At 38.6% G+C, this 72,089-nt stretch overlaps 1 long non-coding RNA gene and 1 pseudogene across 1 annotated transcript; both read left to right on the plus strand.

The window, feature by feature from the left end:
• Positions 1-24,692: 24,692 nt before the first annotated feature.
• Positions 24,693-29,409, plus strand: LOC120252582. The gene is made up of 3 exons (XR_005534058.1): positions 24,693-24,743; positions 29,018-29,247; positions 29,324-29,409. It is a non-coding gene; the product is annotated as an uncharacterized LOC120252582 (long non-coding RNA).
• A 2,954-nt stretch (positions 29,410-32,363) lies between these two features.
• On the plus strand, positions 32,364-33,417 carry LOC120252507 (annotated as a pseudogene).
• The last annotated feature ends 38,672 nt before the right edge of the window (positions 33,418-72,089 follow it).

The raw sequence follows: 72,089 nt of genomic DNA on the forward strand, positions 1-72,089 counted from the left end.
TCCAACCTGGCTTTGTCTAACACTCGTGGTGTGTCACTCACTCACAAGGTTACCAACAAGAGCTCTCAACCCTAGTGTCACTCTAGGGGAAATGTTCAAACAATCAAGCATTCAAGGTTGGAACTCACAATAAACATCAATTTATTGAAAACATAATAAAGAGATTCAAAGAAACAAATACATCCTAGGGTTCACAATACCCGAGTACCCACTAGGGGTTTAGCTCTCCATGGAGCTAAGTACAATCAAAGAAATAGAATCTAAAAGCAATGAATCCATAACGAAACCCCCTCGATGGTCATGCCGATGGTCTTGTGGAGAGTACTCTACTCGTCGCAAGGGATCCTTTGTCCGGCCTAGGATACACCTCGCCGGATCCGTGCTGATGAAAGCTCTCCCAATAACCTTCTTCCAAACGACGCACGATGTCGGGGCCGTAGAACCTCTCCAAAAACCTAGCTAATACCCCTCAAAACCCTAGCCGAAGCCCTCTCTCAAGTTAGGAAAAAGATGCAAAAAAGAATACCAAAATCGGGGCTTATTCGGCTTTAAATAGGGCTAGAATTGGGCGACTACACGGCCATGGATGCTCCACGCGCCCGTGCGGAATTTCCACACAGGCGTGGATAATTTCCACACGCCCGTTTGGATTCTCTGTTTCTCTGGTTTCTGGACCGGCTATGAACAGTGCTGCTACAGTATGTACTCCAATGTTGCTACATTGTTCTGCTACAGTATTTGACCTGAATAGCTTCCCAATTCCATACTTTCATCGGGGTAATGCAAACGGGCACACGTTCACGTCGTGGATCACTTGCTTCTTCAATGTTGTACATGTTGGAGAAACTCTTGTTCTATGTGCATAAGTCGGAGTGCTCGAGTGTGACTGCCTTTGTGCCCCTCCAAATGGATGTGCCAACTAGAATACGAGGAGGTTGACACACACTCTAGCATCTCACACCTGACCTATGTCTTCGCGTTTGAACCTTAGCAAGATTTCCTCCAAAATTGGTGCATTATGATCCACATTGGCCTATTTCATTCATACTCGGCCTCACAACCCTACCTAGATAAGAGTAACATAAAAACACACATATTAGTGTAAAAATATGAGAAAAGTAATGCTCAACATAAGGAATGAATGCTTCGCATTCGTATCGCACAAGCACTTATCAATCACTATTAATTCATTTTTCGTTCTAGTTATATAGCAATCTTTGTGTTTCTAATCACTATTCCCTGTGGATTTGACTACCCATTCACCAGGGTATTATTACTTTGATAAACCCGTGCACTAACGGTACACACACAAAACAGCGCTGTCAAGCATTTGTATTCAGTCCAGGGTTTGGCATCGAGTGATACTCCATGGTTTGTGGATTTTGCAAATTATTTGAGTTGAAAGTTCTTAAGCAAGAACTCACCTTTGGATAAAAGAAAAAGTTCTTTAGTTATTTAAAAAATTATTTTTGGGATGAACCATTTCTGTGTCGCATTTGTGTAGATCAAGTGGTCCGGAGATGTGTCCCACGGGAAGTAGGATGGGATATCCTGGCACATTGTCACTCAGGACTGGTTGGAGGGCATTATGCTTCAAGTAAAACTGTTGACAAGGCCTTGGCTATCGGATTTTATTGGCCAACCTTGTTTCAGGATGCAACCAGATTGTTCTTTGATGCGACAGCTGTCAAAGAGCAGGAAATCTTTCTCGACGGGATGAAATGCCTCAAAATCAAATGAAATTTTGTGAGGTATTTGATGTGTGCGAGATTGATTTTATGGGGCCATTTCATAAATCTAATGGTAATCAATACATTCTAGTGATCATTGGTTATCTATCCAAATGGGTAGAGGCTCAGGCCTTGCTTACTAATGATGCTAGAAATATGTTGAAATTTTTGAAAAGGCTGTTTACCCAATTTAGAACCCCACAAATTATTATCACTGATCGAGGAACTCAATTTTGCAATGCTCAGCTTGAAAAGGTATTGAAGTATTATGGATTACATCAGCACCTAGCTGCTCCCCACCACCTACAGACTAGTGGTCAAGTCAAAGTGACAAACAGATAGCTAAAAAGAATCTTGACAAAGTCAATGGAACAAGGAAAGCAAAGTTAGATAAAACGCTTGGATGACACACTTTGGGCTCATCGAACAGTGTACAAGATTCTGATAGGGACCACTCCCTATAACTTGGTTTATGGTAAGTTGTATCATTTGCCTGTGGATCTTGAGTATAAAGCCTATTGGGTAATCAAGATGATGAACTTTGACTTGAGAAAATCAAGGGAACAAAGAATGCTTCATCTCAATGAATTGGATGAGTGGAGGTTGAAGGCATATGAGAATGCAAGGATTTATAAGGAAAGAATACAGAAGTCACATGACAAGCATATCAAGAATCTAAAAGAATTCAAAGTAGGTAATCAGGTTCTATTGTTAAATTCTCACCTACAATTATTTCCGGAGAAACTCAAGTCTAGATGGTTTGGTTCATATACTGTAACTCAAGTATCAAGTCATAGGGTTATTGAAATTGCTCATCCAGAGAAGGGTACATTTAAGGTGAATTGACATTGGCTCAAACCATACTTTGATGTTGAGGTAAATTGCGAAGACAATAAAGTATTCTTTTTTCAAGAACCCCCCTAAGGAAAGGAGATGTACATCAAGCTTAGTGATGTTAAACAAGCTCTTCTTGGGAGGCAACCCAAGTCTTTACCATTTCTCTAGTTTTAGTTTAGAATTTACATGAATAAAAGCTTTAGTGTTGGTGTCTTGATTTTTACATGCTATTGCTATATTTTTCTCATGGATCATTGGTGTTTTAGTGTGTTTTAATGAGATTGGCGAAGTTTTTAGGTCATTTTGAGCATATTTCCATAACTCTCTAGTTAAATTTTTAGTGTTTATGTAGTCTCTATATGTGTATAAGTGCTGTACAAATTTTTCTAAGTCATCCAGAGAAGACACACGGCTGTGTGGAATTTCCACACGGGCGTGTGTTTCCGTTTAGAGCTCAACTTCGCCATCCCGAGAAGACACAGGGGTGTGTAAATACCCCTGTGATTGACCTTGTGACAGTCACACGCCCGTGGGTAATTTCCATATGGGCTTGTAGATCTCTGTAGATTGTCAAATTTGCATCTTGGGAAGACACAGGGGCGTGTGTATGCCCCTGTAGATGACCCTATGAATGGTATACGGGCATGGGTAATTTCCACGCGGCTATCTGAAACTTTGTAGACATTTCTTCTCTATCCCGAGAGCACACAGGGGCATGTGCGTGCCCCTGTGAGCATCCACACGGCCGTGTGGAATTTCCATAGGGGCGTGTGGAACATTTAGCCCAAATTTATGGGAGAACAGAGAAGCCACAGGGGCGTTTGGGTGCCCCTGTGGGTCGGACGCACGGGCATGGGGAATTTCCACACGCCTGTATGGATGCATTCAGAGGCAAAAAGATCCATCCTAAGAGAACATAGGGGCATGCCCTGTGGGTCTCACACAGGCGTGCGTAATTTCCACACGCTTGTGTAGATACACAGAACACCAAAGGGCATGATTTTTCTTTAAAACTTACTCGCGTCCCTTCATTCTAAAACCCCCAAACTGTCAAAGAACGCCTTGTTTCACCTTTCCGATCCCCTCTCTGTCTATTTAAAGTGAATTGTGTGAGTTTTCTCGCCGCATTCAAAGTTTTTGAGTTCTCATTTTGTCGGTAAGCCTCTTTTTCCCTTTCTTCTTCGGTAATCGTATTTTCTTTGGTTTATTTGGTCAATGTTACATTGATTTCATGTTCAAATGGTTAGTAAATAACTTTAGAACTATTTTAGAATGATTTCATAATGTATTTGGAAGATTTCTGCTACTTGGCCGTGCAGCTTTCACGCCCCGGAGATCCACACGAGCATGTGGAATCTCCATACGACCATGTGGATTCTTGCAGATTGAGTTTTGAAGCATGATTTGATCAATTTCTATTTAAATCTTTGAACGAATGGCTCCTAGGTCAAAGAAAGCGGCCGGCAAGCGCCCTCGAGAGCCCTTGCCTGAGCATATGGAGTTTGTGATCCCTGAGCACGAAGCTCGTTTCGAGCGTTTGTCGAAGCTCAAGTTCGGAGACTCACGGTTCTCGGACTTGAGCGCACTTAGGGAGATTCTGTTAGGGGATGAGATGGCCGATGAGGTGGATGAGTTTTTGTTGGTGGATAGTTGGCGACGTTTATTGTCGATTAGATAGCCAGTTATCCAGATGTTGACACAATAGGTGTTGGCATCATTCGAGTTCGATCGCTCATACTCTAGTTTTGACAACATCGATGCCATACAGTTTAGATCCTTCGGACAATATCACAGTTTGAGCATTACATAGTTTTCAGTCTGATTGGGTCTTTATAACAAGGTATATATAGACATTGAATAGTACGAGCAACTGTTGATAGATTATCATGGCAGTTTAATGCCACAGCTCACATACAGAGCATTATGTGGTCAGGGACAGTACGGGCCTGGGTCTCCAAGGCGACATGCTTTTCCTGACCAGCTTACCATTCATCCAACCTGTTCTGAGTAGATTAGTGAACGGACGTGGCGACAACACGGGAGTCTTGAGCCAAAAAGAGCTGCTTTATTTATATTCGATAGTACAGAGTGGGCCGCTTCATCTTGGACACATCCTTGCTGTGTATTTGCGTCGTCAGGGCCGATACATTACTCGACTCACTATGGGGATGGGTGTGATAGAGGCGATTAAAGGGGCCAGTAGATGATTCTACCATCTCCCCTCGGCCTAAAGATGATGAGACTGATAGGCATGATCCACATATATAGAGACAGAGTTTATGTTATGATCATGCCCCATCCATAGATTGCCAATGGTGAGGGTGACACGGTAGAAGGGTCTCAACATGTTCCAGAGCCATAGTCAGAGTTGATGGAGACATAGGCACCTCTCGTAGCACAGGTGATGGTGACTACTTGTAAGTGTACGGGGTTGTCAAATAATACCTTTCATGCAAGCACAAGAGGGTGGTATTCCCTAGGACCAAGGAGCTACCCTTAATCCTCTTTACTCGTTGTTAAAACTTCCAATTCGAGTTGAAAATCAAGATGACTAAAACACTAAAATAAAACAAAAACCACAGTGCAAAGCCAAACAAGAGGGTGAAAATCAAGAGATGAGAGAGGTCCTAAATGTGGATCCTCTTAGAGTTACTCAAGGTAAATGAATGCATGACCTGCTAAGCAAAAACAGTGTTCAGGCCACGAGAATACGAAAATAGGTTGTCCTGATGGTCACAAGCCAACCTTTCTCCTACGATTACAATGCGCAAAGGGAATTCCCAATTAAGACCGATACTCAACCTAGGTTCATCCGTAATATGGGCAGGGTATGAACTACAAGATGGTTACAATGTACTCATACATGAATCCACATTAAGCAAGGTGTGCCTAGTATTATGGCTAAAGTCATGTGAAAAGTGCTAGAGTAGACATATTTCTATATATATTTTACATGCATTGAGCATCATTTTTACCAAGGTTTATGTCTCATATTGTGTATTTGGTGTTCTTTTATGCATATAGGTTGTAAATGCTTTGAAGAGTAAAAAGGAAGCAAAGACAGAGCTATACGAGACATAATGTTTGGTGTTCTTGTTCAATTCAAGGACCAAGACATGAGAGGAGTTCATGAATGTAGAGATGTGTGCCAACTTCCAAGAAGATTCAAGTCCATTCACTAGTTGGAAGGGCACAAAGATAACCACATCTTCATGTTCCTTCTCTTTGTGAAGATTGCAAGACCTCTCAAAGATACAAATGATGAAGAAAAAGTATTATAGTCTACCACATGGACATGTGCCCGGCTATGTGGCCTCAAAACAAGAGTGTTTGGACCGCGATTATGGAGAGTATTGTAGCTAAGTGCTGTAGCGAACATCAGTATCATTTTTACGAGAGCTTAGTCATCGTAATAGAATTACTCGCTGACGCCCCGTGGAAATTCCAACAAACCGCATGGAAATTCATGCAGCCCACGCAGGCGCGTGGAAAATCCACATGGGCATGTGGGGGCACATGACAGACGCTGTCTAAGGCCTATAAATAGCCGTTTTGCCCTATTTTTTCTCATCTTTTGTGTGGCTCTTGAGAGATGAGACGGTCAGTTAGGCTTTGGAGAGGAGATCTTTTCCGATTTGGATGGTGTTCTTCACCAACTTTGATAGTTTTCTTTGCCGTCATAGCACTTGGGAAGCCACCGGTGACCTAGCTTCATAGAGGAATCCTTCAAGACGTTGAACTACCCACCAAGGCCAATCATCACAAATTCAAGGGGGTTTTCTGTATGGTTTTTGTTGTTTTTTATTTTATCAATCATTGTCTTGTAACTTGCCCAATGGAGGGCTAAACCCTAGTAGGTACTTGGGCATGTGAACCCTAGGATCTATTCTTTTGTATTAATTTGCTTTATGTTTCTAGTTAATCCGAGTTGATTTGAGTTTTAATCTTGTCTTCCCATTGCTTGCATATTTTCTTGATCCTTGTGGTTGATTGTATATGCATGATTTGTTACTTTGATGAGAGAGAGGTCTCCGTTAGAGTTAGAACTTCAAGATTAAAGAGGGTTGAGAGGGTGAGTCATGAGATAGTGGAGCGTCCCCTTTCCCTTTCGATTGAGTGTTTCCTATCTCCGTATTCCCTAGACTCTATGCAACCATATTTTGCGTGAGATTGCGAGATTTCTCCGCCACGACCTTGTAGGGGTTAGGGATCCTTCGCCAGGAATTACTGTTGGATCTATCTTTAGGAATCAGTTTCACTCTTAGGTGTCCCTAGAGTGTATTGCGGTCATATGGGGTGTAAGGTGTTGAGATTGAGCGATTTCTCCACCAGGACCTTGTAGGGGACTAGTATCGATGGCTTGAAGGCAAGGGCCGGTTGTTCTTGGATTACCTCGACCCATTAGACTCAGTTTAGAAGCATTTAGCGAATCTTGAACTTCATGTTAGATCCTAGGGGGAGCATTGCCCGGGTACCTCATCTTTATTGATTGAGATTCTTCCTCTATTTCACCCTTGCATTTTCGTCTCCGGTATCCATTTCTTCACACATTAGATCACCACATCTTTCCATTTATCATTAGGCTACAAAGTAGAGAGGAAGTTAGTACTAGTAGCCCTGTTCCCTGTGGATTCGACTACCCAACTCACTGGGTTTTTTATTACTTCGACACCCGTGCACTTGTGGTTTACACGCATATTCGGACGTGCCAAGTTTTTTGTGCCATTGCTGGGGAACAGGATACTAGGAAAGCTAGGACTTTGTTGCTCTAGCCACTTATCTTTTTCTTTATTTTGTCTATTCCACACTGGCGCACAGCCTGCCCACGCGCATTTTGCAGGGCCACGGGCCCAAGCGGCCCCCTTGGCTGAGAGCACCCTAGCCACACTCTCTCGTGGCTGGGACGGGAGGGCACGTGTCCTGCCTAGCCGTGTGCTCTGGCTAGCCACGCCCGCGCGCGCGCTGGGCATAGGCCACGCAACCGCGTGGCCTGGCACGCGGTCTCTTGACGGGATAGCAAAGGCCAGCACATGCCAACGCGAGCTCGTGGCTTGCCTATGCACCAGCGTGGTCTGGAAGAGTACCCAATAAGGCCAGAAAAGCGGTTGGCCTGTCCTCCACGCTCGTGTGGAACCCTGTACTCATCAAATTCATGCTTAACTGACTTCTTTTGAAGCTTTATATGCAGGTATGACACCAAGGACCGAAAAACTTCTTCCGAAATGCTTTAATTTCATACGGTTAACCTTGGATGAAAATTCTTTTGGCACACCGGCAACACCAGAAGATGACATCGATGCTTGAAGCGTCCCACTCATGAGACTTTAGTTTTCTTTACTTTTTGTTTTTCATTTTTTTAGTTTTTCTTTTATTTTTATGTTTTTAGACCTTAGTTATCTTTTGTGCTTCATTTTTATTTGTGCGAGTTCGTTCTTCATTTATTTTACTAATAAGAACTCGCACATCTTTTCTTCTTTATTGAGCTTCACTGAACCCCTTGTATACGTGCAGATGGCCTTGAGAGTGATATTGATGGTGTTTTGGTCATAAACACGATCATTTGCTTTGTCACATGGTCGTGTGAGCTTCAGTAACCTATACAACAAGCCCATGAGCTAGACTTCACCAAACGGTTAATGAGGAATTCGTGGGAGTATTGTTTTTAATTGCATTCGCACACACATTATGCTTCCATTGTTATTATTTTTTTATTGTGCTTTGCATACATACATTGAGGACAATGTACATCTTAAGTGTTGTGGAGGGTTTACCTTATACATGACTTTTACTTGTGTTTTCATGAGTATGCTCTTGTTGCCAATGAAGGTTCACCTTAGGGTTTAGAGTTTAATTCTTCGTTTTTGTAGGTTGTAAACATTGGATTTTATTATGCTCTAGTTTTCATCCAATTTCATTAAATATTTTTGTGTGATTGCTCTTTGTGCACTTTTCTCACTCATTAGACCTATAAAGACTCTAGTTCATTGTCTTTGGGGCTTTAGTGTGGTAGTTTTTATTTGAAAAAAAAATCATAGAAAAATAAAAAATCAGAAAAATTTGAATGAAAAAAAATTTAAAAATTTAAAAATAAAACAAGAATTGGAAATTGTTTGTTGTTTGTACATAGGGGGTGGAAAGAGCTACCACCCATGATGTATGTAGCTACTCTCATAAGTCGGATACTTGTTATGCCCTAATGAGAGAAAGAGCTATCTCATGGGATGTGTGAAAGCTACCATCCTTGGTAGAAAGAGCTACCACCTCAAAAGTGTGAAAGTCATTCGGGAGGCATCTTGGGAAAGGGCAACCTTGGAGGTCGTGTGAACCTACTACCTATTCTTTGTGTTTATAAATAAGTCCCGTGTTAATAAGAACTTAGTAGTAGACATAGTGTTGACATGAGTTGAGTTTTTCATGCACACACACACACGCATTCGGATTTTATCACTTTCATTTTTGATTCGATTGTTTGTTAGAGCATTGATTGTTTTGTCTAATGTTTGATTCTCTCGATGACTTTAGAATTTTATTCTTGTACTCTTTTGGTGAACCTAAGGCCAAGCACTTCTCTTTTTCTTCCATGAGTTTAATGTTTAATTTTGCTTGAGGACAAGCAAAGGATTAAGTGTGGGGAGTTTGATAAGTGCTTGAGTAGACATATTTCTATATATGTTTTTACATGCATTGAGCATCATTTTTTTACCATGGTTTATGTCTCATATTATGTATTTGGTGTTTTTTTTATACATATAGGTTGTGAATGCCTTGAAGAGTAAAAAAAGGAAGCAAAGATAGGCTATAAAAGACACAATGTTGGGAGTTCTTGTTTAATTCAAAGACCAAGACACGAGAAGAGTTCATGAACTTGGAGATGTGTGCCAACTTCCAAGAAGATTCAAGTCAATTCACTAGTTGGAAGGACATAAAGGCAGCCACATCTTCATGTTCCTTCTCTTTGTGAAGATTGCAAAACCTCTCAAAGATACGTCGATGAAGAAAAAGTCTTATAGTCTACCACATAGACGTGTGTCCGGCCATGTGGCCTTAAGACAAGAGTGTCTGGACCGCGATTATGGAGAGTACTGTAGCTAAGTACTATAGTAGAATTATTGTTCACGTGCCCGCGTGAAAATTCCATGCAATCGCATGGAAATTCCACGCGGGCACATGGAAAATCCACATCGGCGCGTGGGCGCACGTGACAAATGCAATCTATGGCCTATAAATAGCCATTTTGCCCTATTCTTTCTCATCTTTTGTGCGGCTCTTGAGGGGTGAGATGGTCAGTTAGGGTTTGGAAAGGAGGTCTTTTCTGATTTGGATGGTGCTCTTCACCAACTTTGATAGTTTCCTTTGCCGTCATAGCACTTGGGAAGCCACCGGCGACCTAGCTTCATAGAGGAATTCTTCAAGACGTTGAACTACCCACCAAGGCCAATCATCACGAATTCAAGGGGGTTTTCTGTATGGTTTTTGTTGTTTTTTTATTTTATTAATCATTGTCCTGTAACTTGCCCAATGGAGGGCTAAACTCCAGTAGGTACTTGGGCATGTGAACCCTAGGATTTATTCTTTTGTATTGATTTGCTTTATGTTTCTAGTTAATCCGAGTTGATTTGAGTTTTAATCTTGTCTTCCCATTGCTTGCATGTTTTCTTGATCCTTGTGGTTGATTGTATATGCATGATTTGTTACTTTGATGAGAGAGAGGTCTCCGTTAGAGTTAGAACTTCAAGGTTAAAGAGGGTTGAGAGGGTGAGTCATGGCATAGTGGAGCGTCCCCTTTCCCTTCCGATTGAGTGTTTCCTATCTTTGTATTCCCTAGACTCTATGCAACCAAATTTGGCGTGAGATTGAGAGATTTCTCCACCGGGACCTTGTAGGAGGTTAGGAATCCTTCGCCGGGAAATACTGTTGGATCTATCTTTAGGAATCAGTTTCACTCTTAGGTGCCCCTAGGGCGTATTGCGGTCATATGGGGTGTAAGGTGTTGAGATTGAGCGATTTCTCCACCAGGACCTTGTAGGGGACTAGTACCGCTGGCTTGAAGGCAAGGGCCAGTTGTTCTATGATTACCTCGACTCATTAGACTCGGTTTAGAAGCATTTAGCGAATCTTGAACTTCATGTTAGATCCTAGGGGGAGCATTACCCGGGTACGTCATCTTTATTGATTGAGATTCTTCCTCCATTTCACCCTTGCATATTTATCTCTGGCATTCATTTCTTCACACATTAGATCACCACACCTTTCTATTTTTCATTAGGCTAGAAAGCAGAGAAGAAGTTAGTACTAGTAGCCCTATTCCCGGTGGATTCGACTACCCGACTCACCGGGTATTTTATTACTTAGACACCCGTGCCACTTGCGGTTTGCACACATATTTGGACGTGTCATCATGCAACCAAATACAACCTAGCAGACGAAAAATTGAGTTGTCATGTAAATCAACAAATTAAATCTCACCAATCTTAAACCATGAACACACCAAATGCATTAGAGCAACTCAAAGCATCTAAATACACAAGTTCACCGTAAGGTTCACTAACATCCGGCGACCTTGGGGATTTGCCTTTAATACAAGCACAAGCACAAAATGAGTTCATGTAATCTACTCTAGAAAGCATAATAAACACCCTCAAATGATGGAAAGACGTGGAGAAATAATGACGTGTAGTGGCTTCCACAGATGCCGCAATTGCAGCAGCTTCCTTTGTCTTCTATAAGCTTCCTCAAGATAAAATTGATGGTGATCTTGCCCAAATGACTCTCCCTCTTGTTTCTTTCCCTCTAAATCTGTTGATCTGGCCATCCAAATGCCTGGTGAAGATGCCTCCAGCTAGGGTTCAAGATGTCTCTAAAGTGGCCTCTTTCAAAACTCTAATAGAAATAGGGTCAAGCTTTCCAATTCGAGTTAAAAATTGAGATGACTAAAACACTAAAATAAAACAAGAACCATAGTGCAAAGCCAAACAAGAGGGTGAAAATCAAGAGATAAGAGAGGTCGTGGATGTGGATCCCCTTAGGGTTACTCAAAGTAAATGAATGTACGAGCTGCTAAGCAAAAAAGGTGTTCAGGCCACGAGATTCCAAAAGTAGGTTGTCTTGATGGTCACGGTGATAACTCCTAATTCCATATGAGTGTTAACTCGGAATCTCTTCCGGCCAACCTTCTCCTACGATTGCAATGCGCAAAGGGAAATCCCAATTAAGACCGATACTCAACCTAGGTTCAGCCCCTAATAAGTGGAGGGTACGAACTATGTGATGGTTACAACGTACTCATGCATAAATCCCCATTAAGCAAGATGTGTCTCATATTAGGGCTAAAGTCTTGCAACCCTAATACAACCCAAGCAGCTTTTAAAACCGTAGTTCTCATGTAAATCAACACAGCAAATCTCACCAAGCTTAAACCATGAACACACCAAATGCATTAAAGCAAATCAAAGCATCTAAATACACAAGTTCACCCCAAGGTTCACCGACATCCCAAGCAACCTTGGGGCTTAGCCTTCCATACAAGCACAAACACAAAACAAGTTCATGTAATCTACTCTAGAAAGCATAATAAACTCCCTCAAATGATGGAAAGATGTGTAGGAGAAAGGATGACACGGAGTGGCTTCATGGACACCTGCAATGGGAGCGGCTTCCCTTGTCTTCCACAAGCTTCCTCAAGGTAAAATCGATGGAGATCTTGCCCAAAGAACTCTTTCCTCTTGCTTATTTTCCTCAAAATCTATTGATCTGGCAATCCAAATGCTTGGTGAAGACGCCTCCACCTAGGGCTCAAGATGTCTCTAAAGTGGCCTCCTCCAAAACCCTAGCAGAAATAGGGTTAAATAAGGTCCGCCCGAGCCTCACGGGTGCCTCACGACCGCATGGAGCCCGTGAACCTTACTGTCTTTTTTAGCATTACTCCAGAAATTGAGTTTCTCCGATGCTTGGAACCCTAAAATGTGATTTTTGGTGTCGATTTCTCCCCAATTGTGTTCCCAAGCTCTCCTTGGCTCCTTTGATACCTGTAATATAAATAAAACAAATTTAAACACAAAACAGGCATCGATTCATGAAAATATCGGCAAAAAGCATATATTCTACAAGTATAAAATACCTACATTTAGGCATTTATCAAACATCCCCACACCTAAGCATTTGCTTGCCCTAAGAAAATAAACACGAGGAACAAGAGGAAGATGATAAATGACTAAATATACGACCTCACGCTCAATGGTAGAGAACTCCACAAGCACAAGTGAAAAGAACTCAAGCAAGGTAGTTAGTTGTTCTATAGTTAACCAAGCAAAGATAGTCTTGTTTTATCTAAAGTGCTTCTAGAGGTTGGCACATGCTCACATGTCTTTGAGCACAACTTTTGTCTTCAATGTTGTTGGATCGAACAAAGGTGAAGACACAAGTTGTGCTTAAAGACATGTGGGTGTGTACCAATCTCTATTGTACTCAAGTAAATACACAAAGTGGAGGGGCACAAAGGCAATCACACTCATGTGTTATGACTTATGCAACATTAGCAAAAGCTTTGTTAATGTGGTTTCATTGAAGATGCATCTCAATCTATCATATGGATGTGTGCCCATTCATGTGGCCTCAATGAAAAGAGTGGATTCAGGAGCATTTTGGCAAAGTGTTGTAGCAGTTTATTGTAGTAAAATCACTATAGTAGTTACTGTTTATAGCATGCTAGAAATGAAGAGTTGGAAATTCACACGGGCATGTGGAAATTCCACACACCCATGTTGATGCTTGATTCCAGCCCTAGAAATACCACTTTGAGAGTTTTTTGAGGGATCTTCTTCCTATCTTTTGCCCGTCTTCCGGGAAGCTGGCGGATAGGGTTTGGAGAGGCTTTTGCTAGGTTTTTGGAGCGTCGTATGGTATTTGACATCGAGTTCCTTTAGAGAAGAACTATAGGGGGAGCTTTCATCGGCATCGATTTGGTGTGGTGTACCCTAGGTTTGACAAGGGAACCTTTTGAGAAGATGAGGCTACTCCGCAAAACTATTGATACAGACTACAAGGGGGTTTTCTCTATGGATTACTTGCACTTCTCTTTCATTTCATATTTGCTTTTGTATTGCTCCACAGAGTGCTAAACCCCTAGTGGGTGCTTGGTGATTAGTGCTTCTGTATTAGTAATAGAAAGTATTCTTTTCTTACAATGAGCATTACTTTTCTCTGATTTTATCACTCATACATGTGTATTTCTGCTACTTTTGTGCATGTAGGATTGCGGACACAAGTGTGGAAGAAAGAAGCCAAAGTAGATTATGAATATACTTTGCTGAAGAAATCTTGGAGTGAACAAACGTGAAGACACAAGTTGTGGTCAAAGACATATGAGTGTGTACCAACCTCCATTGTGCTCCAGTGAACATGCAAATTAGAGGGGCACAAAGACAATCACACTCATGTGTTCTAACTTGTGCAATGCTAGCAAGATTGTCGTCAAATGTTATTTTATTAAAGATGCAACATGATCAACCGCATGGATGTGTTTTCCCATTCATGTGTCCTCGATGAAAAGTGTGAATTCGGGAGTATTTTGGCGGAGTACTGTAGTAAATCAATGTAGCAAATATCTGTAGTAGTAGTTACTGTATATAGGCTGTTGAAAAATCAATTCTTGTAGATTCACTGTGGATGTCCGATTATAGCCTATTTAAAGCTGCGACTTCAGCCCGTTTTGGAATCCTTTTCCCCATCTTTTTCTCATATTTTCTCCATCTTTAGAGACTCTCGCGACTAGGGTTTGGAGAGGCTTTGGCAAGGTTATGTAGTGGTTCTATGGCCTTCAACACCGTGTTCCTTTGGAAGATAGTTAATGTGGTAATTTTCATCAGCATCGATTCAGTGATGTGTGCCCTAGGCTTGACGAGGGAACCTTTGAAGAAGACACAGACACTCCACAAGACCATCGATACAAATACCAAGGTGGGTTTACTTATGGATTGCATGTTCTTACTTTTAATTTCATTATTGATTATATCTTAAAACCATGGAGAGCTAGACAACTATTGGGTACTTGGACTTGTAAACCCTTGGGTGACGTTGTTTCTTTGACCTTTCTATTTTGTTTCTTTAATTGATGTTTTTTAATTGGGTTCTAATCTTGAATGCTTATTGGTATTCCCTTAGAGTGATACGAGGGTTGAGAGCCTACATTGGTAATCTTTGTGAGTGAGTGACACACTATGAGGGTTAGACAAAGCAAGATTAAAGAGGGTCGAGCGGGTGAGTTGAGAGGTAGAAGAACGTCACATTTTCCCACCGTTGTGATTTATCCTACCTCCACATTCCAAGAGCTCTTTGCTGTCATAATAGAGTGAAGTGCTAAAAGACAAACTCCACTGGTTCTTAGTTACGCAAGAAATAGAGTGAACCAATAAAGTAATCCTTAGTATCTGGGGCTTAATTGTGATTAGGGATCTTTTGCCTGGACCAAAGGGTTAGATCTTTGTTAGTGAATAGGGTTTATCACTTGGACTCACTAGAGCTTTAAGCAACTTTGCATAGTGTGAGGTGTTGAGACTCAGCGATTTCTCCTCCGGGACATAGTGTAGGGTTAGTCACGGTTGACCTTAGCTTTGGGACCATGTATTGTAGGATTTCCATGACTCATTAAGCATCAGTTAGGAGATATAATAGTTGGTTTTGCACTTGAAGCAATAGTCCTAGGGGGAGCAATGTCCGGGTGCCCCATTTTCTATAGATTATCTTTCCACTCATTTTTTATAACGTCTCTCTTTCTTATTCTTTTTATTTCTTTTCATATTGACATTGTTCACACTACTATCGATCCATCTTCACTTTAGTTAAATAGTAATCCTTGTGTTTCTGATCACTTTTCCCTATGGATATGACTACCCACTCACTAGGGTATTATTACTTCGACAAACCCGTACACTTGCGGTACATACGCAAAAGGTATTTTGTCAAGTTTTTTGTACCATTTCAGGGAAATGGGAATTTTAGAAACACTTTGCACTTTGCTATTTTAGCTATTCACTATTTATTTTATTTCACACTTTCATATTCTTCCATCATTGTGATTTGTTTTTCTTTCTTTGGTTGCAGCTCCAGCTTATGACCAGAGCAAACCCTTCAACATTGGTTGAAGGAGATTCTAAACTCGAACGAACACTTTATAGAAGGAGAAAAAAACCTGTACAAGAATAGTAAAATCAAGCTGAGGTAGAAGGTGAAGGATCAGATAATATGGCAGAGCAGAATGAGCAGTAGAGGACACTATCAGATTATGCCAGACCTGTAGTACTGGGCACATAGTCTAGTATTATGTGGCCACTGATTACAGCTCAGAACTTTGAGCAAAAGCCAGCATTCAACCAGATTATACAGCAGTAGACACAGTTTAATGGTTTGGCCGATGAGGATTCGAATAACCACATAGAGAATTTCTTTGTAGAGTAGCTCCATCTTCACTAAGGGTTCCCTCGTTAAGCCTAGGGCATACCTCGCCGAATCGATGCTGAGGAAAGCTTCGCCAATGACTATCTTCCGAAGGAACACGGTGTTGAAGGCCGTAGAGCCACTCCAAAAGCCTTGGCAAAGCCTCTCCAAACCCTAGCCACGAGCGCTTCCAAAGTTGGGGAAAAGATGAGAAAAAGATCTTAAAAATGGCTAAAATCGCGACTTAAATAGGGCTGGAATCGAGCATCCACACGGCCATGTGAAATTTCCACACGCCCGTGTGAATCTTCAGGAAATTGATTTTTTTTGCGGTCTGTGAACAATAACTGTTGCAGTAACTTGCTACAGTAAATTGCTATAGTACTCCACCAAAATACTCCTGAATCCACACTTTTCATCGAGGCCACATGAACGGGCACATATCCATGCGGTAGATCGTGTTGCGTCTTCAATAAATGTCACATTGATGAAGGTCTTGCTAGTGTTGCGCAAGTCGAAACATGTGAATGTGACTACCTTTGTGCCCCTCTGAACCATATATTTGCTTGAGCATGATGGAGGTTGGCACATAATTACGTGTCTTTGAGCACAACTTGTGTCTCCGTGTTTGTCATTGCAAGATTCTATCAACAAAGTGTATCCACGATCTACTTTTGGCTCCTTTCTTCCACTATTGTCTCCACAACCCTATATGCACAAAAGAACACAAATACACATGCATAAACGATAAAATCTGAGAAAAGTAATGCTAAGTGTAAGAAAAGAATACTTCGTATTACTAATACACAAGCACTTATCAACGGATATTGTAGGATGCAAGCAACGCTATACATGATCATAGAATAAATTAAAAAGGTTAACATGATCAATGTGAAAAAATAAAGAAAAGTATATCTACGAGTACTAGAAAGTGACTCAAATTGAGCTATGGATAGCCAGTAACTTAATTGGTACAAGAAAACTATATCTATGACTACATTATCATCTTTGAATGATAAATTTGCAAAGTTTATCCGAACCTCATAAAACAATTGTTTTTTGTTTGTTGAATAAAGACCATACCATTGGGAAATGAATTAAACAGGCATGAAGATAATTGATAATAGGTACAAGTATTGAATTTATTTAAACAAAAACAATCAGAACAAATGCAAAAATATATACAAGCAATTCATTGTGATTGGGAGCAATGTGATAACCCAGGTGCTGCCTCGAATGCTTTCATTTATATTCATTCACAACCTCTTTATTCTAAACTTCAATAAAAAAAAAAGAAAAGAATTGAAAAGAACAACAAGCATGACAACAATTGTTTCTCAAACCTTGTGCAATTGAGATTAACTTGAAGGAAAATCACAGCATGTGCATAAATTAGCTATAGGGTTTCTTCCAAAAATAAACAAATAAAATAAATAAATTATAATCCATTTTCACTATTTGTTAGATCATAATTATATATAAATAAAAATTGTGACCACAAACTCAAATTAGGCAAGAGCTATGAACCATCAATCAAGAAAACTGAATTGATCAAAAAACCGAGAGAGATGAGAAGAGACACACCATCAGGGAAGTGAGGAGAGAATCTCCGATGAGAGAGAATGGACGAAAAGGACCTCGCACCGTTGTTGATGTGCCTATACCCTAGCGAGAGAACGGCGAGAAGAGAGGGTATTGAGACCGAAGATAGAGCTTGAGATGGAGATCGTTCGATTGAACCATTTGGAATGTATATGGAGGAGTTTAGAAGTATTTTAGGGTTTTCTCGAGCTCTAATTTTAGTAACCACTTTGTTTGGCGAGCTATTTCCCTGATGATGGCCTAATCAGCTGTACTAGATAAGGGAGAACTACGATGATGGATGTTGGGGCTATAGCAGTGCTGGTGGAGATGATGAAGAAGGGGATGGATGAGGAAGGGTGCATGGTGGTGATGAATGGGATGAGTTGAGGGAGTGGGTGGAGATTTAGAGGATTGGCAAGGGAGATGGGGGCCGTCGAGGTGGTGGAGAGGCTGGTGAAGAGGGAGGGAAGGACGGAGATGGTGAAGGAGATGGGGAGTAGGATGGTGAGAATGATGAGAGAGGAAGGCAGTGAGGCGGGGAACAGTGAGGGTAATGAGGAAGATGGAGCTGGAGATGGATATGTGTAGAAGTGTGAGTTCTTAGAATTTAAAGTGTATAAGAACGGGTTGAAATGCAAAAGTGTGAATGGGAATTAGGGATTGTGAATAGGAGAGGGGTATAGAATGTTGAGGATTTTTATTATTTTGTATTTGTGTGTTAATGAATTGAAAGAATGTGTTTTTTGGTTTAGGGTTTAGTAGTTTAAGATTTTTGTTTGGTTTTAATGTGAAAAAGATGGCATTCTTTTTAAAAAAGATTGATGATGCCATATTTTTTGTGATGGCATATTTTTATTTGTGCTAAGGTTTGATGATGCCCTTCATCTGATGATGAGACTGATCACGGGGCAAATTTCTGTAATTTTTTTGGGAGTAGAAAATAGAAAATGGAAAACAATAAAAAAAAAAAGGCAAAAAACGGGTTTTTTCTTTTTTCTTTTTAATTTCAACAGTGCAAACTTTTGAAGTGTTTTTTTATGAAATAAATGGTTGGGATTATTGAGCATTGTGTTTGTGGACATTTGGGTTGGTGGATTATTGACAACGTGTGGCATTTGGAAGAATTAAAAATGGATATTAGTGAGTTAATTAGTTTGATTTTTTTTAGGTGATGTGCTACAAGGAAAAATAAAAATGCCTTTTCCTTCTGTGAGGATTAGTGGGTTAATTTGTTTAATATGTCTGTTTATTTATTATTTTATTTTTGATTTGTCTATCATTACTTATTGTTATTATTTAAATAATAGGATGAGAACATAGCTTTTATTGCACCAGTGTTCACAACAATAACAATCAATTATGTGACTTTTTTATATTTTATAATATAATCTATTGTTATATTTTTCAAACATAATAATTAGTAGCCGAAAGAAACTTGTTTCTCTAATATTTTTTTAAATAATATATTGTGGAAAAAAAATTTACTGCTAATAATTTTTATATAAATCAATGTTAAAAAATAGTGAAGATCATTTTCCACCTTTAAATATAATTTTTAAAATTTAATATATATAGTGCTAATACATGAATTGGGCACTATAAATACTATTGTTACAAAAATAATTAAATAAACTTGTGTCTACATTAACTAATTAAAAAATGTGTGCTGAAAACACACCTCTTATGTTGTTAATCTAGAGTAATGAATTTTAAAATCCATAAAATTTGGGGTAGTAAAATATCTAAAAAACAAAATAAAATAAATAAATAAAATTTTAAAAGTTTTCAAAGTTTGTTAAAAGTTTATTAAATAAAAAATTATTCATAAAATTCGGGATAATAGATTTATTCACTGATAATTTTTATTTAAATAAATAATATAAATAGTGTAGATCATTTTCAGCCCTTGAATATATTTTTTAAAATTTAATATATATAGCAGTTAATATAAGAATAGCCGCTATAATACTATTGTTAAAAAAAATAATAGATAAACTTGTGTCTATAGTAGCCAATTCAAAAATTGGCAGCTCAAAGCTCATCTATAACGGTTAATATAAAAAATCCGTCGTACTAAAGAGTTATCGGGACAAATTTATAAATTTTCCGAAAATTTAGTCACTATAGGCCAACTTTCTTGTAGTAAGTACTACTAGGAAAAAGATTTGAACCTTTACCTTTCTCCTTAGACTCTTGTGTTATATCATTCGGCTATCTAATGGTTGACTTTTTTCATAAATTTCCAAATAAAACTATTTCTACATTTTTACTTTTTATTAATCCAAATTTTGTTCCCCCACACTCCAACATTTTGTCATATTACATGATCTCCTCATGGCCATAATTTTCAAAGTGACATATATGCATGTCTTGTATTTTAACAAAAAGAAACTACAAATTTTGATATCAACCTAGCATCATCAACCCCATTCAGCAAAGTAACCAAGTATCCTTTCTTGCAATATAGGTTTTATAAAAATACCTGATTATGTGAACAAATCAGCTTCATTATATACAACATACGTATCACCAAACAGTTTATAGTCTAGTGATATTGGTCCCACTACAAATGGTGTGGCATGAGATGTTCAAAAATAATTCAAGTTCCGTTTGACACATCACACATGTCTTGGTAATAAGTCCCCAGTGTGAATACGAGCTTGCAGCCCAAACTCTGTATTATTGGGTAAGAACACACGACTTAGATGACCAATTTTCACATTAAGTGGAATCCCCTAACTAATTTTGCTAGTCACATTTGTCATAAAAATTAATAATAATAATAATAAACAAATGCATCATCTGTAGCGACAGTCATTTATCAACTGAAAATTTATAATTTTTTTAGGAAATATCATTATTTTTTTTCAACTATTAGTCTATTATTATCTTTATCCCCATTTAAGGAATGTGTTAGAAATCAAAATTTACGTAAACAAAATTGGAACTCGATTTCAACCAAATGTAACTATGGCTTCAACTAAAAAATTGAAAAGAAAAGCCGAGTGTGGCTCATTGATTGCGCCATTTATTAGCCGGTTTTGTGTCCGATAGTTAAACCAAGAGCAGATGGCCAATAGACAATTGTTTTCTATCCGCTCCTATAGTTTGGACCAATGTTTTTGAAACCAGACCAGATAGTGAACTGGTCTCATATTTGGATCACGGGTCAGTCAGTCCGACCAGATAACTTGTTCCGGTCGAACCGGATAACGTTATAAATATATATATAATATACATAATGTAATATACATATTCATAAACCTTTCAATTAAATATAATCATATGTATATATGTTATATATATATAATAATATAAATATTGAAAGTTGAAGCTGTCCACATGTGAAGCATCTTGTTGCGCACTCAGCCTCGAGAACCCTAATTCCTATGTGCACAGCAACATTGCAGGCGATACCACCGACGCCACGCTTCCCTCTACGCCGCCACGAAGAATGCCGGCGAGAATATAGCTCACACCTTCAACAATACAACCACATCTACGTTCTCTCCATCACCGGCTTCCATTTCTTCACCATCTACGATCCATGGGGCTAGCCAGACATGACCAACTTCTCCATCAACATCACCGAGAAGATCAAATGTGGCGGCGGCAAGAAGAGTTGCCAGGCTATATATTTATGTAGGGACATATGATAGGAGCCCTCCTAAGTCCTATCACTCTATGCCTGCCCTCAAGAAGAGCCCCCACAACACCACCGCAGTTATTGTGACTTATTTAGTGACTCTCCAGGCATGTTTTGTACTGAGAAGTGAGAAGCCAAATGGACTACCGAAGGCACACAACACAACACCAGCACCAGCAGCGAGCACTGTATCCCCTACACAAACATTACACTGGGCCCTGTGTCCTTTCCTGGGGCGTTCAATGAAGTTAAATTAGAATCGGGTCAACTAGGTTCAGGTCAACCCGCCCGGTTCTGTGGGTTTGACCGAGTTTGACTGGGTCAACACCCAGTCGATAATTTGTATAGAACTGGACCGGACTAATGGCCGGTTTCCGATTTTGCCGGTCCGACCGGCCAGTTCGCTACGGGTTTGAAAACATTGGTTTGGCCTAGTTGTGAGGTGGTCACCTCTTAAACTTGTGAAATCACTCTCTACATCACACTACAAGAAAATTGACCTTTTGCGACCAAGGATTCCTTCGTCCGGTATAGGATACGCCTCGATCGAAGCTCCCCTACCAACCTTCTTCCTAATGGAATCACGATGTTGGAACCGTAGAACTTCTCCAAAACCTTGGCCAATACCCCTCGAAACCCTAGCTGAAGCCCTCTCGCAAGTTGGGGAAAAGATGGAGAAGAGAATACTGAAATCGGGGCTGAAATCGGCTTTTAAATAGGGTTGAATCGGGCGACTACATCGGTGTGATGATGTCACACGCCGTTGCGGAATTTCCACACGTGTGGATAATTTCCACACGCCCGTGTGGATTCTTTGTTTCTCTGATTTCTCGGCCGGCTATGAAAAGTGCTGCTACAGTACTTACAACAATTGTTTGCTACATTACCTACTACAGTACTTTGCCGGAAATACTCCCAAATTCCATACTTTCATTGGGGTAACGCAAACGGGCACTACGCTTACGCCGTGAATCACTTGCTTCTTCAATGATGTACATGTTGGTGGATCTCTTGTTCTTATATGCATAAGTCGGAATGCTCGAGTGTGACTCGCCTTTTGTGCCCTCCAAATGAATGTGCTCACTCGAATACGAGGAGGCTGGCAGCGACACTCTAGCATCTCACACCGACCCTATGTCTTCACATTTGAACCTTAGCAAGATCTCCTCCAAAAATAGGTGCATTATGATCCACATTGGCCTATTTCCTTCATACCCGGCCTCACAACCCTACCTGCATAAAAGTAATATAAAAACACACATATTAATGTAAAAACCTGAGAAAAAGTAATGTTCAACATAAGGGAATGAACGCTCGCATTCATATCGCACAAGAACTTATCAATATTCTTGTTTATAAACTAAACTAAACTAGATATAGTTTTTAAACTGCTTTGATATGATTTCTCCCCACAACATATCATTTTTAATATATGACTTGATCTTATCTTTATCTCCAAAAACATTTACTCGTTGTTACTATTTAGATATTAGTAATTAATAAGAGATGATGATCCGAGTTTGCATTGAAGTTGAATGAATGGCATGCAGAGAGGGAATAAGTTGACAAGGTGATTAGAAATGATGGTGGCATGGTGGTCCCTAAGAAAATGATATTAAGTCAGTTATAAGTTGTGAACTAATTAATAATGGAGAGAAAAAGTAAGAAAGGGACATGCTCACTTGCTCAGAGACATTTGAGACATGCATATTACACTATCAATTGAGCAAAAGGTGACGGGTCCCTCTTACCTGATTTATTAAAAATCAAAATATTCATATATTTTTTAATATACTATATATATATATATATATATGTATATTTAATGGTGGTGTCCACTATGAGAACTCAGTATTCACTCGTATCCACTAAAGCCATAAGTTTCTTTTTCTTGTTCAAACCCCACTCGATATCTTCTTTAAGATCCTTACTCAACTTAGGGAATTATTGCTCTCTATTTTTCTATGTGTGGGTGTTTTTAAGTCAACTTTGGAGAAGAAGGAGACATACCATTGGAGTGGCCATTTTTAGATCATAGTTCTATTTTAGTAGAATAGAATTATCATTTCATAGTAAGTGAGAGTAATGAAACATGTGTGTATATGTAACATGTTACATATCTAAGAAAGAGAAGAAAAGAGGAAAAAGGTAACATTATATTGTCATTACATATATATATATATATGTATATAAATATATATATATATATTTGTCTTGGGGGACCTAATTAATTAATTATTTAGTGAACTTGTTATAACTTATTATATTGTTTGTATATGTTTCTTGGACACACAAGTAGTCACAATCTTCATTGGGTTTTGTCAAAACTTCTTTATCATATTGTGACATTATATATAATAAGAGAATATGTGTTATATTAAAACACCATATATCTTGAAACTAGCAATGGGCCCATGGCCTTAAATTATCAATCATACAACCCACCATTTACTAGTATATATATATATATATATATTACAAGCCCATCTACCTACCATACATTATTTGAGTATGGATTTCCATGTTTCTCCATTGTAACTTAGGTATTGTTATTTGACAACTCATCTATGCACATACAAAGGTACACACTTCTGATGAACATGGTACAATAAACCAGTGCAAGCCACCTAGCTTGCTTTCTTAGTCAACTAATTGAACAACAAGTCTAGCTAATCAAAGGTGGCAAGACACAATGGAGTGTTAGAAAACATCTATCTTTCTTTGTGTTGTAAACAAACGTTTTTCTTATTTTGAATTTTTTTATATTTAATATTGTTTTTAAAAAATGGGTATACCAAAACTAATAAAACACTAAACAAACCAACTAAAGATTGTTCAAATGATAGATTTACTTTACTTAAATCATTATTTTGGAGTTCAAATATTAATTTGTGTATAAAAAATTAACACATGTCTAGAGAGAGATTTTTATAGAGCTTTCCATACTTTTATTCAAACTTTTTAAAGTTCACAACTAATAAAAAATCGGTGGTTAAAGACATCAACATATGTTATCATCTATTTAAAACCATCAAATTCACGCTTTAAATGACTATAAACTCATGCATGTGTTTATTGTTTTTCTTTAGTTTGAGAAAAAGAAAAATCAAAGAAAAAAATTAATAAATCATAAAATTTGCAACTTGATGTGTACTATAACAATATATAGCTAAATATGTGTGTGTTTTAATATATATATATATATATATATATTTTTTCTAACTCATGATTATTATTGTTGTTTTCGGATTATTTTTGTGAAAAAGTGCGAAGGAAAATTGCATGCGTATCAAATTTTGAAGAATTATTGAGTGAGTTGATTCATTGATGCTAATGTTGGTTTCAAAAATTATCTCATACTCATTATCCGAGAAATATTTTTTTAATGCTTAGATGCTATGCCCAGATACTTTTAATTTTAATCATAAGACAATCACTTACAGTATTTTTAATGGAACATGCAGGTAAATATTGTTTTCACTTAAAGATTGCAACAAGTTCCATCTTTTAGAAAGGTAAGATAATGTTATAGCTTTAATTAGTTGGATGTTCCCATCATATAGTTCAAGATTTGTTGGTTATGGATTAATTTGATTAATTTAGATATTTATAACCAATGGTTCTTTACAAATTCTTTTTTAAGTATTGAATATAGCTAAATATAAATGTTTATTGCAATATAATATCACATAACAGGGTTCCTTAATTTTAAATTCTTGAAAAACTATTATATCGTAGTGATTTAATTTTTTTTTTTTTTGGAATAAAGTTATTATCTATTTACTAATTTGAAAGCGATTATAACATCATGACAAGGTTCCTTTGTTTTAAATTCTTGAAAAGCTATTATATCTTAGTGATTTAATTTCTTTTTTCTGCATGAAATTATTACCATGTGGGTGTTTCATGTATTACCAATAAGTATGTTTGCCAACATAGACTAAAAACCTTGATATTACATGCTCATTCTTAATCTCTGTAAAATAAAGTTTAAAAAGAAGTAATGTTTATAACTTACAGGAAACCGACGACAACAATACTGATAATAAGAAGCATTGTAGAAATTGAAATGACTCTTGATAAGTCTTGGATGAATCTTCCTACCAGATCATGCATACAGTATTTTAATGGTGTTGAAAAATTTCTTGATTATGCATTTGATCATGTGAAAGATGAAGACATGAAAATTAATTGTCCTTGTGTGGACTGTTGCAATAGATATCGACTAATTAGAGAAGAAGTCCACATCCATTTATTATATAGAGGAATTATGCGGAATTATAACTTTTTGGTATTTGCATGGAGAAGAAGATAGTGATGGCGAAGATGGTGATAAGTTGGTTTATGAGGAAGAAGTACATGAGGTGGATATGAAAAAAGTTGATGATATGGTTGATATGATTGCAGATGTCTATCCCCATATAGCAAATGAAAGAGAACACAATCCTAATAACCCTCAAGAGCCAAATGAAGATGCAAAAAAAAATTTCAAATTATTGGATGATGCTAAACAACCTTTATTTCCTGGTTGTGACAAGTATTCTATCTTATCCTTTGTGTTGAAATTAATGCATATCAAGTGTATGAATGCTTGGAGTAATAATTCATTTAACATGTTGTTGACATTGTTGAAGGATGCATTTCTTATGTGAAAAACAATGCCAAATTCAAACTATGAAGCAAAGAAAATGGTCAGTGATCTTGGTTTGCATTATGAAAAAATTGATGCATGTCAAAATGATTGTATTATCTACTACAAAGAGCATTCAGATGCAACTCAATGTTCGGTTTGTGGTTTTTCAAGATGGAAATCAAATGAAAACAGTGATATAAAAGAAAAGAAAAAAATTGCCAATAAAGTACTAAGATATTTTCTTATTACACAAAGATTACAAAGACTTTTTATGTCTCCAAAAACAGCTAAAGATATGAGGTGGCATAGTGAAAAATGCATAAATGATGGAGTCCTACGTCATCCAGCAGATGCAGAGTCTTGGAGAAATTTTGACAATATTTATAATCATTTTGCTTGTGATCCTAGAAATGTAAGGCTTGGTTTAGCTACTGATGGATTAAATCCTTTTGGGAATATGAATATTGCGTACAACATTTGGCCAGTTATTTTGTTTCCTTATAATCTTCCGCCATGGATGTGCATGAAAGAGTCATATTCATTTGTAACTTTATTGATTCAAGGACCTAGAGGCCCAGGAAATGACATTGATGTATACATGAGGCCATTGATTGAGGAATTGAAAATTCTTTGGGAATCCGGAGTGGATACTTATGATGCTTCAATGTAAAGAGAATTTTTCAAATGAGGTCGAGCACTAATGTGGACTATAAATGATTTTCCACGCATATGGCTATGTTTCTACGGTTGGAGTACTCAAGGAAAGCTCGCTTGTCCTTGCTATAATAATAAGGCATGCCATTATCATTTGCAGAATGGGGCCAAAACTTGTTACATGGGTCATCGTCGATTTTTACCACTAAATCATAAATGGTGTGAATAAGCAGCACAATTTGATGGTACAAAAGAAAGAAGAGCTTCACCAAAATAGCTAAGTGGTGATGATGTTCTTAACCAACTTCGTCTTTTGAAGCAAATGGAGTTTTGGGAAAGCGAGGGAAAAAAAGCAAAAACTTCTTGGGCGTGGAATGAACATAATTGGAAAAAACATAGTATTTTTTTTCAATTTACCTTATTAGCATAACCAAAAGTTGTGTCATAACTTAGATGTGATGCATATTTTAACAAAACGTGTTTGACAATATTATTAGAACACTGACAAATATTGAGGTAAAACAAAAGATTCATTGAAGGCTCGTCTAGATTTACAGGAGATGGGCATTCGACAACCACTCCATCCGAAAGAAGTTAATGGAAGGATATTGCTACCTCGTGCTTGTTATATGTTGTCAAATGATGAGAAGAGAGCTTTATGTCAATGGTTACAACAAATTAAATTTCCCAATGGCTACTCAGCAAATTTGTCAAGGTGTGTAAATGTTAAAGATAACAGAATATCTGGAATGAAAACACATGATTACCATGTGTTTTTGGAGAGGTTACTGCCATTAGCTGTACGAGATCTATTACCTCGACCAGTTTATGATGCTTTGACAGAACTAAGTATGTTTTTTAAAGCTTTGTGTTCTAAAATTTTAAGATCAGAAGATTTGGATCGACTTCAAGAACAAATTGCACGTACTCTTTGTAAGTTAGAAAAAATATTTCCACCATCTTTCTTTTATATTATGGTACATTTACCTATTCATTTAGCTTGGGAAGCTAAAGTTGGTGGCCCAGTCAACTATAGATGGATGTATTCTATTGAAAGGTAAATGTCAAATTAATTGCTTATTACTTAATCCCTTTGTTGCTTTTGAAGGATTTATAACAAGTCCTCTTGTGTAGATATATGCATAAACTTAAGGGGTATGTTCGTAATAAATCACGGCCAGAAGGATCCATTGCTGAAGGTTACCTAGCTGATGAGTGTTTGACATTTTGTTCTCGATAGTTGCATGGAATTGAAACAAAATTCAATCATCCAGAAAGAAATTATGATGGAGATTCAAGACGAGTATCATCTATGTCAATTTTCTGTGGACTTGGACAACCTTTTGGGAAACTGAAGATGCAAGAGTTGAGTAATGGCTTTTTAAATATGGCTATTATTTATGTCCTTCAAAACTGTGAAGATGCTGAATCATTTATTAGGTAAAAGTACTCATTTAAATAATTAATTATAGTGCAAACATTTAATCAAATTATTGTTAAAATCTCTCCTTGATTTTTATAGTGAACATAAGAGCATCCTATCTAAAACTGGAGTTAGGAATATTGATGAGATTCACAAACGTGAATTCCCTTCTTGGTTTGAAAAAAGAGTAAGTTAATTATTTCATTGTAATATATTGTTTACTAATTGATTATGCTAAAAATTAATACAAGTGTTTCGAATTTTGGTATATTATGCAGATAATTGATGCATATAATGGAAATGTTGAAGAAAAGGACATAAATATGCTTGCTTTGGCACGGGGCCCTGAACAAAGAGTAAATTGTTATCCAGGCTACTATATCAATGGATTTAGGTTCCACACAAGAGATCGTGATGTAAATAAAAAAACCCAAAATAGTGGAGTTATGGTTAAAGGGGAAAGAAATAATGGAGAGTTGTCATATTACGGAGTTATAGTGGACATAATTGAACTTCGTTATACTGGAGGGAATAAAATCACACTATTTAGATGTGATTGGTATGATACTCTTCGGGATGGTGTTGGTTATAAAAAAGATCATCATGGAATTGTTACTGTTAACATGAAACAGAAACTGCATACGAATGAACCATTTGTTCTTGCATCTCAAGTCACTCAAGTTTATTATATTAAATGCTTGAAAGATCCTACTTGGGCTACAGTAATCGAGGCAAAGCCAAGAAATCTTTATGAAATGCCAGAAAATGAAGATGAACCATACCAAGAAGACTATATAGTTCATGATACAAATGGATTACAACATCACCATGATTTTGAAGATATAGATTGGAGTAAACATGGAGTTGAAGATATGATATTAGACTAATTGAAGCCTCTATCAGTTCCAATTATTTTAATTTTTTTATTATTGTACCATTTGGTGAGTTTCATTGTTTTTTTATGTGAATAATTTTAGTATCCATCTATTTATGATGCTTCAGTGATTTCTTAATTTTCACATATACTATTTAATCTATTGATTGCATGTTAATATTCGTCTTTTTATTTTTTTATATAGTTGGAAATCATCACATTGAAGATTTCAAAAACGATATTCAACCATGGCAAAGAAAGGAAAAGCTCGAGTTAGAAATGAGGCAACATCAACGTTACAAGATGATCAAATATCAAATCAAATAGAAGAAGAAAATGTAGAAACTAATCCCAATCATTCAGAAGCACCATCATCAAATCCATCAACTAATGAAGTATGTTCTTCGGCTCCCCCAACCAAAAGACACAAAAAGGGTACTAAAATAAACTTTTAATATTTATGTATATATGCATTATGTATTATATGCTATAAATATTTTCAAATTCATAGATCATGCTATTGGGGAACAAAATGTCAGAGGAAAAGCTAAAGGTGTCAAATCAGGAGAGGGAATTGAGGTTGAGATATATGATGGAAGGTAAATATACGATGTTATGGTAACTCCTTTATATATTGTTAATGACAAACGAGAACCATGATTCTACAATTTGAGAAATATAATTTTAGAAAATAATTAATGGAGCATGGATATCTTATTCTGAATATCCAAAGTCAGAGTTGGACACACTTTTTGCTCGCTATTTGACTGTAGGTTTCTCACATAGACAAACTGAAGAAGAAGTGAAACAAGCATTTGAAAATTCCGTGAGATATCGATATGTTGATTGGATGTTGCGTATAAGGAAACCAATTTTTAAAAAAACACCAAACAAGAGAAGCTCGCTACAAGAACCCACCTTCTTTCATTCCTATTAATGTGTGGAAAGAAATGGTAGATAAGTGGATGGGAGCTAATTGGCAGGTTTGATATCTACAAACTTTTGTGTTTTGTTTTTGTTACTAAAAATAATGAAGAATCTTATATTACTAGTATGTGTACAAAACAAAAAGTGACAAAAAAATAAGGTTAATCGATCACAATCGCAAAATAATCCACACTCTTGGTAGAGTTTCGATGGCTAAACATAGGAGTGATATGGTGATTACGCATTTTATTTTTAAATATTTCTTTATTTTTTATGAATACATATCTTTATTTTACTTTCTAATGAATATCTATTAATTTGAATAATTATAGGTTAAAGAGACCGGTTCAGAACTAGGCCTAATTGATTGTTTCAAAAAATTTCATACAAAAAAAGATGGAGAGACTTGGCTTGCTGAGAAAGCGAAAGATTTATTTGTATGATTTTGTTTAATATTATTGTTTAACCTCCGAGCTATTAAATTGAATATTTATAATTATTTTTCATTATCGGGGATCAAATGGAGAATATTAGGTCAAGCTGCAACTATCCCGAGGGCTCATTGATCAATGAATGGGAAATCTATCGCAATGTTACAGGAAAACCTAGTCATGGTCGTGTGCTTGGATTAGGTATAGGTGTAAAAGGAAAAGATGTTTATGGTAGTAGTTCCTCTCAAACTTGCAGCAAAAAATGTGAAGAAAATCTAAAAAGGAAAGAAGAGGAATGGGAGGGTCGTTTCAAGAAAATGGAATCCATTATTAATGAATTGCAGCAACAAGTACCTGTCATGGTTCAAACAATATTGCAAAGCTTGGGCGTACGTAGTGCACCAATAGCTACTCAGGTATAACTAATATTAATTGATGTTATTTGATATATGGTTATATCATGTTAAAATTATAGTCAATGTAATTTATGTTTTTATGGCATGTGTATTTGATTTATTATTACATTGTAACAGGACTATGTATTTTTTTCTATTGATTATTTTGTTTTATGTTATCTTATTTTATTTTGAAGGGTGGCGCTAATGGACTTAGAGATTTGAGTATTAATTCTCATGATAATATAACAAAGGAATCGGGAAATATCAATGTAAATGACAACAATGACAATAGCTTCGTGGAAGATTGCGGAAGAGGCGATGATCCTCATGATGACGATGGCGATAATGATGAAGATGGTGATGAAGACGATGACGATGGTGGTGGCAATGATGATGAAGAAGATGATGATGATTGAAAATTTTTACTTTTTTGAACATGTTTAGTTTGCATTGAATCGATATCTTAAATTCTTAGTGACTCAATGTTTAATTTTTAGATTTTCATAACACTTTAATTTCTTAGATTTTGACCTATCATTGAATTTTTGTTTTCAATTGAGTAAATGTTCAATAGCAATGGAGTTGATGTTGTGTATGTTTATTTTATAAAATTCAGATTCTATTGTAATACAGGCGCATAAAAAACAGGGTAGATGCTACCGAATTTTTCAAAAACGTATTTGCAACGGACATAATTTGGTTGCAAATTATACTTGCAAGAAAATACTCTTTTGCGACAGCTCATAATTTGTTGAAAATAATACCCATTTGCAACGGTTACAATCGAGTAGCAAATAATACCCATTTTCAATGGTTACAATCGAGTCGCAAATAATACCCATTTGCGAGGGCAATCAAATCATCAAAAATGTTAAATATTTGCGACGACCATCATTTCGTAGCACATACAACTTTTTGCAATGCCCATCCCATCATTGAAAATAATAGTCATTTGCCACCACCACATTTGGTCTCAAATAATATGATTTTGCAACGGCCTAATACCGTTGCAAAAAAAAAGTTGTTGCCATGTTCGTCGAATTGTCAATGTTTTTGCCATGAAATATCTTATTTTTTTCGACGGCCTTCTCCCGTCGCAATATGTATCATTTGCGATGGTGAGTTGCAAACGGTATCTTTTGTGATGGAAGCAGATACGATGGCGTTCGATTACGACGGCAATTAATCTTTTGCGACGGCAATGGGTCATTGCAAAAAGTCAATTTTCTTGTAGTGGATCATATTTTGTCGATAATGTTTTCTATTTTTCTTTTATTTATATTTTACTTATCCCTTCAAACGGTATTGATATTTTAACTTTAAGTGAAAAAATCTTTGGGTAAAATATGTTTTTTAAAATCAATTGATAGATACTTATATAAAAGATGACAATAATTTTATTTTAAATGAATTATATATATAATAGAAAAGCTCATAATTTATTATTAACATCCATAATATGTATGATACATAATATGTGTATCATCAAACAAAATTTAAACAAAAAAAAGTAAAACATTAATTTTACCCAAAGTTGAATTATAAAAGGGTATCAATGGCAGCTGAACTGTCAAGAAAGGACAACAAATTTTCGTTCATAAATGACGGCGAGGCCGCTTATGAGATTGCTTGGCATCAGATGCTTAAATTTGACTTTCTCCTGGGACCAAATGCAATGACGAAAGCAGTGATAAGGAAACGCAACCCACCAGAACACTTGTTATCGTTATAAATATACCCTACAAACCTGAAGAACATCACAACCAAGCAAAGCTAGTGTGAATCAATCTCATCAATGGCGCAGGAGAATGAAGTAGAGCTGTTGGATTTATGGGTGGATTTATGGGTGAGTCCTTTTGGACAAAGTGAGAATAGCTTTGGCAGAGTAAGGGGTGGGTTATGAGTACAAGGAGTAGGATCTGATGAACAAGAGTGAGCTCCTGCTGAAATCAAACCCTGTTTACAAGCAGATCCAGGTGTTGCTTCACGGTAGTAAACCCATATGTCAGTCACTAATCATTGTTGAGCATATTGTTGAGGTTTGGTCCAACAAAGCACCTTTGCTGCCCACTATGCCCTTTGCACGTGCTAATGCCCGTTTCTGGGCTGATTTTACCGACAAGAAGGTATATTTCTATTTTTTTAATATCCTTGTGGTTAGGTTACTTTTACTTGGTCAATCTTTAAACTAAATTTAAAGTTTTATTTTTGGTTTTTACATGAGATAAATTTTGTTTAATTTTCTTAATTCATCAGTCAATAAAAATTTTATAATTAAATAATTTTGTTAACTAGTGATTAGTCATTTTTGTCACAGTTTTATGTAATGATTTTGCCTGTGATGAAAATTAAATAAAAAATTCTGAATGTAAAATGTTCTAATACAAAATTAACATTTGATTTCTGAGTATAATTAAGAGTTTTAGTATCCTTTAATGATGTTGAGATTTTCTAAAATATCTAAAATATCTATATTAAAATATTTTCATTTATTGATGTATGATAGGTTTACGAATGCGGAACTAAGCTGTGGAAACTAAAAGGAGAGGAACAAGCCGCCGCAAAAAAAGAGTTCATTAATATCTTTAAGTTTTTGGAGGGTGAGCTTGGTGACAAAACGTTCTTTGGAAATGAGACTTTTGGGTTCATTGATGTTGCTTTAGTGCCATTTGTTGCATGGTTCAATGCCTATGAGACGTGCCAAATTTAGCATTGAGGAGGAGTGTCCCAAGATTGTGGCATGGGGCAAGAGGTGCATGGAGGGGGAGAGTGTCTCCAAGACTCTTTCTGACCCCAATAAGGTTTATGAGTTTGTTCTCGTTTTGAAGAAGAGATTTGGGGTGGAATAAATACTCCATAATTACTGTTTTAAATTGGTCTATGTTGTCTGATGTAATGTTATAATAATTAATCTTGCAAGATGTGTGGCTTTGGGATGCCTATTTTAAAGAAATGGATAATCAGTTGGCTTGGCTCATCGTGATATATGTCGTTTTGCTTTTATTTTTTTTATTTCAAAATTTCCTTCTATCCATTTGTATTTATTTTTCACATTTATTACGATAATATTGTTGGAAATTGCATGTTTATGTTCATGTTTCAGTTAATTGTTGATATCTTTCAAATTTTAACTAAAATCAGCATCTATAAGAAATGTATTTGGCTTTAGTATTTGTCTACCTTGGAAAGATTATCAAAATCAGCATCTATAAGAAATGTATTTGGCTTTAGTATTTGTCTACCTTGGAAAGAATATCACCAAGTTCCTTTTTTTTGCCCTTTTAAAAAAATATACATCCAAAATTTTTCTATTTAATCATAAAAGGAATTTTTTTTAATAAAATTAAACCTAATAAAAAGAAGAGGAAACAAAAACAAGAGAGTTGATTATATTGTGTATATAAATGATACAAAAAACCATTTTTTTCTAGGTGAAGGAGGTGAGCACATAAGGCCTTATAATTGATGTTAATTACAACATAATTAAGGATTTGTGAAGGTTAATTACAACATAAGACAGGTGAATGTATAATTGATATTGATTACACAGAATACTCAATTAATTTACTAATCAACCTAATTAGAGAAATTTGTGCAGGTTTATTAAATATTCTAGGATTTGATCACATAAAATAATACCTAATATTGTGTGTAAAAAATAAAATAATGTACTAGTTAACTACTAATTATTTATAATGATAGAAAATTCCTAGCTATTGTTCTCAATTTTATACAGAAATCCAGTTTTTTCTTTTTCATGCTTTTTATTTTAAAAAAAAATTATACGGTGGAACATCACTTTATTGTAAAGGATACTTGAATTCAACATTTAACTGGAAAAGAATGCTCTTTTCTCTTTATTGTGGAGGATATTTCACACATTTTTATTCGTCACTGATTTACTTTTGTTATTTGGTAGAGTAAATATGATAAAGAATTGATGTTGTTATTTTATTTTATTTTTTTTTTTTTGTTTTGTTAAGATGAGCGGGCTAAGAAAGGAAGGGCCTTTCACAAGCCTCAACAGAGCAAGTGAGGGTAGAGGACACACACACATGGCCATTGGGACCACTCACACACAATCACTACTCACATTTCCAAAAATATACCCTCATCCATGATTTGAACTCTCACCAACTGTGAAGAATTTTAATTGGGACTCGGATACTAATATAGACCACTTGATCATTAGTAAAAAATTATTGTTGCCCCTTTAGTTAAAATGACTTATTCAAAGGTGGCTAGCTTTTTAAGCACATACCAAGCATTGGTAATGACAAGAAAGTTATTATTGATAATAAATGTAAGTCTATGCTAATAGTTTTGTATCCTACTAGCACCAAGGGTTTCTTGGTTTGTTGGTGACTTAGGATTAAATCCCTGTGGGGTAAGGTGAGAGTGCATGTGACACGATCCGAATTGCGTGTGTAAACTGCAAGTGCACATGTGATAAGTGCTTGAGTAGACATATTTTTATATATGTTTTACATGCATTGAGCATCATTTTTACTGTGGTTTATGTCTCATATTGTGTATTTGGTGTTCTTTTATGCATATAGGTTGTGAATGCCTTGAAGAGTAAAAAGGAAGCAAAGATAGGCTATAAAGACACAATGTTGGGAGTTCTTGTTCAATTCAAGGACCAAGACACGAGAGCAGTTCATAAACGTGGAGATGTGTGCCAACTTCTAAGAAGATTCAAGTCAATTCACTATTTGGAAGGGCACAAAGGCAGCCACATCTTCATATTCCTTCTCTTTGTGAAGATTGCAAGACCTCTCAAAGATACGTCGATGAAGAAAAGTTTTATAGCCTACCACATGGACGTGTGCCCGGACATGTGGCCTGAAGAGAAGAGTGTTTGGACCGCGTTTCGTGAAAAACACTGTAGAAATCTTACTATAGCAACTTCACTGTAGCAGTACTGTATCAAAATTACTGTTCACGCGGCCGCGCGGAAATTCCACGCGCCCCGCGTGGAAATTTCTGCAGCCCACGCGGCCGCATGGATAATCCACACGGGCGCGTGAGGGCACGTGACAGGCGCGATCTAAGGCCTATAAATAGCCATTTTGCCCTATTGTTTCTCATCTTTTGTGCGACTCTTGAGGGGTGAGACGGCTAGGGTTTGGAGAGGAGGTCTTTGCGGCTTTGGAGGCGCTTCGTCACCAACTTTGATCGATTCCTCCTCCGTCATAGCATCAAGGAAGCCACCGGTGAACTTAGCTTCGGAGTGGGTCCTTCAAGACGTTGAAGCTCTCCATCAAGGCCATCAGTTCATATATAAGGGGGTTTATTTCTATGGTTTTAATGTACTTTCATTCATTGATGGTGTGATTTGTATGTTGCTCCATGGAGGGCTAAAACCCTAGAGGGTATTTGGGCTTGTGAACCCTAGGATTCTCATCTTTTGTGGATTTGCTTTGTGTTTCTATTTAATCCGAGTTTGATTAAGTTTCATTCTTGATTGTTCAATGCTTGCTTGCCTTATTGATCTTATGGTTATTTGGTTTGCATGATTTGTTGCCTTGGTGGGAGAGAGATCTCCATTAGGGTTAGAACCTCAAGATTGAAGAGGGTTGAGAGGGTGAGTCATGAGATAGTGAAGTGTCCCCTTTCCCCTCCGATTGGTGTATTCTATCTCCATTTCCTAAGCTCTATGCAACCATATTTGGTGGGAGGCGTGAGATTGCTCGATTTTTCCGCCGGGACTTTGTAGGGGGTTAGGATCCTTCGCCGGGAATTAGGGTTGGATCAATCTTTAGGAATTGGATACACAGTTTGGAATCCCTAGAGTGCTTTGCGGTCATATGTAGTGTGAGGTGTTGAGATTGAGCGATTTCTCCACTAGGACCTCGTAGGGGACAAGTATCGGTGATCTAGAGATAGACCCGATTATGTTTGGTTTTCCACGACTTAACTTACTCATCATAGAAACACTTTGCTTATCCAGTACCTAATACCTGAATCCTAGTGGGAGCATTGCCCGAATACCCCACTTTTACTAATTGAGATCTCCATCCATTTTACCTTTGCATATTTGTCTCCGGTATTCATTTCTTCGTACATTAGATCACCACACCTTTCCATTTATCATTAGGTTAGAAAGCAGGGTAGAAGTTAGTACTAGTAGTCCTGTTCCCTGTGGATTGACTACCCACTCACCAGGGTAATTATTACATCGACACCCGTGCACTTGCGGTTTACACGCATATTCGGACACGTGTCAAGTTTTTGGCGCCGTTGCCGGGGAACAGGATACTAGGAACGCTAGGACTTTGTTGCTCTAGCCACTTATCTTTTTCTTTATTTTGTCTATTCCATACTTTCTTTTTTTCTTCCATCATTCTCATCGATTTTTTTATTTTTGTTTTTTTATCTATTTCACTCTATCTTCTTCCATTGTTCTATTTTTGTTTTTATTTTTGTCTTATTTACTTTTTTTCTTGCATGGAACTTGAATGATGATTAATCCAGTTGTAGAATTATATTTTTCAAAGGTTGATGTTCTCACTAGAAAAAAATTGATCAATTTATCAATGTTCATCAACAACACAATCCATATCGCATCAACTATCATCCAAATCAAATGAGCTACCCAAACCTCTTATGGGATATTGATGGACAACAATGGGAAGCACCTCAACAAGAACTTCAATGGGATGAGAAAGTTGAAGAAGATGTACTTCGGTTGGAAATAGTGTTACCAAGTTTTATGGAAGCAACCGATGCCCGTTTCCAAAATATTGAGGCCACATTAAGTTGTCACGATGTCTCCATCAAAAACATTGAGCATCAATTAGGAGAGATCTTGGACATGCTTGGTAAGGAAAAAGAAGAATTTGAACAAGCAAGGCAAATGTCTCCGGGACATGATGAGGCCATGACCACAATTGAAGAAGTTGGGCAAATTGAGTACATTGATGTAGAAAATAAAAAGAAAGAAGTTGAATATCATTTTGAGATTTTTGGATTGTGTGAATGAAGATCGTGCTTGTGAGCGAGGAAATTTTTCAAGGGATTTGCTAGTCTCATGTTCCTCTCAAGTTGAAAAATACACAAGAAGAAGCAAAACCCCAAGTTAATGGAACAAGCATCTTTCTTTGGGATTGATCAACTCTTACAATGCAAGAGAGAGGTTTTTGGGAAGGGAAGAAGATGTGGGTAGGAGATTGAAGCCATCCAATGACCCACCTGTGCTAAGCTTGGACAATTCCCCAACCCAAATTGTTTCCTTGGAGGCCAAGAGTAAGATGGTTGGACTCTCCAACAAATACTTCATCCCGGCAAGTTGACTCTTGGTTTAAAGGAAGTAGCTATGCAATGTCTAGTCGGGAGGAACACACTCTTTTCAAGCCTCCATAAGGTAAGTAAGAGGTACGTCAAGCTTAGTGACGTAAAACAAGCGCTTCTTGGGAGGCAACCCAAGTTTTTAAATGTTTTCTAGTTTAGATTTTCATTTCTACAGTAATAAAATCATGAGTGTGTGCTTCGTTAGATTTTTATTGGTGTTGAGTTCTTTATGAAGATTTTTGGTGTTTTAGTTTAAATGTATGTGTGTGGCATGGTTTAGGATAATATTCAGGTTTTTTTAGTTGGGAAATTGGACTTAATTTCATGTAAATATCTCTATGGATGTGTTTCAGCAGAAATTCGCAGCTCACACGGGCGCGTGGAATTTCCACGCGCCTGCATGCAGACTCCACGCCCCCATGAGGAGTTTTCACACCCCCATGTGGTGTAAATTGATGAAGAAGACCACTATTCACCATTTTTCATTCACACGTCCCCTTCATCTTTTCTCACACACCCACACTCCCAAACATTTTTTTCCTTGGTCATTAAAAAGGTTTAGAAGGGTTTTACCGCCATTTAATCATACTTTTATTCCTCAATTCACACCGGTGAGCTCTCATTTTTCTAACCTTCTCCATGCCTCCATTTTTCGAAATTTATGTGGATATCTTAGTTCTTATGCATTATTCTTCATGGAAATCATCTTAATATGCTTGAGAATACTTTTTATAAGAGTTTTTGGAGCACCGTTGTGGGTCGGTATGGCATTTTTGGCCATAACCTAGCTCTCACGCGGTCGGGTGGGATGCCCACGCGACCATGTGGGTTGGAAAAAAATGCCCAGGAAACCCACGCGGCGCGTGGAAAAATCCACGCGATCGCGTGGATCCACGCTGGCGCTGGATTTTCTCACGCCCGCTGCGGCTACTTTCGAGCCAAAAAAATTGGCCACACGGGCGCGTGGATTTTTCCACGCCCGCTGTGGATTTCTGCAGCTTGCCATTTCATATAAATTTGCATTTCTTTGGCAGTTTTCTTGCAGGTATGCCACCATGGACCGAAAAGTTTTGATCGTATATGATTAACCTTGGATGGGATCATTCTTTTTGGCACACCGGCAACACCGTAAGGCGACGCCGATGCTTGAGGCGTCCCCACTCATGATTCTTTAGTTTCCTTTTACTTTTTGTTTTTCATTTTTTTAGTTTTTTTATTTTTATCTTTTTAGACTTTAGTTAACTTTTGTGTTTTTGTTTTGTTTATGCGAGTTTGTGCTTCATGTGTTTACTTATAAGAACTCGTAAATCTTTTTCTATTTTTGTTGAGCTTCACTGAACCCCTTGTCTATGTGCAGATGGCCTTGAGAGTGATGTTGATGGTGTTTTAGTCATAGACATGATCATGTGATATTGTCACATGGTCGTGTGAGCTTCACAACCCGATGAATACATACACCCATGAGTTAGGCTTCACCAAACGAAGAATGAGGAGTTCAGGGGAGTACTATTTTAATTGCATTCCCACACACATTATGCTTCCATTGTTATTATTTTTTATTGTGCTTGCATGCGTACATTGAGGACAATGTACATCTTAAGTGTGGGGGAGAGTTCACCTTATACATGACTTTTACTTGTGTTTTCATGAGCATGCTCTTGTTGCCAATGAAGGTTCACCTTAAGGTTAAGAGTTTAATTCTTAGTTTTTGGAGGTCATAAACATGGATTTTATCATGCTCTAGTTTTCATCCAATTTTATTGAATATTTTTTTCCGATTGCACTTTCTGCACTTTTCTCGCTCATTAGACCTATGAAGACTCTAGTTCATTATGTTTGGGACTTTAGTGTGCTAGTTTTTATTTGAAAAAAAAGAAAAAAAAAAGAAATGGAAATTGTTTGTTGTTTGTACATAGGGTATGGAAAGAGCTACCACCCATGATGTATGTAGCTACTTTCATAAGTCGGATACTTGTTATGCCCTAATGAGAGAAAGAGCTATCTCATGGGATGTGTGAAAGCTACCATCCTCGGTAGAAAGAGCTACCACCTCGAAAGTGTGAAAGCCACTCGGGAGGCATCTTGGGAAAGGGCTACCTTAGAGGTTGTGTGAAGCTACTACCTATTCTTTCTGTTTATAAATAAGTCCCATGTTAATAAGAACTTGTTAGTGGACATAGTGTTGACATGAGTTGAGTTTTTTTCACAAACACACGCATTCGGATTTTTATCACATTCATTTTTTATTGGATTGTTTGCTAGAGCATTGATTGTTTTGTCTAGTGTTTGATTCTCTCCATGACTGTAGAATTTTTATTCTTGTACACTTTTTGGTGAACCTAAGGCCAAGCACTTCTCTTTTTCTTTCCATGAGTTTAATGTTTAATTTTTGCTTGAGGACGAGCAAAGACTTAAGTGTGGGGGAGTTTGATAAGTGCTTGAGTAGACATATTTTTTTATATGTTTTACATGCATTGAGCATCATTTTTTTACTGTGGTTTATGTCTCATATTGTGTATTTGGTGTTCTTTTATGCATATAGGTTGTGAATGCCTTGAAGAGTAAAAAGGAAGCAAAGATAGGCTATAAAGACACAATGTTGGGAGTTCTTGTTCAATTCAAGGACCAAGACACGAGAGCAGTTCATAAACGTGGAGATGTGTGCCAACTTCTAAGAAGATTCAAGTCAATTCACTATTTGGAAGGGCACAAAGGCAGCCACATCTTCATATTCCTTCTCTTTGAGAAGATTGCAAGACCTCTCAAAGATACGTTGATGAAAAAAAGTTTTATAGCCTACCACATGGACGTGTGCCCAGACATGTGGCCTCAAGAGAAGAGTGTTTGGACCGCGTTTTGTGAAAAGCACTGTAGAAATCTCACTGTAGCAACTTCACTGTAGCAGTACTGTATCAAAATTACTGTTCACGCGCGGAAATTCCACGCGCCCCGCGTGGAAATTTCTGCAGCCCACGCGGCCGCGCGGAAATTCCACGCGCCCCGCGTGGAAATTTCTACAGCCACGCGGCCGCGTGGATAATCCACACGGGCGCGTGAGTGCACGTGACAGGCGCGATCTAAGGCCTATAAATAGCCATTTTGCCCTATTCTTTCTCATCTTTTGTGCGGCTCTTGAGGCGTGAGACGGCTAGGGTTTGGAGAGGTGGTTTTTGCGGCTTTGGAGGCGCTTCGTCACCAACTTTGATCGATTCCTCCTCCGTCATAGCATCAAGGAAGCCACCGGTGAACCTAGCTTCGGAGTGGGTCCTTCAAGACGTCGAAGCTCTCCATCAAGGCCATCAGTTCATATATAAGGGGGTTTATTTCTATGGTTTTAATGTACTTTCATTCATTGATGGTGTGTTTTTGTATGTTGCTCCATGGAGGGCTAAAACCCTAGAGGGTATTTGGGCTTGTGAACCCTAGGATTCTCATCTTTTGTGGATTTGCTTTTGTGTTTCTATTTAATCCGAGTTTGATTAAGTTTTCATTCTTGATTGTTCAATGCTTGCTTGCCTTATTGATCTTATGGTTATTTGGTTTTGCATGATTTGTTGCCTTGGTGGGAGAGAGATCTCCATTAGGGTTAGAACCTCAAGATTGAAGAGGGTTGAGAGGGTGAGTCATGAGATAGTGAAGTGTCCCCTTTCCCCTCCGGTTGGTGTATTCTATCTCCATTCCCTAAGCTCTATGCAACCATATTTGGTGGGAGGCGTGAGATTGCTCGATTTCTCAGTCGGGACTTCGTAGGGGGTTAGGATCCTTCACCGGGAATTAGGGTTGGATCAATCTTTAGGAATTGGATACACAGTTTGGAATCCCTAGAGTGCTTTGCGGTCATATGTGGTGTGAGGTGTTGAGATTGAGCGATTTCTCCACCAGGACCTCGTAGGGGACTAGTATCGGTGATCTAGAGATAGACCCGATTATGTTTGGTTTTCCACGACTTAACTTACTCATCATAGAAACACTTTGCTTATCTGGTACCTAATACCTGAATCCTAGGGGGAGCATTGCCCGAATACCCCACTTTTACTGATTGAGATCTCCATCCATTTTACCCTTGCATATTTGTCTCCGGTATTCATTTCTTCACACATTAGATCACCACACCTTTCCATTTATCATTAGGTTAGAAAACAGAGAAGAAGTTAGTACTAGTAGCCCTGTTCCCTGTGGATTCGACTACCCACTCACCGGGGTAATTATTACTTCGACACCCGTGCACTTGCGGTTTACACGCATATTCGGACGCGTGTCAACATGTGTCATAGTAATAAAATATACCGATGAGTGGGTTGTCGAATCCACAGGGAACGGAAGTATTAGTAGTAACCAATTCTTAGTTATCTAGTCCAAATCAATGGATGTAATGAAATGGACTAATTACAAGAATATTAATGAGCAAGCAAGCGGACAAGATAGAAAGTAAAGGAGATCTCAATCAATAATGGTGAGGTATCCGAGCAATGCTCCCCTAGGATCTAATATAAAGCTCAAGACTTGCTAAATGCTTCTAAACAGAGTTTAATGAGTCGACGTAATCCAAGAACAACATACCCTTGCCTCCAAGCCACCAGTACTAGTCTCCTACAAGGTCATGGTGGAGAAATCACTCAATCTCAACACCTCACACCCCATATGACCGCAATAAACTCTAGGGATACCTAAGAGTGAAACTGATTCCTAAAAAAATAGATCTAACCCTATCTGTAGGAGAAAGATCCCTAACCCCCTACAAGGTCCCAGTAGAGAAATCTATCAATCTCACGCCTTACACCAAATATGGTTGCATAGAGTCTAGGGAATACAGAATTAGGAAACACTCATCGGAAGGGAAAGACGACATTCCACTATCTCATCACTCACCCTCTCAACCCTCTTTAACCTCGGATGTTCTAACTCTAATGGAGACCTCTCTCTCATCAAAGTAACAAATCATGCATAGATAATCAACCATAAGGATCAGTAAAACATGGAAGCAAGATAACACAAGATTAAAACTCAAATCAACTCGGATTTAATAGGAACATAAACCAAATCAATACAAAAGATAAGATCCTAGGGTTCACATGCCCAAATACCTACTAGGGTTTAGCCCTCCATGGGCAAGTTACAAAACAAAGATTAATACAATGAATAGTAATGTAAACCATAGGGAAAACCCCCCTTAAATTTGTGATGATGGTCTTGATGGGTCACTCAACGTCTTGAAAAATCCTCCCATGAAGCTAGGTTGTCGCTCGATGCTATGACGGAGAGAAGATCGATCAAAGTTGGTGAAGAACGACCCCCAATATCGCCATAGACATCCTCCAAAACCCTAACCACCTTGCCCTTAATGTGCTCCCAAAAAGCCCCGCAGAAAGTCTCCAAAGAATAGGGCAATGGGTCTATTTATAATCACAAAACGGGTTGTCACGTGCCCGTGTGGATTTTTGACACACCCCTTGCTTGAGTGTACTGCAAGTGCATGGGTTATCGAAGTAATAAAGTACCCTGGTGAGTAGGTAGTCGTATCCACAGGGAATAGTGCTTAGAAACACAAGAATTGCTATTTAACTATAGTGAAGATGGTTCAAGAGTGGTGTGAACAATATCAATGTAAATAAAAATAAAGAAAATAAGAAAGAGACTCAATGAATAATAGGAGGGGCAATCGATAGAAGGTGGGGCACCTGGATATTGCTCTCTATAGGATTATTGTTTCAAGTGCATGACCTCTCACTATGTCTCCTAACTGATGTTTAATAAGTCATGGAAATCCTTAGACATACGGTCCCAAACCTAAGGCAACAGTGACTAAGCCTACACTATGCCCTGGCGAAAAGGAATACTCTCGACGTCTCACATTGTATGGGGTTGCAAGAAGCTCTAGGAACTCCAAGTGATAAACCATATTCTCTAATATAGATCTAACCCTTTGGCCCAGGTGAAAGACCCCCTAGTCACAATTAAGCACCAGCACTAAGGATTACTTCAACGCTTCACTCTATTGCTTGCACAACTAGGCCCCAGCGAAGTTTGTCTCTTAGCACTTCACTCTATCATGACCGCAAAAAACTCTTGGAAATGAAGGTAGAATAAATCACATCGGAAGGGAAAGAGGACGTTCCGCTACTTCTCGACTAACCCTCTCGACTCTCTCTAAACTTGCTTTGTCTAATTCTCATGGTGTATCACTCATCCACAAAGATTACCAATACAGATTCTCAACTCTAGTATCACTCTAACGGAAAATCGATTCAAACAAGCATTCAAGGTTGGAACTCAATTAAAACATCAATTAAAGAAATATAGTAAAAGATCAATGAAACAAAATCATCCTAGGGTTTACAAGTCCTAGGAGTTTAGCTCTCCATAGTGCAAGATACAATCAATAATGAAATTTAATGTAAAAGCATGGAATCGATAAATAAAACCTCCTCTCATAGCTATATCGATGGTCTTGTGGAATAGCTCGTCTTCTACAAGGGTCCCCTTGTCAAGCCTAGGGCACACCTCACATAATCTATGCCGACAAAAGCTCCCCCAATAACTATCTTCCGAAGTAAATAGAACTACTCCAAAGACCTTGCCAAAGCCTCTCCAAACCCTAGCGACAAGCACCTCCAAAGATGGGAAAAGAATCTCTTAAAACGTTTGAAATTGCGGCTTATATAGGGGTTGGAATCAAGCATCCACACGGGCGTATGGAAATTCCACACGCCCTGTGAATTTTAAGGAATTGAATTTTTGTGAGTTGAGAATAGTAACTGCTATAGTAATTTTGCTGTTTTGCTTTGCTACAGTAGCTGTTACAGCGCTTCGCCAAAATACTCCCGAATCCATACTTTTCATTGAGGCCACATGAATGGGTACACATCCATGTGGTAGATCACATTGCGTCTTCAATAAAATCACATTTAATGAAAATCTTGCTAGTATTGCATAAGTTGGAACACATGAGTGTGACTGCCTTTGTGCCTCTCCAATTTGTATGTTCGCTCGAGCACAATGGAGGTTGGCACACACTCACATGTCTTTGAGCACAACTTGTGTCTTCACATTTGCTCAATCCAAGACTTCATAAAAAATTGCATCCACAATCTACTTTTGGTTCCTTTCTTCCACACTTGTCTCCACAATCCTAAATGCACAAAAAAAACACAAATACACATGCATAAGCAATAAAATCTGAGAAAACTAATGCTCGATGTAAGAAAAGAATACTTCATATTACTAATACACAAGCACTTATCAAACCACCCCTTCTTCCCCACACTTAAGCTTTTGCTTGTCCTCAAGCAAAAATAAAATATTGAAGCATATTAGAATGAAAATCGAAAGTGCTTGGCCTCAGGTTCACCAAAAGCATGCAAGGGAAGCATTCTACAAGTAAGAGAAAATTTCAACACCGAATACGAAGAATCAATGCTCTAGCTAAAAACTTGAATAAAAAAACACAACAACCCGAAATCATGTAATTGTGTGTAAACTCACACAAGTCAACCCAACGTATACTCCTCAGACCTCTAAGTAAATGGGACTTATTTATGCACAAAAAGAAAAGAAAAGAAAAGGTAGTAGCTTCACATATCCTCTAAGGTAGCCCTTTCCTAAGCGGCCACTAAGGTGGCTTTCACACTTTTAAGGTAGTAGTTCTTTCTACCAGGGTAGTGGCTTTCACCTATCCCATGAGATAGCTCTTTCTCTTACTAGGGCATAACTGGTATCCGACTTATTAGAGTAGCTTCATACTTCATGGGTGGCAGTTCTTTTCACCCCCAATGCACAAACAAAGCAAACATAACTTTTTTTCAGCCATTATAACAAGAGAAAGAACATCTAATGGTATGTTTGATGGAGCTAATTTCATTGAGAGTTGAGTTCCAATGGGTTGTGAAGCACACAAGGCCATGTGAATGTCACATTGACCGTGCCCATGACTATTCCTCAATTTCCATACTCACAAGACCATCTGCATGAATACACAAGGAGGTATAAAAAACTTAAGTATATAAAGATATCAAAATGAAATACAACTCAAAACAACTGAAAATAAAATATAAACTCATAAGGAAGATCATTTCTGAGTAATACAAGTCCAAAATAAAATGCAGAAATAAAATATGAAAACAAGTAAAGTAAAACACGCCTTAAGCATTAGTGTCGGGCGCTGGTATCTCTGTTGTTGCAGCTGTTACTGTTGATGATGATGATGCATCTGGCAGTGATGGTGGTGTTGGGGATGCCTAAGGAGTGAGTGTTCTCATGATAAAGGGCGAGGTCGCGTTTCACTCGAGTAATTGCTGTAAAATGTCGAGACACGCCATAACCTCTGTGTGGTATGCCTCCTGGATAGTGCGAACCTCAGCCAAGTCAGTCTGCAGCATTCCCACAACACTCTTAAGCCTCTCAAAGTGACCATGGGCTCGAGAAGGAGATAAAACATGTACTATAGGTGGCTCCTGTGATGTGGAAGGTGCCTCTGTCTCCATAGGCTGCTACTGCGGCTGGGACCCCTCTGCTGCATCTGGCTCTGGTGGAGGCATGTTCATCACATAAACCCCATTTCTATACCTCATAATCATACCCATCAGATGCATCATCTTATGACCGAGGAGAGATGGTACTATAATCTTCTCGGTCCCTCGAATGACATCCAGAAGACCCATTCCTCTGATACTGCCCTTGATGCCTCAAATACTCCGCCAAGATATGTTCCAAGTGAATTGGCTCGCTCTGCACCATGGAGTACAAATATAACAGCTCCTGTATGCTCAGAGCTCTAGTGTTGTCACCGCGGCTATTCACTAATCTACCCAAAATGCCGTGAATGTATGTGTAACTCGGTCTGGAGAGGCATGTAGCCTTCGAAACTCCTGTCTCATACTGCCCCTGGCCACATAATATCTTGTACGCTCTCTGAGGAGTTAAACTACCAGGATAGTCAGTTAGTAATCGATTGTAATCCTCAGTACCAGTAAAAGGCTCACCGTACAATCCTAGCCGGATTGAGAACTGAGTCACGCTCATGCTGTGATACTGACCGAATGCACGAAACTGGATAGCATCTATACTGTCAAAACTGCTATACGGTTGGTCAAACTCAAACGATGCCAAAATCTCTAGTGTCAGCATGTGAATGGCCGGTTTACAGATAAGCAACAAACAACGGCAACTCCCCACAGCAAGTAACTGCTCAACCTTATCTACAATGTCGTTTGCAAGCTGCATCTCTCTCTCACAGTACTCAGATCCGGGAAGCAGGATTGGCCGAACTTGAGCTTTGCCCATTTCTCAAACGAGTCTGATACTCGGAAATTGTAAACTCCATCTATTCAGGTTCAGGCGAGGGCTCATGTGGATATATGCCGGCCGCTTTCTTGGTCCTGGGTGCCATATCTGTAACTGTGATTCAACAATAAGGTTTTTAAAACTTAAATACCATGTTGTTTTGCAAACTTTGCAAAATAAACTTGATCATGATTCAAATATGGCTTTAAAATACAAACAAAAGACATTCCAATAGCTATTAACAATGCAAAGTGACATTGAGGTGAAGTTAAACCAATTATGACAATGGCAAGCTTGATATTAAAATCTATAACCCATTGAATCTATAAATCTCACTTACAAATTTTGAATCAATTAACAACTCGAATACCTTATATTTTGAACAATAATACTTTCCAAATAAGATATATATATATATAACACATTCCAAGTAAGATCTAAATCTTAAATCCAAGTATAAAACCAATAAATCCTTACTCAAGCATCACAATGCATATAAATGAATATATATATATAGGTATTCTTCCAACAGAATTATGCTTAATAGTCCCACTCACAACGCTGATGATTTGTCTTCCTCGCAAGCTAAACCTTGGGTAACTCCTTGCCTCGAGCCAAAGATTCACCTCCTTTTTAAAACACAACAAAACACAACAATTGTTAATACAAAAGGCAACCAAGAAACCCTAGGTTCATCTACCAAACAACCGTAATCCACTCTAGGGTTTGCTCAATCTAACACTTCAAGCTACTAAAGTTATTATAAAGGGTTGGGCTTCACACTAACTCAAATAAATCAAGAAAACAAGGAGAACTCCTTGGTGCTATAGTAACTATAATCTAGGAGATGAAGGATCTCTCTTAAACCTTCATCAAACAAAGGAAATACAACCAAAACAAGACTCCAAACTCAAGAACAACTACTCACCAAGGATTTCCCACCAAACAAACTCAAAGAAACACCACAAGAGAGAAGGGAAGAAGAAGGAGAAGAACCATACCTCCAAGCTCCTCAAAACTTAAGGAAATACCTTCACAAGAGGGGAGAAAAGATATCTTCAAGATTTTAACTCCAATCTAAGGAAATAAAACAGATGATTGAAAAGTGGAAAAAAAAGGTTTAAAGAGGAGAATAGAAGGGTGAAAAATGAGAAGAAAGTGCAAAAGGGTTGGGCATGATGAGCTTTTTAAGCCCTAGGAACCCCACCATCGGGTTCCTTTCACAGGCTTCCCTGCGGCCATAAGGGAGGCTGTGAAGAAATCTAGAGAAGCTTCATGGGCTCCCTTTTGGCCGCAAGGGAGGCCCTGAGGCTTCCAAAGAGGCTTTGTGGGTTTCCTTGTGCCCCAAGGGAGGCCACAAGGCCTTGGACTAACTTTTAAGGGTTTTCCCCACCCTTTCATCCCTTCACTTGACCACAACTTAAAATCTAACACCAAAAGATAATTAAAAGGACTCACACACTAAAGATACATAGAAAGAATGAGTCAAAAACATAGCAAGGAAGTAGGAAAATCGTCAAAATACCACAAGCAAAGTTACTGCAACTGCAGAAATCCCGAGCGGTTTACAGGCATCCTTGCGCCTGCAAGCCAGGATGTGAAGAAAACCCGAGAAGGTTTCTAAAGGTGTTCTAGGGCATCATTGAAGGTGTCTTTGGTCACCCTTTCACCACCATCATTGTTGTACCCTATCCTAATTTTTGGACCTCTTGCCTCTTTTTCGATTTTTGTGCATGCATTAGGGCAAAATGGTCATTTTGCACTAGTGGCATCTTTGCATGACTGCACAGTAGGTTGTGTGTGAAAACCAGCTGAAAACCAGGAGCAAAATGGTCATTTGGACATTTTTCTTTCTTTTTCTAGTATTGAGGGCATTGTGGTTATATTCATTTTCTTTTTAAAAAGAAATAATAAAATTCTGAAAATCTGAAATTGTTAAAGATAAGAGCGCAACGTGGCTCTCATCCCTTTCTCTCATTTCTCTTTTCCTTCTATGCTTTTCTTCTTGTTTTCCTTCTTCGGCCGAGCATCAAAAATTTCGAAAAAAAAAATTCAGTGTTGAGTTGTTCAACAAATCAATACCCCTATTCCCTTCCTCCCATTCTCTGGAGCTTGGTAAGGCTTCGATTCAAGGTTATCTCTTTGTATTTTCCTTGTATTTATTTGTTTTTGAATATCCCTGAAACCATAGAAATCAACCTTGGTTTGAGTTGTTTTTGGACCCAAATCGAAGCCCTCTATCTTGTGATTCATTTGTGTATATGTTTGTGAAGATATTTCTTGATTTGGAGTTGTAAATCGTCGATAAACCATCGATTAAGGCCCGGGTTTACTGTCGCAAATTCACGGATTGCTGTAAAATTGTAAAAACATTGTAGCACTGGAAAACCTTGGCCTTTTCTTGTATGATAGTATTTCTTTATATGTTTTATATGATGAATTTGATGCTAAACCAGATATCATTTGCTATATATATATGGATATTTTGAGTATGGAGTTATTTTGGCAAAGATGATTCTAGTATACTTATACATATGTATTTTGAAAGATGCATGTTTACGTGTATATGTATATGTATTTTACATGAAAAGGCAATATGGATTGATGTATATTTCTGTATTTAAGCATTGTATGCTTGATTCCTCGAGTTGGAATTAGAAAGAATTGTATTGTGGCATTCAGATTTTGATGGTGATAGCGGAGTTAGGTCTGACACTGCAGTGTGGGGTTTCACGGTTCGGCCTAATGGGAGACGGCGTGGTCAACCCTGAGTTTACCCTAGTCAAGAGATGCACGGAGCCATTGACAGGGGGGTCTTTTATGTGAGAAACCTGGGGTCACCACACAAGAATCTCAGTGGCTAACACCAAGGAAGGCAGTATTGTGAATTTTAAAAGTTTTAAAAAACCTTGGTGGTCCTGTAGCTAGTCGCGGCCACGATTAGCTTTGGAATTGTTTGAGGCCGGCGTGTATTTTGAGCGGTGCTCAATGTGTTGGAAAATATTGTTTATATGTACTATTTTCTTATTATTGTGCTCACTGTTAATCTGTTGAATACCTTGATCTACTCTTATATGTTATTATTATTGTGGTAATTGCTATTTGGAATGCTTTACTACTCTGTTATATCTATGCTGTCACCACTCACTGGGTAGCATCTGTTACTCAGCACTCTCTGTTCTTCTTCCTCAGGCTGTGACATTGGACTGGGTTGTGCTGGACGGGCAGTAGGGTGACTTACTCTTTTTCTCCTTGTTTAGCTTAGTGCAGTGTGAATGTAAATTTTATGGATCCACTAGACTTAACTTTTGTGTATTTATATTTTCTTGTTGTATTGGGAACCCTGGCTAGTTCTATAGTGGAGGTTGTTTCCCTCTTCAATTCATTGTGGTAGCGTGCTTGTTTTGAGCCTTACGATGACTAGGAGATAGGATGCGGTAGGGTCCATTCCTTGTTGTCGTGGTGGTTGCCACGTGCCCGGCTAGGGCCGGGGCGTGACAATCATCTTCTACATCTGAGGAGCAAATCGAAGGGATAAGAAGATCACACTCAATTGAGAGCATATAGGAGTTCGTGGGTGCTGATCCACCTTATTCTTATCGCCATCTCCAGTCTACATCTAAGGGAGTTTTTCGATGAGATTTTTCATGGTTTGCTTGTATTCTAGTCTTTCTCTCTTTGTGATGTGGAACTAGACTTCCAAGGTCACCACGCATTGGGTGAACCTTGGGATGAACTTGCTTGTATGGATGTTGTGATTTACTTTTAGTGTATTTGGTTTGTTTTGTGGTTCAAGCTTTGTGTTCTTTGATGTGTTGGATTGCATGAGAACTCTGTGGTTCAACTTCTAGCCTGTATTTGGTTGCATGACCTACGCCCTTGTACTAGTCTCACTTATCTTGAAAGGGATTTATGTATAAATACACCGTGACTATCGGGTATTTTGTACCCCTCCAACCATTAGTGATAAACCTAGATATTATGTTTGACCCTAATTAGAGATTTTCCTAGGCGTAATGCAAGCATAGGAGAATTTGTGGAAAAGATTCTGAGCCAATACTTGTATTGGATTAGGGGTTAATCACCATGATCATTGGGGTTAGTCTACTTTAGGATGTCTCTTGGCCCAAATCCATCATTGTCATTGTAATTCTAACATCCTTCTAGTTTTAGTAGTTCTGAGGGGATCCTCGCCAGGAGGGCCTCGCTATTTCATTGTTAATTGCTTCCTTAATGTGCATATGTGGTGCATTACTCCTTTTCTTTATAGTTAGCTTTTTTGTTAGTTTTCTTATTTTGTTTTAAACTTATCCTTGGTAGACTAGATAGTGCCATCTAGCAGAAAGTAATAGCAGCTTTTGGGACACCAGGGAATACGACCTTCTTGTGCTTGCACAAGAGGTTTATTACTTGACGACCTATGCGCTTGCAGACTCATCGTCTAGTAATATGTAAACCTTGCTAAATAGCCAAAATAGAAATCAATTAGTGAATGTGATCAAGATGCTATCAAAATACGGAGAAAAAGAGAATAAGCAAATAGGGCAAGAAGAGGAAACAACCAATGAGAAATGGGGTACCTGGACAATACTCACTTTAGGATTCGAATTTTAAGTGCAAGACTGATAGAAAATAAGATGTGAAATAGAATGGATAAAGGAATAGCTAAGGAAACAAAAGTGAAAAGGATCTCTAAATGCCTATTCCCCAGCAACAGTGCCAAAAACTTGACAGGGCTCCCCGCAAGTGCATGGAGTTGTCGAAGTAATAAATCCCAAGTGAGTGGGGTATCGTATCCACAGGGAAAAGGGAATAAAAATACTTAATTTTCTTCTTAACTATATGAAAGATGAATAGTGATATGTGTGACAAGATTCAATTCTCAAAAGTAAAACAACCCGAAAGAGAGCAAAACTAAAGGAGAAGATAAGGTAATCGATAAAAATGGGGTAGCCGGTCATTGATCCGCCTTGGAAAATCTTTTCAAGTGCAAGAACCCTCTATTATGCTTCCTAGCCAATGCAATGGTGAGTCAGGGACATCCTTTAGTGCATGGCCCCGAATCTAGTGTTAACCAAGCCTAATCCTCTACATGTCCCGGAGGAGAGGTTGAACAACCTTTCAACCTCGCACTCGTAAGAAGGATTGCATTAAGCTCTGGGGATTCCAATTGATAAATCTCTTCTTAATTGTAGACCTAACCCTTGGTCCAGGCCTAACCACAATTAAGCCCTAGATTCTAAAATCACCTCAACGCTTCACTCCATTACACTCGCAACTAAGCCCCAGCGGAGGGTCATCCTTAAGCTCATTCGCTCTATTATGGCTCCTGTACCTCTCGACTCACCCTCTCAACCCTCTCCAATCAAGCTTTGTCTAACTCTCGTGGTGTGTCACTCACTCACAAGGGTTACCACATGAACTCTCAACCCTAGTATCACTCTAAGGGAGTATTCAAACAATCAAACATTCAATATTTACTCACAATAAAATCAATTAATTGAAAGCATAATAAAAAGATTCAATGAAACTAATACATCCTAGGGTTCACAAATACCTAAGTACCCACTAGGGGTTTAGCTCTCCATGAAGCACAATACAAACGATAATGAAATCAAATGTAAAAGAAAGTAATCCATAGGAAAACCCCCTCGATAGTCATGGCGATGGTCATGTGGAGAGTCCTCTACTCGTCGCAAGATCTCCTTGTCCGGTATAAGATACACCTCGCCGAATCAATCTGACGGAGGCTCCCATACCAACCTTCTTCCAAAGAGATGACGATGTCAGAGCCATAGAACCTCTCCAAATCCCTAGCTAATACCTTTCAAAACCCTTGCGCAGCCCTCTCTCAAGTTGGGGAAAAGATGGAGAAAGAATAATGAAATCGGGGCTGAAATCGGCCTTAAATAGGGTTGGAATCGGGATTCCACACGCCCCTATGGATATTCCACATGGGCCTATGGAATTAACTGCACGGGCGTGTGGAATTTCCACACGCCCGTGTGGCTCCTCTGTTTTGCTCCTTCTTCGGCCGGCTGTGAACGTAAACGGGCACACGTTAACGTCATAGATCGTCTTGGTTCTTCAATAAACGGTCACGTTGGTGGAGATCTTGCTAAATATGCACAAGCCGGAATACTAGGATGTAACTGCCTTCGTGCCCCTCTGAATCATTGCCTTAGCTCAAATACAAGGAGGTTGGCACACATTCTAGCATTCTAAACCTGACTCATGTCTCCGCGTTTGAGCCTTCTCAAGATCTCCTCCAAATAATGCGTAAAACGATCTACAATGGCTTCTTTCACAAATAATCGGCCTCACAACCAAACCTGCATAAAAGTACATAAATACACACGTATTAGCGCTCAAACCTGACAAAAGTAATGCTCATCATAAGGAAAGAATGCTTCGCATTCTTATCGCACAAGCACTTATCAAAGACTAAAACTACGCTTTCCTAATTGAATGAGTCATCGAAATCTAAAAGCATAAGGTCCCAAATCTAAGGTCAACTTGTGATGAGTCCCCTATGAGGTCCTGACAGTGAGAAGACTCTCGACACATCACACTACATATGACTACTTGGAGTTCAAGGGATTCCATGTGATAAATCCTATTCCTAAAATTAGATTAAATCCTTTGGTCCAGGCGAAAGATCTATAATCCTATACAAGGTCCCGGTGGAGAGGAAGCTCTCGATGCTTCACACCTTATGTGATTGCTAAGAGCTGTTGGGATGTGGAGGTAAGATAAATAACACCAAAGGGGAAAGGGGGCATTCCGCTACCTCTCGACTCACACTCTCAATCCTCTTCAATCTTGGTAAATCTAATCTTAATGGTGATGGTCACTCATCAAAAGAATGATTAAATGAGGTTCTCAATCCTAGTGTCAACCTAAGGGAAAACCAAACATCAAGCATGCAAGATTGAAAATCAAATAAATTCTCAATTAAAGGAAGCACAATAAAAAGTAAAAAAATAAAACAATTAAATCCTAAGGTTTACATGTTTGACTATCAACTAAGGGCTTAGCTTTCCATGGAATAATACAATATCAACAATAAATGCAAATGAAAGTGTAAGTAATCCATAAAGATAACCCCCTTTTGTTTTTTGACTTTGATCTCCAAGAGTAACTCCTCCTTCTATGGTGACTCCACTATCAAGCCCAAGGCACACCTCGGTGAATTAAATTCATTGGTGGCTCACCCAATAATTATCCTTCGAAAGAAATTGATGTAGAATGGTGTAGAAGCGCTCCCTTAATCAGCAAAAGCCTCTTCCAAACCCTAGCCGAACTCTCTCCAAAAGATAGGCAAAACCTGATAAAGACAATGTTCAACATAAGTAAAACATACTACAGAATATGTATACACAAGCACTTATTAACACACATGGGGAGTATAGAGTAAGAGTGAACCCTTCTATTGCGTTTTGAATTAGATATACCCTTACAACTTAGAGTCTCTCTACACTTTGGAAATTCCTATTTTTTTGATATCAGAGGTTATGCACTCATCTTTTTTTCAAGAGGGTCGAGTATGTTTGCTTGAGGATAAGCAATGGCTAAAGTGTGGGGGTATTTGATGAGTGTATTTCATATGTATGTTTTACTTACCTCTTATATGCATTTTTGTTATCTTTTTATATTTTTTTAAATATTTCGATGCTACTTGGGTATCATTATGTATTTGTGCAGGTTAATAGGTCTTAGTACATTAGAATGAGTATTAGAATGAAATTAGAATCAAAATAATTCATTTGCAACTCTACAATATAAGCAAGGGCGGGTTGTGAATGCTTATCCCTGTGTAGATTACAAGATGATAAGTGCTTATGTAATAGTAATACGAAGTATTATTTTCTTATAATGAGCATTATTTCTCTCAGATTTTATCGCTCATACATGTGTATTTGTGTTACTTTTGTGCATGTAGGGTTATGGAGACAAGTATGGAAGAAAGAAGCCAAAGTAGATCGTGAATGCACTGTTAGGTAATATCACAAAAATCAAATAACATTAAAAGGGCATGCGAAAGCAATAATATATTTGCGATATATATTCTAATTGTTTTAATGAGCACCGTAATTTAATTAAAAGGTCTAGAAAATTAACTCTTAATGATTTTCTTTCCTTGATGCGCCAAATTTATCTCTCTGGATTGTCGTAGATCTCCTAGCGCCGAACGAAAGTTCCACGCCTCTAGATCACATGCCACAATTAAGAGACAATCTCTTCTTCTTCTCCAAATAGTGGCTAGGGTTAGAGAGGAAGAGAGAGCTAGTGGATTTTCTCACTCGAGAATTAATTGAGATAAGTCTATAGTTGGAGAGGAGTCATATTTATAGAAACTTCATAAAACATGATAAACATTATTCAATAATGAGTTCTATTCAAAATATGAACCTTCATAATATGATAAACATTACCATAGAAGTTCTATTAGAAATATGAGTCCTAATCTAACTAAAACCACTTTTATCTTTGTGTCCTCATAATTTTGATTATCCATTTGACCCCATCGAATTTAAATCAAAATTTAAACTTAAGACAAAAACCCCAGACCAATTTACAATTTCACTCATCCTATGAAGTAAAATTATAAATTGACAATTTTACCCCTATACTCAAAACGAGACTGATTCTTTATCCCTTTAAGCGTGACTCCCTAGGTTCGTTCCGATTGCCAATGGGAGGATACCAAAGGACGTGGGTGACACCTAGTCAGCCCCGTGGCCCCATGTCGTAGCCGAATTGAACACGAATAAGTAGATCATTACGAACCTTTCCGATTATGATTACCATATGTGTATAAACCTTTCGTTCTTGTATCTCCAGCGAGTGAGAGACATGGTAATTGTCAAACTCACTGAACTCGATTACATGCAAATAACTATAGTGGGGTGAGATTACCAAACTATCTTTTGTGTCCCACACGATTAGTTTGACTGCCTTGGCCAAGGTCTTCTAATCTCACATACTTATAGTTGCATAGGATACTGACTCGTTTACTTCTGAGAGAACAAATTCCTTCTTGGTGATCACTCACAACTGCTACCTGCCCGACATAGTCGCACTTCGAGGGTAGCCCTACCAAAAGGTGAACTAAGCCTAACAACTCTAGTAACAGACTAGACGTCATAAGTACATTGTGATCATGATACCTCAGGTCTAAGGTCCACTCATATGATCATAACCAACAATCCCAATCATTGACTGTCAAAGAGTAAAACCCATCTCATTATATTGATGCGAGTCATGTTCGAATACACCAATTCCCAATGACGCATTTATGACATATGCTCCCATTATTCCATAGTGTTCAACTAGCACACTTTGTCAAAGTATACGTCATACAAATCCTTATGAAACTTTAATGCCCAATTAAAGGTTCTCCGATTTGTAAACTATTTAATTGTATAAGTACCAAACCCTTCTAGTGCTCTCCTCTTTATTCCACAAAGAGTGGAAGATTTAACTTAATACATATTGCCTATGATATTCAAAACTAATTATAATGCCATCACAAGATTTATATGAACATCAAAATAAATGCCTATTTAATAAGAATAAGAATGTATAATACGAATGAAATGCATTAACACAAGTATCCTTGTTGGTATTCGAGGGTATAATCCTAACATGCACATTGTTGATGAAATCTTAAAGTGAACAAACGTGAAGACACAAGTTATGCTCAAAGATATATGAGTGTGTGCCAACCTCCGTTGTGCTCGAGTGAATATGCAAATTGGAGGGGTACAAAAGCAAATTAGAAAGTTTGAAGAGGGTTAAGGGGGTGACTCAAGAGGTAGCGGAATGGCTCCTTTCCCCTCTGATGTGATTTATCTTACCTCAATGTTCTATGAGTTCTTTGCGATCATAATAGAGTGAAGTGCTAAGAGACCTTCTCCACTAGGGCTTAGTTACATGAGTGACAGAGTGAAGTGTTGAGTTATCCATAGTGTTGGGGCTTAGTTGTGGTTAGGGATCTTTTGCTTGGACCAAATGGTTAGATCTAAATTGATGAATAGGGTTTATTACTATGAGTCCCTAAAATCTCAAGTAATCCCACACAGTGTGGGGCGTTGAGAGTATACCTTTCTACCGGGGCATAGTGTAGAGGATTAGTCACGGTTGACCTTAGGCTTTTGACTGTGTGTCTTTAGATTTCCACGACTCATTAAACATCAATTAGGAGGCATAATATTGGTCTTGCACTTGAAATAATAGTCCTAGTGTTAGCATTGTATGAGTATCCCATTTTACCATCGATTATCTCTCTTTATTCCTCTTGCTTTCTCTTTTCTTTTTTACTTTTATTTGCATCGATGTTTTGAATCAACATCACAAATTGGTTTTCAATTTAATTAAATAGCAATACTTCTTATTTCTAAGCATCTATTCCCTATGGATTTGACTACCCACTCACAAGGGTATTTTATTACTTCGACGATTCGTGCACTTGGTATACACACATGCAAGGGATGCGTCATCTGTGAAGAGCACGTGCATCAAGCATGGCCAAGCATGGGTGTACTTGAGTCAAAAATTACTTTTTAAGCTCCAAAGTCAGGGTTTCTAGGAGAGTTCAGTTGGGGGATTTTGATGGAGCAATTGGATGATCTACACCATCATCCAGCTATAGGTTAGAGCTGAGATTTGGAAGCATGACTTGGACTGGAGCTAAGTTAGTGGGAAAGTCCTCGAAGCACAATCAGAGAGATTTGAGAAGTAAAAGGGAGTCTATGGATATTTACTTATTTGTTTTCTTTATCTCTTCCATGTTATGTGTACCCATGAGGGGCTAACCGTTCTTGGGTGACCCAAGCGTTTGAACCTACTTGATAATGTGTATTTGATTTATTCTTTTGCAATGACTTTGGAGTCTTGTTAGATTTCATATGTTAAACCTTGTGATGCAAAACTTAATGTTCATGATTAGCGTAGTTGTGATTGCAAAACTTAATGTGTGTTGATTGCTAAAGTTATGATTCCTTTGTGTGATTGCAAAATAACACAGCGCTTGCGTGTGTGTACCGCAAGTGCATGGGTTGTCAAAGTAATAAAGTACCCTGGTGAGTGGTGATAAGTGCTTTGTGATAAGAATATGAAGTGTTTTTTCCTTATGATGAACATTACTTTTATCGGGTTTTAACGCTAATATGTGTGTATTTTTGTTGCTTTCATGCAGATAGGGTTGTGAGGCCGAGTATTAGAGAAAGAAGCCAATGTGGATCGTGAATGCACCATTTGGAGGAAAATCTTGAGAAGGTTCAAACCTGAAGGCATAAGTCGGGTTTGAAATGAGGGAATGTGTGCCAACCTCCTCATATTCAAGTTAGCACAACAATTTGGAGGAGCACAGTGGCAGTCACATTCAAGTATTCCGGCTTGTGCATATATAGCAAGATCTCCACCAACATGTCCGTTATCGAAGAAGCAAAGCGATCTATGACGTAAACGTGTGCCCGTTTACATTACCTCGATGAAAGCATAGATTTGGGAGTGTTTGGGCCGGTACTGTAGTAGAGCAATGTAGTAAACACTATAGCAAAACATTACAGCAGGTACTGTTCACAGCCTCCCGAAGAAGGATGAAAACTGGGAATCCACACGGGCGTGTGGAAAATCCACACTGGCACCCACATGAGCGTGTGGATTCCCGATTCTAGCCCTATTTAAGCCCGAGTTCAGTCCCGATTTCAGAATTCTTTTCGCCATCTTTTTCCCAACTTGAGGGAGGGATGCGGCTAGGGTTTTGAGAGGTATTGGCTAGGGATTGGTAGATGTTCTATAGCTCTGACATCGTGCTCCATTTGGAAGAAGGTTAGTGTTAGAGCTTTTGTTGGCACCGATCCGGCGAGGTGTATCCTAGGCTGGACAAAGGGACCTTTGGACGAGTAGAGGACTCTCCACAAGACCATCGTCATGACTATCGAGTGGGTTTTCTATGGTTTATTGCTTTTACATTCAATTTCATTGATTGTAATTAGCTCTGTGGAGAGCTAAACACCCTAGTGGGTACTTGGATTGTGAACCCTATGATGTATTCATTTCATTGAACCTTGTTATTATGCTTTCATTAATTGATGTTTTTATTAAGTTCTAATCTTAAATGCATTGATTGTATGAATACTCCCTTAGAGTAATACTAGGGTTGAGAGTTATTGTTGGCAACCCTTATGAGTAAGTGACACACCACGAGAGTTAGACAAAGCTAGATTGGAGTGTGTTGAAAGGGTGAGTCGAGAGGTAGCGGAGCGTCCCCTTTTCCCTTCCGGTGCGATTTATTCTATCTCCAATTCATCGAGTTCTTTGCAGTCATAGTAGAGTGAATGGGATAAGGGATGACCTTCCGCTGGGGCTTAGTTGCGAGTGCAATGGAGTGAAGCGTTGAAGTGATTTTAGCATCTAGGGCTTAATTATGGCTAGGGACCTTCCGCCTAGACCAAAGGGTTAGGTCTACTTATAGGAAGAGGATTTATCACTTGGAATCCCTAGAACTCATTGCAATTTTATACGAGTGCGAGGTTGAGAGATTGTTCAATTTCTCCTCCAGGACATGTATAGGGTTAGGCACGGTTGACCTTAGATTTGGGACCATGTATTAAAGGATCTCCACGACTCATTAATGCATTAGTTAGGAATCATAATGGAGGATTTTTGCACTTGAAATGATTGTCCTAGGAGGATTAATATCTGAGTACTCCATTTATATCGATTGCCTTACCTCTCCTTTACTTGTGCTCTCTCTCTTGTCTCTTTTACTTTTATTTGCATTACATCTTGTCACGCAAACCAATATTCATATTTCACTTAGTTAAGAAATAATTTAAGTATTTTTACTGCCTACTCAATGTGGATACAATACCCACTCACCTGGGATTTTATTAATTCGACAAACCCGTGCACTTGCGGGACATACGCAAGGGGCATTGTCAAGTGGGTAGTCGTGTCTATAGCGAATAGTACTCAAAAACACAAGAATTGCTATTTGAACTCTAGTGAAGATGATTTAAGGGTGGTGTGAACAATATTGGTGCAAATAAGAATAAAGAAAATAAGAAACAGACGTAATAGAAATAAGGAGAGGCAATCGACGAAAGGGTGAATTACTCTTGCACAGAACAAAATGAAGTAGACTGTACTGCAAATAACTGAACTTTCTAATCTATATTTTCAATCATTTCTGTGATTGTGTCAAATAATTTAGGTGTGTTGATCATTTTTCCAGAAATCAATGAAAAAGAAACAAATGAGAATAATGAAAGAATAAGGAAGTGTGAAATAGAATAAATGGTGAATAGTTAAAATAGCAAAGTGCAAATTGCTTCTAAAATGCCTACACCCCGGCAACACTGCCAAAAACTTGAGAAACGTCCTTTTATGTTTGTACTGTAAGTGCATGAGTTTGTCAAAGTAATAATACCCCGGTGAATGGGTAGTTGAATACACAGGGAATAGTGATTAGAAATACAAAGATTTCCGTTTAACTAGAATGAAGACGAATCGATAATGATGTGAATAAGAATCAATACAAATAGAAATAAGAAAAGAAGAAGGAGGCACAAATAAAAGATTGGAGTGGCAATTGACGATAGATGGGCCACCCGGACATTGCTCACCCTAGGACTATTTTTTCAAGTGCAAGACCAATCATTATGTTCCCTAACTAATGCTTAATGAGTCGTGGAGATTCTTAAACACATGCTCCCAAAACTTAAGGTCAACCGTGAATAACCCTACACTATGCCCCGATGGAGAAATCTCTTAGTCTCGACACCTCACACTGTGCTAGGTTGCTTTATGCTCTAGGGATTCTAATTGATAAACCATATTCCCTAAAATAGATTTAACCCTTTGGTCAAGGCGAAATAACCCAAATCACAATTAAGCCCTAGATTACTAAGGATTACTGACACGTCCAAATATGCGTGTAAACCGCAAGTGCACGGGTGCCGAAGTAATAAAATACCCGGTGAGTCGGGTAATCGAATCCACAGGGAACATGGCTACTAGTACTAACTTCTTCTCTGCTTTCTAACCTAATGATAAATGGAAAGGTGTGGTGATCTAATGTGCAAAGAAATGAATACCGGAGACAAATATGCAAGGGTTAAATGGATGGAGATCTCAATCAGTAAAAGTGGGGTATTTGGGCAATGTTCCCCCTAGGATTCAGGTATTAGGTACGGATAAGCAAATTGTTTCTATGATGAGTAAGTTAAGTCATGGAAATCCAAATAAAATCAGACCCGGCCTCCTGATCACCGATACTAGTCCCCTACGAGGCCCTGGTGGAGAAATCACTCAATCTCAACACCTCACACCACATATGACCGTAAAGCACTCTAGGGATTCCAAGAGGTGTATCCGATTCCTAAAGATTGATCTAACCCTAATTCCCGGTGAAGGATCCTAACCCCCTACAAGGTCCCGGCGGAGAAATCTCTCAATCTCATACCTTACACCAAATATGGTTGCATAGAGCTTAGGGAACGGAGATAGAATACACCAATCGGAGGGGAAAGGGGATGCTCACTATCTCATGACTCGCCCTCTCAACCCTCTTCAATCTTGAGATTCTAACCCTAATGGAGACCTCTCTCACACCAAGGTAACAAATCATGCAAACCAAATAACCAAAAGATCAATAAGGAAAGCAAGCATTAGACAATCAAGATTAAAACTTAATCAAACTTGGATTAAATAGAAACACTAAGCAAATCCACAAAAGATGAGAATCCTAGGGTTCACAAGCCCAAATACCCTCTAGGGTTTTAGCTCTCCATGGAGCAACATACAAAACACACCATCAATGAATGAAAGTACTTTAAAACCATAGAAATAAACCCCCTTATATATGAACTGATGGTTTTGATAGAGAGCTTCGATGTCTTGAAGGACCTACTTCGAAGCTAGGTTCACTGGTGGCTTCATTGATGCTATGACGGAGGAGGAATCTATCAAAGTTGGTGACGAAGCACCTCCAAGCCGCAAAGACCTCCTCTCCAAACCCTAGCCGTCTCACCCCTCAAGAGCCGTACAAAAGATGATAAAGAATAGGGCAAAACGGCTATTTATAGGCCTTAGACCGCATATGTCACGTGCCCCCACGCGCCCATGTGGATTTTCCACGCGCCTGCGTGGGCTGCAGGAATTTCCATGCAGGCGCGTGGACAGTAATTTTGCTACAGTACTTTTCACAAAACGCGGTCCAAACACTCTTCTCTTGAGGCCACATGTCCAGGCACACGTCCATGTGGTAGGCTATAAAACTTTTCTTCATCGACGTATCTTTGAGAGGTCTTGCAATCTTCACAAAGAGAAGGAAATTGAAGATGTGACTGCCTTTGTGCCCTTCCAACTAGTGAATTGATTTGAATATTCTTGGAAGTTGGCACACATCTCTACGTTTATGAACTCCTCTCGTGTCTTGGTCTTTGAATTGAACAAGAACTTCCAACATTGTGTCTTTATCGCCTATCTTTGCTTCCTTTTTACTCTTCAAGGCATTCACAACCTATATGCATAAAAGAACACCAAATACACAATATGAGACATAAACCATGGTAAAAATGATGCTCAATGCATGTAAAACATATATAAAAATATGTCTACTCAAGCACTTATCAATTACCAAAATGGATTCTCAGCCCTAGTGTCACTCTAAAGAAAAATCAACTCAACAAGCATTCAAGATTGGAACTCAATTAAAATATCAATTAAAGAAAGCATAATAAAAGTTCAAAGAGACAACAACATCTTAGGGTTTACAAGTCTAAGTACCCACTAGGGGTTTAGCTCTCCATGGAGAAAAATACAATCAATAATAAAATCAAAAGTAAAAATATGCAATCCATGAATAAAACCACCTGGTGTTCGTGTCGATGGTCTTGTGGAATGGCTGTGTCTTCTCCAAAGGTCCCCTCATCAAGCCTTGGGCACACCTTACCAGATTGGTGTCAATGAAAGCTCACCTAATAACTCTCTTCCGAAGGAAACGTGATGCCGAAGGCCGTAAACCCTACCAAAACCTAGCCAAAGCCTCTCTAAACCCTAGCTGCAGGCTCCTCCAAAGGTGGAGAAAAGATAGCCAAAAGATGGAAAAGAGAGTTCTCAAATTGGGCTGAAATCGTGACTTAAAAAAGGCTAGAATCGGGCATCCACACGGGCATGTGGAATTTCCACACGCCCGTGTGAATCTGTAGAAATTCGTTTTTCAATGGCCTGTGAATAGTAACTACTACAGTATATTGCTACAATGATTTACCACAGTAACCTGCTATAGTTCTCCGCCAAAATACTCCTGAATTCACACTTTTTATTGAGCAAACATAAACGGGCACAAGTCTATGTTGTAGATCATGTCGTATCTTCAAATAAAAGCACATTTGACGACAATCTTGCTATCTTTGCACAAGTCGGAACACATGACTGTGACTGCCTTTGTGTCTCTCCAATTTGAATATTTCCTTGAACATAACGGAGGTTGACACACACTCACATGTCTTTGAGCACAACTTGTGTCTTCACATTTGTTCATTCCAAGATTTCATCAACTAAGTGCACTTGCAATCTACTTTGGCTTCTTTCTTTTATATTTATCTCCACAACCCAACGTGCACAAAAGAACACAAATACACATGTATTAGCGATAGAATTTGAGAAAAGTAATGCTCATCGTAAGAAAAGAATACTTCGTATTACTAATACACAAGCACTTATCACTAACCCTCATGGTGTGTCACTCATCCATATGGATTACCATGATAGATTCTCAACCGTAGTGTCACTCTAAGGAAAAATCAATGTAATAAACATTAAAGGAAGGAACTCAATTAAAACATCAATTAAAGAAGCATAATAAAGGTCAAAGAAACAAAATCATCCAAGGGTTTACAAGTCCAAGCGCCCACTAGGGATTTAGCTCTCCATGGAGAAATATACAATTAACAATGAAATCAAAAATAAAAGCATGATACCCATAGATAAAACTCCCTTGTAGTCCTTATCGATGGTCTTGTGGAGATGCCTTGTCTTCTCTAAGGGTTACCTCATCAAGCCAAGGCCACACCTCGCCGAATCAACACCGATAAAATCTCCCCCAATAACTCTCTTCTGATGGAATGCAATATCAAAGGCCGTAGAACCACTCCCAAGACCTAGCCAAAGTCTCTCTAAACCCTAGCCGCAGGTGCCTCCAAGGATGGGGAAAAGATGTGAAAAAGATAAGAAAAGAATCATCTAGAACGTCTGAAATCGTGGATTTTATAGGGGCTGGAATCGGGCATCTACACGGGCATGTGGAATTTCCACACGCCCGTGTGAATTCCCAGAAGTTGATGTCTTGCGAGCCATGAAATGTAACTGCTACAGTACTTTGCTACAATACACTACTACAGTGATTCACCAAAATACTCCCGAATCCACACTTTTCTTCGAGGTCATATGAATGGGCACATATCCATGCTGTAGATCATGTTGCGTCTTCAATGAAATCACATTAATGAAGATCTTGCTAGTATTGTATAAGTCGAAACACATGAGTGTGACTGCCTTTTTGCCTTTCCAATTTGTGTATTTTCTTGAGTACAATAGAGGTGGAACACACTCAAATGTCTTTGAGCACAACTTGTCTTTACATTTGTTCACTCCAAGACTTCATCAACAAATTGCACCCACGATCTACTTTTGGTTCCTTTCTTCCACATTAGTCTCCACAACCCTAAATGCAGAAAAAAACACGTATACACACGAATAAGAGATAAAATCTTAGAAAAGTAATGCTCAATGTAAGAAAAGAATATTTCGTATTACTTATACACATGCACTTATTACAAAACTCGATGTACATAATATCCATAGTTGCGATTGCAAAACTTAATGCGTTTGATTGTCGTAGTTGTAACATTTCTTTTAGAGCACACAAAGGATCCATAGGATGTACCTAATAGTTATGGTAGAAGAGTCAATGTATGTTTCTCTAGGGGATTAATCTGTGGTGGTATTTCTTATCACTCTTTCTACTCAATTTATCCTCAAACTTCTTTCCATCCTCTTTCTCCTTTCTTATTATTTTTAGGTTCGTAGAATAGATTTCTCCTTACTCTTTAATACAACTAGATATTGGAAGATAAATTAGTACTAGAAGATTCCTACTTCCTATGGATTCAACTACCCGATCCTTTTAGGTACACTGTATTACTTCTTATGACCTGTGCACTTGCTAATACATAAAGGGATATATCAATAGGAGTTACTCATACTCATGTTGTGGATTCGATCAAGTGATATCACGAGGAAATAAGGGAAGTATTGTTTTAGTTGCACATCCTCAGATATCTTTATTGCTATTGTTTTTATCTTTATTGTGCTTGTTGATTGATGTAAGTGTGTGCGTCAATCGAAGTAATCCTTGTGGATGAGAGACACTCCCTTAGAGTGTGAAGTGTTCTTTCTTTACGATGAGCATTACTTTTATCAGGTTTAAGTGATAATACATGTGTATTTTTGTTCTTTTGTGCATGTAGGGTTGTGAAACTAAGTACTAAGAAAAAAAGCCAAAAAAAGATCGTGAACGCACTATTTGGTGGAATCTTGGAAGGAACAAACGCGAAGACACAAGTGGGTCTCTAAGATAAGTGAATGTGTGCCAAACTCCATGTATTCAAGTCATTATAATGAGTTGGAGGGGCACGAAGGTAGTCACATTTGCGTATCCCAACTTGTGCATTGATAGCAAGATCTTCACCAATGAAGCCTTTGATTGAAGAAGAGTTGCAATCTACGGCATAAACATGTCCCTATTTATGTTACCTCGATGAAAAGTGTGGAATTGGGAGTGTTTTGGTAGAGTATTGACAACGCCCCTTGCATGTGACCCGCAAGTGCACCGGTTTGTTCAAGTAATAAATCCCAAGTGATTGGAGTATCGTATCCACTGGGAGTATGGAATAAAAAGACTAAAATTGCTACTTAACTAAGCGATGATGAATAATGATTATATTGATAAAGTACAATGTAAGCATAAACAAAAGAAATAAGAATGGGAGGCCCAAGTAAACGAGAGGAAAGGTAATCGATAGAAGCAGTGTACTCAGACAATGCTCCCCTAGGACTAATGTTTCAAGTGCAATATCTACTATTATGCTTCCTAACTAATGCTGAATGAGTCATGGAAATCCTGAAGCATATGGTCCAAAACCTAAGGTCAATCGTGACGAACTCTACACTATGTTATGGTGGAGAAATCGCTCAGTCTTAACACTTCACACTGAGTAAATTTGGATGGAGTTCTTGGGATTCCAATTGATAAACCCTATTCCTATGTCTAGATCTAAAGCTTTGGTCCAAGCGAAAGACCTCTAGTCATAATTAAGCCCCATATACTAAAGTCACTTCAATGCTTCACGATGTTGCTTATGCAACTAAGCCCTAGCGGAGTTCATCCTTTAGTTCTTCACTCTATTGTAACCGCAAAGAACTCTAGGAATTGGAGATAGGATAAATCACACCAGAGGGGAAAAAGGGACACTCCGCTACCTCTTGACTCACCCTCTCACCCCTCTCCAATCTAGCTTTGTCCAACCCTCATGACGTGTCATCGATCTACAAAGGTTACTAAGATGAACTCTCAACCCTAGTGTCACTCTAAGGGATAATTCATTCAATATGCATTTAAGATTAGAACTCAATTAGAGACATCAATTAAGGAAAGCATAATAAAAGGTCAAAGAAATATTAACATCATAGGGTTTACAAAATCCAAGTACCCACTAAGGGATTTAGCTCTCCATGGAGCAAGATACAATCAATAATGAAATCAAAAGTAAAAACAAGTAATCCATTAGGAATACCCCCTCGGTATTCATGTCGATAGTCTTGTGGAGTAGTCTATTCTTCTCTAAAGGTCCCCTTATCCAGCCCAAGGCACACTTCACCGGATCGGTGCCGACGAAAGCTCCCCCAATAACTTTCTTCCAAGAGAAGCGCGGTGTCGAATCTGTAGCACCACTCCAAAGACTTGCCAAAAGCCTCTCAAAACCCTAGCCGACGGCCTACAAAAGATGGAGAAAAGTTGGAGAGAAGGCTGAAAGATTCCCCTAAAAATCAAGCTGAATCGCACTTAAATAGGGCTAGAATTGGGCATCCATACACCCCTGTTGTTTCTCCACACGAACCTGTGGAATTTCTACACGGGCGTGGGGAATTTTCACATACCCATGTGGTTTCTCTGTAAACCTGATTTTCTGCCGACTGTGAATAGTAGCTGTTACAGTATATTGCTACAGTACTCTGCCATAACTCTGCCAATTCCACACTTTTCATCGAGGTAACATAAACGGGCACACGTTTATGTCGTAGATCGTAACTCTTCTTCAATCAAAGTCCTCATTGGTGAAGAATTTGCTATCAATGCACAAGTCAGGATATGTAAATATGACTCCCTTTGTGCCCCTCCAACTCATTGTAATGACTTGAATAAATAGAGGTTGGCACACATTCACGTATCTTAGAGCCACACTTATGTCTTCGCGTTTGTTTCTTCCATGATTCCACCAAATAGTGCCTTCACGATTTACTTTTGGCTTCTTTTCTTAATACTTAGCTTCACAACCCTAAATGCGGAAAATAACACAAATACACATGTATTAGCACTTAAACCTGATAAAAGTAATGCTCATCGTAAGGAAAGAACACTTTGTATTCTTAACACACAAGCACTTATCAAACTCCTCCACACTTAAGCTTTTGCTTGTCCTCAAGCAAAAATAAAACATTGAAGCATAGAAGAAGGAAAAATTGAAAGTGCTTGGCCTTATGTTCACCAAAGCATGTAAGGAGAGCATTCTACAAGAAAGAGAACTTTCAACACTAAATACAAAAAATCAATGCTCTAGCTAAAAACTTGAATAAAAAAGGACTACAAACCCATCATCGTGTAAGTGTGTGTAAACTCACTCAAATAAACCCAAAGTAAACTCCTCAAAGTTCTAAGTACAAGGGACTTATTTATCTACAAGCATAACAAAACAAAAGGATGGTAGTATCTTCACACATCCTCTAAGGTAGCCCTTTCCGAAGCGGCCATTAAGGTGGCTTTCACACTTTCGAGGTGATAGCTCTTTCTACAAGGGTGGTAGCTTTCACTCATCATATGAGATAGCTCTTTCTCTCATTAGGGCATAACTAGTATTCGACTTATGAGAGTAGCTTCATACTTCATAGGTGATAGCTCTTTCCACCCCCAATACACAACAAAACAATATATTTTTTCTTTCTTTTCATTTCCCTTTTTTTAAGCAAAATAGAACAAGAAACAAAACTAATTAGTCCCTTAAACATAAAACTTGCATTTCCAAAAGAGTTTCATGAGTGACTGGTGCACAAATATTAATCGGGCATAAATTTTTAGAAATTCAAGTAAAAACTAGAGCATAAGAACATTTAATGTTAAAACTTCTCTTAAACTCAAGAATACAAACATTACAACTAACGTGAACCGCTATTGGCTACGTGAGCATGTATGTCAATCAAAACTTGTGTAAAAAACATGTGCAAAGTGAACTCCCGCCCGCCCGCCCCCCACCCCCCAAACACTTAAGATATACATTGCCCTCAATGTACACATGCAAGCACAATAGAAAGTATAGCAATCAAGCAAATATCTAGGAGTGGGCAATTGAAACAATACTTCCCTGACTCCTAATGTTGCGTTTGATGGAGCTAAATTCTTAGGAGTAAGTTTCTAACGGGTTGTGAAGAACATACGGCCCACATTGGCCATGTCCATGACTAGTTCTCAATTCCCATACTGAGAAGACTATCTGCATGCATGCACAAGGGGGTTCAGTGAAGCTCAATAAGCAAATATAACTGGAGTATATAAAAGATAGAGCAATGAAATACAACTTGAGATAAAAATAAAAGATAAACTCATAAGTAAGATCCTTTCTGAGTATACAAGTCCAAAAGATAATACAAAAGTAAAATATGAGAAATAAATGAAATAAAGGAAAAGATGCCTCAAGCGTCGGTGTCATCCGTAATCGGCTTTGCTACTGTCGGTGACTCCGGTGATGGTGATGCTGGAGGAGCCGGAGGGGTACTCGGTCTTATGATGAAGGGTGAGGATGCGTCTCGCTCAAATAGCTACTGTAAGGAATCAAGACATTCCATCACCTCCATGTGCAACATAGCCTGTGTCGTGCGAACCTCAGCAATATTATTCCGGAGTACACCTACAACACTCTCGAGCCTCTCAAAATGATCATAGGCTCGGGAAGGACAAGACATGCGCACTGGGGCTACTCCTGTGCTATAGGTGGTGCCTCAGTCTCTGTATGCTCTTGTTGTGGCTCAAGAACAGGCTTGAGGATCCTCTCCTGTATCACCTCCACCCTCTGCTACCTATGGAACAGGTGTAGTAAATACATATACACCAGGGTTGTGTTTGCACACTAATCCCATCAATCTCAATGTATCTAGGCCTAACGGTGAAGACACAATCATCTTCTCAGCCCCACGTATGGCATCTAGCAAACCCATGCCCATAAGGAGTCTGGTGATGTACGGGCCTGAAAAGATGACACCAACTCTGAAATACTGGTCCTAGTGGTGCAAATACTCAGCCAGTATGTGCCTTAAATGGATCGACTAACACTGTACTATCGAATAAAGGTACAGTAGCTTCTGTCATCTCAGGACCAAAGTATTGTCACCACGGTCATTCACCAACCTGCTCAGAATGGAATGAAGATAGTGGTACGTAAGTCAGAAAAGGCCCGTGGCCTTGGACACCCCTGGCTCATATTGTCCCTGGCCGCATAGAATGCTATACGCTCTCTGAGGAGTCAAAATACTAGGGTAGTCGGTCGCAAGTCGCTCATACTCCTCGGTGGTCGTAAAGGGTCTCATCATATAGGCCCAACAAGATCGAGAATTGTGTGATGCTCATAACATGGTAATGTCCAAGTACTCTAAACTATATAGCATCAACACTGTCAAATCTAGCATAGGACCTGTCGAACTCGAACGAGAATAAAACCTCCAGTGTGAGTACACAAATGGTTGGCTCTCTGATCAATAGTAACCGCCTCCAACCACCAACTGAGACAAGATCCTCTACCTCATCCGCCAACCAATCTCCCTGCTGTATATATCGCAACACGCTTATTTCTAGAATGTGAGTTTGTCCGAATCTCAATTTCGACAACCACTCAAAATGGACTTGGTGCTCGGGAATAGCAAATCCCATATTCTCCGGCTCAGGGGATGACTCACGTGGACGTTTCTCATCTTGCTTCTTTCACTGGGATGACATATCTGCAAAACTAAAACATAAAATCGATCAAAAACATTAAAAAATTATTTCTGCAGAATTCTACACGGTTGTGTGCAATTTCCATATGCCCGTGTAAATTCACGGGGCGTGAAAACCGCATAGCCGCATGCTAGAAATCTAGAAATACACCATCAAATTATTTTGAAACTCTTCCTAAGCATGCATAAACCATCTAATTGATGAAATGAAGCAGTATTTACCATTCTTATTGATTAAAATCAAGTACAATGAAGAAAAGAAAGAATTAAGGGTTACCGATGAGATAAAGTTATGAACTTTGAGTCTGGCTGGAAAATTCAAGAAAAACCCTCCAAATCAACGGTGTAAGGTCAGGAGAGTGAATACGAGTGTTCTCTGAGTGATGGAGAGTATGAGAATAATGAAGAACGAATGTGGAAATTATGAGTAATCTCTTGCGTTTTTGTACATTCACACGGGAGTGTAGAAATTACCCACGCTCGTGTGACTCCACAGGAGGACCCACAGGCCCAGATGCACGCTCTTGTGTGCTCTCAGGATAACACTAAATGCTTCTAAATGCAACCACACAGGCATGCTAAAATTACCACGCCGTGTGGCCAACCCACAGGGGCAGACGCACGCCCCTGTGGCTTCTTTGTCCATCTGAGAAATATCTCTAAGTGTTTCACAAGCCTGTTCGGAAATTCCATATGGCCATGGACCTTCACAGGACCAGGTCATAGGGGCACTCGCACGCCTCTATGTATTCTCGGGATGGAAGAGAGCTCTTCTGCAGAGATCCATATGGGCGTGCAGAAATTACCCACGCCCGTGTGTGTGTCACAGGGTCATCCACAGGGGGGAGTCCACTCCCCTATGTCTTCTCAGGAAAATCTTTAAGTCTTTGCAGGGAAACACACACCCCTGTGGAAATTACCCACGGGCATAGACCGTCACAAGGTCATTCATAGGGGCGAGTCCACGTCCCTATGTCCTCTCGGGATGAGCTCACAGTAAAAACCCATGGCCGTATGGAAATTCCACACGGCCATGCGTTTTCTCTGGATGCCTTAAAAAACTCTACAGGCTCTGCAGAAAATTCTTGAACATAGCAATACACTCAGAGCCTACCTTATCATACAAACTATACGAGGGAGAAACACGAAAAACTCGTTCAAATAACCAACAACTTCTCCATAAATATTTAAGCACATGATAACACCAAAATGTCCATGAGAAATCACAGCAATAGCATCTAAGATAAGCGCGGTGTGGAATCTATAGGACCACTCCAAAGACTTACCAAAAGCCTCTCAAAACCCTAGCCGATGACCTCTCAAACGATGGAGAAAAGTTGGAGAGAAGGCTAAAAAATTCCTCCAAAAATCAATCTAAATCGCGGCTTAAATAGGGCTGGAATTGGGCATCCATACGCCCATGTTGTTTCTCCACACGGGCCTGTGGAATTTCTACACGGGCATGGTGAATTTCCACATGCCCTTGTGGTTTCTCTGGAAAGCTGATTTTTAGCCGGTGTGAACAATAACTGCTACAATGTATTGTTACAGTGACCTGCTACAGTGCTCCGCCAAAACACTCCCAATTCCACACTTTTCATTAAGGCAACATAAA

Source organism: Dioscorea cayenensis, chromosome 21 (genome assembly GCF_009730915.1).
Source record: "Dioscorea cayenensis subsp. rotundata cultivar TDr96_F1 chromosome 21, TDr96_F1_v2_PseudoChromosome.rev07_lg8_w22 25.fasta, whole genome shotgun sequence".
NCBI lineage: Eukaryota > Viridiplantae > Streptophyta > Magnoliopsida > Dioscoreales > Dioscoreaceae > Dioscorea > Dioscorea cayenensis.